Here is a 72089-nt window from a genome sequence, read left to right on the forward strand (position 1 = left end):
TTGATTTAGATTATTAGAACAAGGGTGCTGCGAGACAATCCAGAGACAACAACTAAAGTTAAAGGAGGCTTGGGCCTTTTAAATGATTTCACCTTTGAGTGGACCACTGTTTACAGCTTTTATTGTGGTACAACTACTGGATTGCCCGGAGGATAAGCACATGGGACCTGATTCACAAAGGTAAACTTAGACCAAAAGTCTAAATTTACACCAAAAGTCTAACTTTAGACCTAAAGTCTAACTTTGCTCGTATTAGAGTTAGACTTTTGGTCAAAGTTTAGTCTAATAGTCTAAACTTAGACCTAAGTCTTAGACTTAGACTTGTAGTAAAGTGAGACTTTTGGTGTAAGTTTGGACTTTAGATCTAAACTTAGACTTTTGGTGTAAACTTGGACCTTTGTTCTAAGTTTACCTTTGTGAATTGGGCCTGTAGTACAGAGCGTTTCACCAATAAGGCATGTAGGAAATTGTGTCAAGTAAATGAGTGTGTTCTGAAGTAATTAATTTCTTCATGCAAATGGAAACAGTTCCAGGAACACGAGTAACACTATTTAGCCGCTTTATAGGTTTCCTTCTCTCCTCAAATAACATTACTAAAATAAAGCTTGAGACCTTTATTGAGCTCACTAACAAACATTATATGATTTGAAGTAGGATAGGTAACAGGAATTTCCATAAGAAACGCTAGACCCTCCTTGGTTTTATAGTGAAGCAAAATTGATTAGAAGCAGGGCTTTTAATTGCAGAAGGGATACATTAATACCCAGCAAGATAAATAGAATTGAACAAAAGTTAAAAATTCTGACAAAAGAGATGGCACTGGATGTTTGCCATCATTAATAAGGGAAATGACACATCATTCAGTAAAAGAGTAGACTGAGAATATAGGGCCTCATTCCGACCCTGGCGGTCATAGACCGCCAGGGTGGAGGCCGGAGGTAGCACCGCCAACAGGCTGGCGGTGCTACATGGGCAATTCTGACCGCGGCGGTAAAGCTGCGGTCAGAAAAGGGCAACCGGCGGTTTCCTGCCGGTTTACCCCTGCCCAAGGGAATCCTCCATGGCGGCGCTGCTTGCAGCGCCGCCATGGGGATTCCGACCCCCTTACCGCCATCCTGTTCCTGGCAGTTGTTACCGCCAGGAACAGGATGGCAGGAACGGGTGTCGTGCGGCCCCTGGGGGCCCCTGCACTGCCCATGCCACTGGCATGGGCAGTGCAGGGGCCCCCTAACAGGGCCCCATTAAGATTTTCAGTGTCTGCCTTGCAGACACTGAAAATCGCGACGGGTGCCACTGCACCCGTCGCACCCCTTCAACTCCGCCGGCTGCATTCAGAGCCGGCTTCATTGCTGAAGGGGCTTTCCCGCTGGGCCGGCGGGCGGCCTTCTGGCAGTCACCCGCCGGCCCAGCGGGAAAGTCGGAATGACCGTCGCGGTCTGGTGACCGCGGAACGGTCTTCCGACGGGGTTACTTTGGCGGGCGGCCTCTGCCGCCCGCCAAAGTCGGAATGACCCCCATAGTGTTTGGTTCTGGATGAAGTCATCACAGATGAGTAAATCACATTCAACCTCTGTTTATTTCTGAAACGTATTTCTGAAAAAATGAAATTGTGTTCAGTGTAATCCTTCAAAAAGCACAATCTTGGAAAACGTGGAACAGAGCTGGTGCATTACCATCTCATTACTGGCTCCTGGTGATGTTGTGTCCCCCAGCTAAAGTGCTGACAAGGATGCTCACTGGGTACTTTCATGATAAGGTAGTAGAGAGAGATGCCATAACAAAGGTTCTGGCTGGGCATCAATTGTGTAAGTTCATGATTGATACACAATGGCATGTCTCTTCCCAAGATGGGTAGTGATCCATGCAAGGGACAGATAGGTTATTCTTTGTGCCTTCGTAGTATTCAAATACATTAAACTGTGGCTTGAGAAAAGTCACTTTAACAAAAGCTTGGCTGAATTGCTCTTAAGTGGTTAGTTGTTGATACAATACTAGTGAATTGCACGAAGTAACCTGGGCTACATTAAAGAGGGCTGGATAGACTGTGTTGTTTGCATGTCCCCTTTCTATTAAATATGTGTATGAGTAATCTAGTTAGAAAACACACAAATGTACAATAGCTGGGAGGTGAGCATTTTGGTTCCCTGATGTTCTCCCTCATGTTCTTGTTAGGAATGTTTGGAGTCAGGCAAAACTGTGGGGGAAATATTGTTGCTGAAGGTGATCCTGCACAGAAATATAAGTTAGCATGTATTTTGTTCAATTCTTGCCTAAATGTGATAGGAATAATCGTTGTAATACCCTCATCACTTAATAGAACACAAGTCAGCACTGGCTCCTCTCCACTCATTGTTCATCACATAGCCCCAATCTATTAATAAGCATCCCTTACTATATTACAGATAGATCGGTAGATAGCATTTGCTGAGACATGTGGGCCCCCAATACTGGTCTACCAGTAGGCTTCTAATCTGTACCCCTGTATTCAGCATCTATTAGAAATGAGGTCTTTCGGTGGCAGTCAGGTTACCCCCTGTCCAAGCAAGGACCCTCACTCTATTCAGGATAAGTCACACACAATCTAAATTATCCTGTGCCCACCCACTGACAGCTTGGCACTAAGCAGTCAGGCTTAACTTAGAAGGCAATGTGTAAAGTATTTGTGCAATAAATCATGCAATGACAGTATAAAACCACAAAAATACACCACACAGGTTTAGAAAAATAAAGAGTATTTATCTGAGTATATTAAGGTCAAAACGATCAAGATTTGATGAAAACAAGTTGAAATATCACTTTTGTGATGAAAAATAGAGTCTTTAGTTCTTAAAAACAACAATGGTCTCTTGCGAGCACAAAGTATCTGGTTTGCTTTTCAATTATCTGCATGGGACCTAAGAGGAGGAGATGGGTGGAAAATGGGGAGGTGGGCGTCGGTTTCTCCGGGCGCACACATACAATTTGTCTACGTTTTTCCACACAGCAAGGGCTTTGCATCGATTTCTGGTGTGCAGGCTTGGATCCTCTTTGGGTTGAGGGGTATCTAGATGCCCCGGAGACGATGCAGAGAAATCCTGGGCATGCAGGATGAAGTCACAGGAGCTGTGTTGATCCAGTGGACGATGCATGAAACCTTCTGTCACACAGCTGGTGCTGCATCGATTCCTCTCACAGGAAGTCAGGCTGCGCCGTCCCTGCTCGGCGATGCGTTGATCCGGTGGGCAGTGCGTCAAAGTTCCGGTCGCAACGCTGTCACTGTGTCGATCTTGACTCGGGGAGCTGGGCTACGTTGTTTGGGTTCAGTGATGCTGTGATTTTATCACAGCAGGGCAGGCTGTGCGTCGATTCTGGTAGGCTGTGCATCAATTTTCGATGCACAAGGATTTTTTTGCAGAAATGAAGACTTTTAGGCTCTGAGACTTCAGGAAACATGAGGCAAGCTCAATCGAAGCCCTTGGAGATCCTTTCTCAGCACAGCCAGAGGCCAGTAAGGCAGCAGGGCAACAGCAAGGCAGCAGTCTTTTACAGCAAAACAGTCAGGTGAGTCCTTTGGGCAGCCAGGCAGCTTCTCTTGGCAGTAGGGAAATCTACAAAACGAGCTACAACATTAAACCTGTAGGAAAAATAATCCTCAGGTACAAATCGCTATGGATACGGATAACTATAACATGGTATATCGAGAACTAGTAAAAGACACTTAGAGGAACAGGACGGCTGGAACTAGAATAGGGATAACAATTAAAGATATTTTATCACCAAAATATCATTTTATTAAATGATTTTACAAAATGCTAAAATACATGAAAGACATACGGCTAGATACACAAAGACAAAATGCTGGGTACCTGACTCAAACATACCACACTCACACTGAACTAGAGATGGATGAGATGAAAAATACACAGGTAAAAGCTACATACAATATATACTAAAATTGACATGATGACAAACAAAAACTGAGAAGCACAAATGGCAAATCAATACAATGACAAAAGAAAATATATATGTATTAATCTATAAGAATACAAACACAATACCCAAAAAAAATGTATCTTCTGAAACAAACAAAATCTATAATTAGCAAAAGACAATAAGGAAATTGCTTGGTCAGAGAGGTACTGTAGGGACAGGGCCTACGCGCATTTCGGTGTTCCTCTGTTGTAAAGGTCACCTTCTTCAGGGCCATTCCCAATATTACAGTCCAATAATAAACTAATCATAGCAGCCGAACGTCCTGGTCATTTATATGATAGGTTCTGGATATTCATTAATAATGTAGTCATGATATCTAATGAAAGAAAATATATGTATGTATAAAAATATAATGCTAGAGTCCAAAGAATCACCAATTTGAATTTATATAAAGCAGGGACGAAGAAAGATTATTCATATTAAAGAATAGCATTTTATGGACCTATAATAGGTCCTTACTTTATCATTCAATAGACCAAGTGTTAGTAAATTGTAGGCCAATTATATGGAGGAGAGACATGGTTCTCTATTGGGGAAAGCATGGTGACAGTCAAAAATGGGCATTCAACTGTGAAGTTAGTAGAATATACAAAAATAAAAAAAGTATATTTTAGAGATTTTTGGGAAAATTAATTTGGTATAAAGATAGAAAATCTAATAAACAATAAACTTGTATAAAAAGGTGCCTTATTCAGTGCTGCCTTTACTACCTTTCCCAAGTCTATATACGATGCACCCAGGTGTGTTGTGAAAATATTTATGATAGATTAGTATTTTTATTCTTCTTTAAGATACCTGTTGTATCAGTCTATACAATATGACTGACATAAAGCTGTTCCATTCTCATAGTGGGGCGTGAAGAAACTTTTGGTTGTCAATAAGGGTAGACATACTGTTGAGAGAAAAACGCTTTAGTCCATTAGAGAGCTCAGATACAGAGAGACAGTGTAATAATATACTGTTATGGTTCTTGAAAAATTACAGGCATAGCCCATATGTAAAAAGATTTTTATATAGATAAAGAGCTAGGAGTCACCTGAATCGCCGTTAGATATGACGGGCTTAAAGGTCGCGTATTACGGTCATTAAAGGATCCTCAAGCTTGGGTTGGATACCATAGCCGTTCCACGAGGTATGTATTAAATAGGAAAGCTAAAACAAAGTAAAGAAAAATGTCACAAATAGTTTTTAGGGAGGGATCCTCAACCTAACGTAGAGCAGTCTATTGGTATAACAAATTAAAAAGTGGTCTCGAATCGAAGAAAGAAGCCTGGTGCTTACCTGCGTGCAGGGCGGCTGAACAATAGATAATTACTGTCAGCGGCCGCCGGTGTTCTATCTTTAGCCGCACCCCGTCCGAATCGGGTCGGCTGTGTTATGTGCGCATGCGCACAACTGTGCGCATGCGCACCGGCGAATTTGTCAATTTCGCCGTCTGGGACTGCTCCCCTCCACGGGCACTTCTGGAGCGCATGCATGACACGTCAAGCAGCAGTGTGTCCACCACTACAGGGAACTCAGGCTAAGCCACCACCCCAAGAACAGCAGGGACCTGGGGGCATTGGCAGTGGACACACGGTTCAGGGGACAGAGGCCCAGGAACACAGGGGAACTGGGAGGGCTGCTGGGCGACAGGGGGAGGACAGGCCTAGGGAACCCACTCTCCATGAGGTCCTCCAACATCATGGGAGCCTACCACTATTCCCAGGAGACGATGGCAACAGTACTGTCCATGTTTCAGGAGATCCAGCGGCTGCAGAAGGAACAGTATTTGGGGTTCAGGGAGGAACTCGGATCCATCAATACCACCCTGGGCACCATTGTAGGGGTGCTGAAGGAACTCGTGAACACCAGGAGGGACACTGTGGCACAACAAGGGGCCCCTGACACTAGCCTGGACGATGAACTGCCCACCGCCGGCGCTAGTAGACAGGAGGCACCGCCACAGGACCTCGACACCAGCACCCCACCCCCTGCAGATGGAGAACCACCCCGCAAGCGGTCCCTGAGATCTAGGACAAAGACAGAGCACGATGCCAAGACCCCCGTCAAGAAATGAGACCACCATGATTGTCATCCTTCTGTCCCACTTTGTCACACTGTCCATCCACCAACTGCCTCAGCTCCACTTCCTATGCCCCTTTGGACAATGCACCTGTGAAACAAATAGACTGGACTCTGCCATGGACATTCCTCCACCATCACCCCTGACCATTTTACAACCCCCTCCACTATTTAGCACTTAAATAAACACACTTAAATCACAAAACAATCTGGAGTCAGTCTGTGCTTTCACAAATGTGTATTTGCAATAACTGAGGAAAATAGCAATATCCATTGTATTGTCAGCATACCTATGTCATGCAGCTCTAGTCCATGAGGAAACATAGCAGAGGTCACACAGTGGGACCCACATCTGTGAAATCGAAAGGGAAAGTGACAAATCAGGGTCCATACACTGGGTGAAAGTGACAGACAGATGAGAGGTAGAAAAAGTGTATCAGATGTAGCAGGCAGTGATGTCGTCTTACCTGTGTTTCACTGGAAGTATTGATGAATCACCTTGTTTCTGTTGTCGATTTCCTGTTCTTCTTCTTCCTCGTCTTCACTATCCACAGGCTCCACAGCTGCCACAAGACCTCCTTCAGGACCATCCTCATGCAGAAAAGGCAGCTGTCGTCGCAAAGCCAAGTTGTGCAGCATACAGCAGGCCACGATGATCCGGCACACCTTCTTTGGTGCGTAGAATAGGGAAACACCCGTCATGTAGGCACCTAAACCTGGCCTTCAGTAGGCCGAAGGTCCTCTATAACCCTCCTAGTTCGCCCATGTGCCTCATTGTAGCGGTCCTCTGCCCTTGTCCTAGGATTCCTCACTGGGGTCAGTAGCCATGACAGGTTGGGGTAGCCAGAGTCATCTGCAAATGTTGTTACAACTGTTAGACACACACTTACCCTTAGGGGCAACCCCATTCCCAGACACCTAGTCACACTGTATAGGGTCCATGTCCTCACCTAATAGCCACACACAGTGCCTCTGGAGTTGCCCCATCACATAAGGGATGCTGCTATTCCTCAGAATGTAAGCGTCATGCACTGATCCAGGAAACTTGGCATTCACATGGGAGATGTACTGGTCGGCCAAACACACCATCTGCACATTCATTGAATGGTAGCTCTTCCGGTTTCTGTACACCTGTTCACTCCTGCGGGGGGGGGCTAAGGCCACATGTGTCCCATCAATGGCACCTATGATGTTGGGGATATGTCCCAGGGCATAGAAGTCACCTTTCACTGTAGGCAAATCCTCCATCTGAGGGAGCACGATGTAGCTGTGCATGTGTTTCAGCAGGGCAGACAACACTCTGGACAACACGTTGGAGAACATAGGCTGGGACATCCCAGAGGCTATGGCCACTGTCGTCTGAAAAGACCCACTTGCCAGGAAATGGAGTACTGACAGCACCAGCACTATAGGGGGGGATACCTGTGGGATGGCGGATAGCTGACATCAGGTCTGGCTTCAACTGGGCACACAGTTCATGGATTGTGGCACGGTCCAGTCTGTAGGTGACAATTACATGTCGCTCTTCCATTGTCAACAGGTCCACCAGCGGTCTGTACACCGGAGAATGCCGCCATCTCCTCACCTACCCCAGCGGACGTACTCTGTGGAGGAGAACAGCGAGCAGAGGGTCAGCCAACACTGATGTACGAAAACACAACTTTATTGCACATATTTTTCAATCCGATATGTGCCTATCTTAGTGTGTATGCAAGGCCTAGGTATGTGTGACGCATTTAAACATAATGCCATGTGGCCCCCTGAAATGGCGGCTGCCTGACCTGTAAGGTGGGACAATGGGATATGAGGTAACTGCGCTGGCGTTGTACACTGCCGCAGTAGGCGGTCGAAGACCGCGGCGCAATCCTTCATTGGTTAACATTGGGCCCTATGGGTCCCAGGAGCCAATGACGATGTACGCTGGCGGTGACGGTACACACCCCAGCGGACGTGACCGCCATTTTCTATCTGTTCACTCACTTGATACCTGATGTTCAACAGGAGATGACCTACACTGCAAGTGCTGCTGTGACCTCAGTCTGGAAGAGCCAATAGCTCATGTGTCTGGGGAAAGGGCCCCTGCCTTCACCCCCCCTCCCCCCTCACACGCTGCTCTACGTTCCTCCAGACAAACAGGTAAGTACACTGTGATCATGCTGTATGGGCAATGCCTGTGTGGATGGAAGATGGAAGGGGAGAATTAGGCGTGCATGAAACGACGGTGAGTGTATGTGTGTCATGGCAAGGGTAGGAATGTGGGCCAATGACTGTGACGGTGCGGACGGTTATATCTTCTCCTTTTCCCCTGTCCTATTCCTGTAGGTCAGCGCCCACCAGAAGAAGGATATTTGGCGTGCCATCGCCAAGGAAGTCAGGACCCTGGGTGTCCACCACAGACGTAGCACCCACTGCCGGAAAAGATGGGAGGACATTCGGCGCTTGAGCAAGAAGACAGCGGAGGCCCCGCTGGGGATGGCCTCCCAAGGTGGGGGGGGGGGTGAGGAGGGGTGCCCTTCGCACCGTCACACCCCTGAAGTTCCAGATCCTGGCGGTTGCGTACCCGGAGTTGGATGGGCGCTTGAGAGCATCACAGCAGCCACAAAGGGGGTGAGTACACTCTCATTCAGCTGATTCAGCGCACATTGGAGGTGTCTGGTTGGGGGCGGTGGGCTATGGGTACCCCTTGGCCAGGACGAGTTTTGTAGGCATGTTCCCTCCGTAAGGCAGGCTATGTGGCACCCCACCAGTGTTAAGAGCCATCTACACCTAGTCAGGCTCCTGTGACTCGTGTGCAGCAGTCGGGCATAGGCCTTGTACCCCATGTCCCTATGATTAATTAGGGAACTCTAAGTGCATGGCGTAGTGCAGAGGGCTGCTGTGTCTGTAGTGTCCGCCAACTGTAGCGGTATTGCATGCACTGAACATGTCTTTCTTCTGTCTTCCCCACCTTTTTGTGGTCTACCTGTTCTTGTGTGCATTAGCATCATCAGGCAGAGGAGCATTGGCACCGGAGCAGGAGGGAGCTGCATCCCACATGGCCCTGGAGGGCAAAACAGCGGAGTCTGAAGGCACCAGTGGGACGGCAGGCGAGGGGAGTTCCACGGCGGGGACAGGAGCTGAGACCAGCGACACGGACTCCTCCTCTGATGGGAGCTCCCTTGCAGTGGCGGGCCCCTCTGTGCCCCCTGCATCTACAGGTACAGCCGCCAACCCCGCATCCCCCCCCGCCCCACCAGCACCGCCCTCATAGCAGCCCCTGCCCCTGTCAGCCCTGCTGCCCTCAGTGAGGAGGCCATTGACCTCCTCAGATCCCTCACTGTTGGGCAGTCTACCATTCTGGATGCTATCCAGGTTGTAGAGAGGCAGTTGCAACAGACAAATGCATACCTGGAGGGCATTCATTCTGGTCAGGCAGCCCAACAGTCAGCTTTTCATACGCTGGCCTCTGCACTGATGGCAGCCATTGTCCCTGTGTCCAGCCTCCCCCCTCCAACTTCCTCCACCCAGACCTAATCCCCTGTACCTCAGCCTATCCCAAGCACACCATCAGACCAGCATGCACACACCTCAACACACAAGGGTAGCTCTGGCGAACATAAGCACCACACATCCCACAGGCACTCACACAAGCATCATACCCATGCAGACATACCAACATCCACTGCCTCCACTGTGTCCCCCTCCTCCTCGTCTCCCTCATCCCTCCTGGTCACGTCTCCACTCACACCTGCATGCACTACATCTTCAGCCACTACGTCCATCACCACACACCGCTCATGTGCACTCACCACACCACTACCAGTCACACATCCCCAGTTTCCTCTCCCAGTGTGTCTGTGAGCCCTCCTCCCAAAGTACACAAACGCAGGCACCCACCTCACAACAGCCTCCAGCCCATGCACCTTCACCCAAATTCAGCAGATGTACACCTCCTACAACCACTACCTCTTCCTCCACTCCCAAACCCCCTCCATCTACCCTTCCCCGTGTGTCTAAAACTTTTCCTGTCAAACCTTGACCTCTTCCCTCTCACCTCCCCCACCCCTTCTGTCCCCTATGGCACGGCTTGTCAGGTCACAACCCAGCACCTCAGCCACCACATCAACGGGAACAGTGGTGCCAGCAGTAACCGGCTTCTGGAGTGCGCCAAGCAGCAGGGCAGCCAGTGTGCCAAGGAGCCAGACCACAGACAGTCCCCCCACCTCAGAAACATAAGAAGTTGGCCACAGCCTGGAGGGAGAAGGGCAAAACACCTGCCACAAAGGGCTCTCCCAGGAGTACAGTTGGATGCGCCACCATCCAAGGTGGGGAAGGGGCACAGAAAGAAAGGGAAGTCGCCGTCAACCTGCACGGCGGACAAGACCGCTTCCCAGGACACCGCCGCCACCAGCACTGCTTCCCAGGACACCGCCGCCACCAGCTCTGCTTCCCAGGACACCGCCGCCACCAGCACTGCTTCCCAGGACACCGCCGCCACCAGCACTGCTTCCCAGGACACCGCCGCCACCAGCACCGCGTCCCAGGACACCGCCGCCACCAGCACGCTCACTGAGCCACCCACCAGCACTGCAGGCCAATGAGCGCCGCAAGCACCGCCGCTACTGAGGCTGCCACAATCACCGCCAGTGGACACGCCACATATGCCAGTGGCACCACCGCAGTTATGGCTGCCATCCTCCGTGGTCAGTCGTACGAAGCTGGTGGTCAGTTGGTCAGTTTCAGGGCCTGGACAGCTTCCATGGCCCACCGTGAGTGGAGATTCACATCCACTACCTCTGTCCTTGGCAGGATGAAGCACTCTGGGCACCAAGCCCCCTCCGGAACCAGTGGATATTCACATCCACTACCTCAGTCCTTGGCAGGATGAAGCACGCTGGGCACAAAGCCCCCTCCAGAACCAGTGGAGAAAAGCATCCACTACCTCAGTCCTTGGCAGAATGAAGCACTCTGGGCACAAACCCCCCCTCCAGAACCATTGCAGACTGTTATTCACTTGTGAGACTGTGGCTTTCCACTCCCCAGGATGCAGCAGTGGGCAAACCACCCACTGAAAAGACTTGTGAGACTGTGACGTTGCACTCCCCAGGATACATCAATGGGCATGGAGCCCTGTGCACTCATCCGGCTGAGGTGCCCCCCCTTCCCTTCCCCCTGAGGTGCCTGTTGTATTTCGATCTGATGCCCCTGCAGTGTTCGCTCAGTTTTGATTGGATATCTTGTGTGGGCCTCGCCCATGCATTTTGGGCCCAGTGGTCCACGGACTATGTATGTGCAGCACATGGACTTTAATTCTTGGTGTATATATTTGTTAATAGTGTGTATATATATTTATGAGTACTGGATTTTTATTGATCAGAATCGTTACAATCATTTCCATTGTCCTTGCATTCTTCCGGGGGCCTTGGGGGGTGTAACTGTAATGTATCAACATGTATTTATGTGTGTGTGTGTGTGTGTTGTAGTTGGTGAGGGTGGGGGTGTTGCGTGTGTGTGTCACTCTTTTCCCTCCCCCCTCCCCTGTGTCGTAGGTGCAGTACTCACTGTGGTCTTCGCCACTGGCGTTCGTGCTCCTGGTAGAGGAGCAGGAAGACAATGGCTGGTAGAATATGGAGTTCCGGCTCCATGGCATCCTGGTTCCTCGTATGGTGTGTAGAGGTGAGCATTTTTCCTTCCAAGTTCTTTTTCAGCCGTGTTTTTGTTCGCGTTGAATCCGCCCCTGAAAAGGTGGCGGATTGGCCTCTCATGATACTGTGGGCGGTACATTGTCTTCCGTCTGTCTGTTGGTGGTGACCACCATGCTGTTTGTTTGTACCCCCGTGGCGGTCGGAGTGTTAAAGTGGCTGTCTATGTTGGCGGTTTCCGCCACGGTTGTGATTACATTTTTTTTACCGCCGGCCTGTTGGCTGTTTTACCGCCGCTTTAACACCGACCGCCAGGGTTGTAATGAGGACCTATAGGTTTGTTGACGATAGAATATTCTTTTTTTCCCGTAATTACTTCTTACATAAGGGTTAACGAGCATCTAACCCTCTCTGTAGCCACACATTTTAACTACCATCTATTGAGGCAAGCTGGTTCTCTTTTTCCAAAAGTGTTCACTCTCTCACGTTGGTCTAAATATTGTCCTGACGACTTTTTCTCTACCTCCTCATTCTTACATATATTTGACCCACAGCGGTCCTTCATTGTACTAAACAACGCTAAATGGATGATCAGCTTTTTATTGGCTTAATTGCTGTCAAAATTAGGCAAGCTGAGAGAAGAGGACCATCTCCAACTATCTTTTTCTTCCTATTAAAAGGTGCAATGCCTTGGCGAAGAAGCAGACTTCTGATGGCTTATGTGCTCCTCCCACCAGAGCAGAGGCAGCTACTGTGGAGAGATATTCTTATGGTATCCATTCTCAAAAAACAAATGTGTGGGTGCAAATTGTCAATCAGAGGAACACATTATTTACCTTTTGATAACGTATATTCATCCATGTGATTTTATTTTTTTACTATTACGATGTTTAGATTTTCTTCAGTTTATATTTATTTTGTTATTGTAAAGAACAATGGATGCTACAAAGTACAACCAGATTCTGAATTTTATATACGCAGTAATGTGTACCCTGAGGATTTCAGTAAAATAATGAAGCATGGATTACGGAGACTTTCCAAAAAAATCACCATTGATGGTAAGTTATTTTTCAAATTACTTTGGAATTAGAAAATTGTTATACATTCATACAATTTACTGTACTTGTTTGAATGAAGCTTCATGAATTGGTGATCCTTTCAATTATATTGATCTACCTACTTATGTGTTAACAAATATTGTTTAGTCTGATTCATTTCATTATATTTTATTTTTTTTAATGATTTTTAGCGTGTGTATGTATGTGTGTATATATATATATATATTACGTGCTTTTAATGTATCTCTCGTGCAACATCTGCAGTAAATAGAAATCGTCCTTTAAACGTTCTCATGTTTTTTGGCAAATTAGGTGAAAAGGTGTTCTTTGTAGGAAAGGGGAAGAAGGCACAAGTTATCGTTGGTGAAGAATTGGCAAAACACATTTTTAATAAGTTACATTCTTCACTAATTGGAGGTCACTCTGGAACTAACAAAACTAAAAAAGAGTATTGGCAGCCATTTCTAGTGGCCAAACATGACTGATATTGAACAGTGGGTGAGTTATGTGTTGCTAATCTTTCAAAATAACTTCTAGGTAAAACAATTATTTTCTTTAATGTTTTTATTGAGACATACTTGTAAAGCTATTGTTAGGCAAGCTTTTCATTCCTAATAAAGGTATTTTTGCACACATCAGTCAATTGAGCAATCAGACGCTTTTAAAGGGCGGCTTATCACCCATGGAGGCTCAAATAGCTGTTGCGGACGTGCTGCACACTCTGCGATCCATGTCTTTAGATCCTTTGTGAGCTGGTTCAGTGAGTCTGCATGTCTGAGTTTGAGTGGAAGCGTGCTTGACTGGGCTACAAGGTAAGAAAAGCATCTGCCTTCAGATGTGCTCTTCCTGATTCTGTGGATGGCAGCAAGGGTGGGTTTGGAGGATAAGATCTGCCTGGTGTTCTTTCCCTAACCGGTACCCACAATTGGCACGGCCCTGGCACACAGATATGTCCATTGTAAATGGTACACCTGGTACCAAGGGCCTGTTGCCAAGGAAGGTCTCTAAGGGCTGCAGCATGCCGTATGACACCCTGGAGACCCCTCACTCAGCACAGACACACTGCTTGCCAGCTTGTGTGTGCTGGTTGGGAGAAAATGAATAAGTCGACATGGCACTCCCCTCAGGGTGCCATGCCAACCTCACACTGCCTATGTCATAGATAAGTCACCCCTCTAGCAGGCCTTACAGCCCTAAGGCAGGGTGTACTATGCCACAGGTGAGGGAATAGCTGCATGAGCACTATGCCCCTACGGTGTCTTAGCAAAACCTTGGACATTGTAATTGCAGGTTAGCCATAAGAGTATAAGGTCTGGGGGTTTAACAAGCACAAACTCCACAGTTCCATAATGGCTAAACTGAAATATGAGAAGTTTGGTATCCAACTTCTCAGCACAATAAATGCACACTGATGCCAGTGTGGTATTTGTTTTAAAATACACCCAGAGGGCATCTTAGAGAGGGACCCGGAATACCAGTCCGACTCCTAGTGCTAGGCTGACCAGTTCCTGCCAGTCTGACACAACCAGACGAGTTTCTGGCAACAGGGTGAGAGTACCTTTGTCAATCTGTGGCCAGGAACAAAGACTGTACTGGGTGGATATGCTTCTCACCTCCCCCTGCAGGAACTGTAACACCTGGCGGGGAGCCTCAAAGGCTCATGCCTTTTGTTACAACACCCCAGGGCATCCCAGCTAGTGAGATGCACTCCCCCCCCTGCCCCCCCCCCCCCATCCCCCCCCCAACTTTAGGCAGCAAGTTTGTTGGAGGAGATGATGAGGGAAACCAGGAGGAGCCACCCACCAGTCAGGACAGCCCCTAAGGTGCCCTGAGGTGACTCTTAACTTTTATAATTCCTCCATCTTGAGATTGGAAGATGCCCCCAAAAGCAATATGGATGTGCCCCCATCACCTCAGGGTGGAGGCACCAAGAGGGTGTAGCCACCCGCAAGGGCAGTAGCCATTGGCTACTGCCCCAAGACCTAAACACACCCCTCAATTGAGTATTTAGGGGCGAACCTGAACCCAGGAAATCAGATTCCTGCAACCTGCACAAATAAGTTCTGCTGACCTGAAAGCCCCGCAGAGATGACGGAAACACCAACTGACTTGGCTCCAGCCCTACCGGCCTGTCCCCAGACTCAAACTGCACAGCGACGCATCTGTCGGGGAACAGCGACCTCTGAGGACACTGCAACATTTTTGCAAGTTTTGAAAGAACTCTCCCTTCCCGCCGGAAGCGTGAGACTTCTCACTCTGCATCCAATGCCCCCACCTCGAGCTCCAGAAAACAAATACCGCAGAGGGGACTCCCAGGCGACTGCGATAACGTGAGTAACCTGAGTTGAATCTTGTGGTTCTAAAATAAATTAAAATATATTTCTGATGGATACAACTACCTGTGGATTCCTCACCTTTATGAATTGGATCCTTGCGCCAGCATCCGACGGAAAGTCTTCTTCCTAGCTGTCTACGTCGACGAGGACGTCATAATGGAATGGCTCCACGTGACTCCGTCTGACAACAACGTGCCAATAATAGGTCCTTGTCGGCGTACTGACATCAGTTTTCCTTTTTTCCGTGCCTTCGACGCCAATGGTTTTTCTTCCTGGCTCGTTGTTAACTGTAACGATTTTTGGTGGTTACAATGTCGCCTCCGAAGAAGTCCGGTTTCAAGCTGTGTAGAGAATGCGGGGGTCGGATGTCAGTGACCGACCCCCACTCGGACTGTATTTGGTGCCTTAGTTCAGAGCATGATGTGGAAGGTTGCTCTTCGTGTCAGAGCATGAATCCAAAAGCTCTGAAGGAGCGCGAGGCGAAGCTCTTCTTAGCCAAAGCAAAGAAGGGCCATAAAAAGGATTCCTTCCATGTTTGTCCCAAAAAGCATAAGAAGCAGCGTCATCATGACTCTCGGCGCCGTTCGGAGCGGAGCCGATCGAGGTCGAGGTCTCGATCTTCACGATGCCAGAAGACATGGGAGATGAGTCCTACTGTCACGCCTCAGCAGGAGAGTCCGGAGTTGTCACTGGTCCCTTCAGTTTTTGAGGTCGCTCAAAGTAGCCCTCACTTTTCGCCGGCGCCGAGGGATCCTGATGTTCTGCAGGCAAACTATTGGACTTGGGTTAAGTCTTTTGAGTGTGTGTGTGTTCCTCATTTATTGCCTGTGTGTGTACAACAAATGTTTAACACTACCCTCTGACAAGCCTATTGCTCAACTACCCCACCAAAAAATAGAGCATTCAAATTATCAAATTTTCCCACTATCAGCCTCTAAGGGGAACCTTTAGACTCTGTGCACACTATCTCTCACTTTGAGATAGTATATTCAGAGCCAACTTCCTACATACATCAAAATAGAACCTCATATATTGTAAATGTGAGGGTGTCACACATATTATTTCCATGAATAGTAGTGAGCTGCTCCCGTGTTACAATAATGGAAAGACCTCCCTATCCCTGAAAATGAGATGTTAAAACTTTTAGAATGTAGACCAGTGTGCCAGTGACCTGGCCAAAGAGCAAAAGGCAGAATGGGAAGGGGAACAGGGTCATAGAGAAGCAATCACCAGGAGAAAGTAGAGAAGAAAATGAACCTGCAAGGATAAAATAAAAATAAAGGAACAGTAGGACGGTAGAAGAAAATGGGATAAGGTGAAACCAAGTAAGTCTTGGTTGCCTTGGAACTGAGCAGCCCTATATTTAACAACTTAGGCCAAGGTCATAATACATTCAATGGCAAGATTTTTTTGGCACCACGTGCCATACTCACAAATTCATCTCAACTCCCAGCCCGTCCTCCTTGTGTAACATTGCAACCAATTAACGAACATCACAAAAAAGTCATACTCACACTTGTACTTAGCTGTCCGTCCCTTGCCCCCTCCCAACTTGTTGCCAAGTTATGATGCAGCTTTAACTGAAGTTCACTGGCTTCCTGGTAAGCTGGTCCCCAGTGCCAGTCTTTCCCCAAAACAAGACACCTGATCCCTTGTTCCCAAGTGATAAGGCTCTGTAGCACCCTTCTAAGTCCCATAGTAAGTGTTACCTAGAGTGCCTCTGTACTGCAGAGGGTCGCTAAGAGCTGTAGCAGAACTTGTTCTTCTCCAAGGGACCCAGCACTGACCTCATGCAGACTGCTTGACAAGGTGCCCCCTAAAAGTGAAAATGCAACATAAATTATGGACTGTGTGCCATGTCCCCAAAACACTGCATGTAATATTTGTAAGTCACCCCTATAGCAGGCCTTATAGCCCTAAGGCAGGGTGCATATTATTATATGCGTGGTCATATCTGCAAGAGAAGATATGCCCCTGCTAGGTCGGTCGTTTCTTAGATATATTAGGTGAACAGGGAATCCATTTTAAATAGATGTGTTGGCCACTCATTAATACGAGTTGCCCAGCTCCATGATGTCTTAAATGAAAATAGGGATGTTGAACCTCTCATGTTTTATAATCCCTGGTGATGGATTTATTAATGCACGCATCCAGAGTGTACCTTACAGTTTCCTCCTGAAAACATAACAACTGCTTCTGAGCTAACTGACCAGTTCTAGCCAGTTTGCCACCAACAGACTAGAGTGAGATCCAGGGGTGAGATCCTTTGCTCTTTGGAGGTCAGACACAAAGCTTCTCGGGTGAGGTGTTGGACACCCCTTCCCATAGCATGATCTGCATTCCAAGACGGATCTAGTCTCTGAGAGGGAGATGCCCACCCCCAGACCCCATCTGGCACCTGGATATTCAGGAACATTAGCTATGTAGGAGGCATTTTGCATTTCGAGGCTGGACACACCCCTAGGGTGACCAGCCCGAAATGGACACAGCCTAGGAAATTCTACTTGTGTCTGGTGGAATTTAGGACCTCTGGACATGGTGTTGCCCACTCCCCACAGAGAGTGGTCATCTACAGGGTGTTGTGACTCCAGGGTATGTAGCTGTAGCAAAGTACCCTTATTGTGGCATGGTTACCCCCACTTTTTGCTTGTCAGTATGCTAACCAGGACCCCAGTTACTGTGCACTCCCCCTGTACATTTGTTTGCTATGACTTCATACCTCCCACATTTGCATACTGGTGCCCCCATGTAAGTCCCTAGTGTATGGTGCCCAGGGCGGGGAGACACCAGGGGTTCCCCATGGGCTGCAGCATGGTATGCCACCCATGGGGACCTATGTAAAATGTGTTTGAAGGGCTGGCATTGCAGCCTGCATGCAAAGGTGCATGCACCCTTTCACTGAAGATCACTGCACCAGGTCCCTGTAAGTCACTCCTAAGGCAGGGCCTCCTAGCCCAGAGGGCCTGCTGCAAGTACCGATGTCGGAGGGCACCCCTGCATGAGCAGAGATTCCCCCGCAGATTCATCTCCATTTTCCTGGACTTCATTAGTGCGGGGATGCCATTTCACGCGTGTACTGGACATAGGTCACTACCTTTGCCAGCTACATAAGGGTAACTCTGAACATGGGCATGTTTGTTATCAAACGTTTCTGACTTGTAGTCCAGGAAGGCAGAACAAAAGAATTTCCTTTAGGTGACGGGGGCAACACCCTTTGCCTTTGTGTAGAAAAAAGGTGTTAAATGACTTGGGAGGGGTAGCCTCGCCAAGCCACTGGTATGCTTTGATGGCCACCATTGGTGCCATCCTTTCATAAAACCAATCTGCGCCAGTTGAGGGACCCCTAATCCCTGCTCTGTCCTGGAACTGAACAATGGAAATGGGAATGACCACTCCCCTGTCTATCACCACCCCAGGGTTGGTGCCCAGAGCTCCTCCAGATGGCCCTTTGATTCTGCCATCTTGACCTTAGGGTGGGGAGAGGCCTCTGGGGGCATCTTACTGGCCATGTGGTTAGGTGACCAGTTCCCCTTCCAGGGCTATTTAGGGTCTTCCTCATGGGTGGGTTCCCAGATTCGACATGCAAGACTCCAGCAGGAATCATCTGCATCGTTTACTGAAACTTCTGGCCTCTCTAACCGCAGCTGGACTCCACAGGGACCTACAGTCCGCATCTACAGCTACGCCTCTGCTCTCCAACATAGTTTCTCTGTCTTCTTCTAGCAACTGCAACATTTCCCCGGCTGTGCATCATATGAGGGTGGCGAGTCTTCAGTCTGCCCTAAGAAGCAAACTTCCCGTGGAATGAAAGTCGCTCCTGTGCATCTGCAGGCATTCTGCTGCAATGATGACCGGCTGCATGGATCGCCTCTTCTATGGAACTGTGTGGATCCTGCATCACAGTTGGTGGTTCTTTTGCGTCCTCCCTACCAGCTGTTCAACTTGGGTGAAGGTAGGACCTTCCCTTCTCCATGCATAGTGTCTCTTGCAACTGACAAGGCTTGATGGCACCGCCTCCAGGGGAACTTCAGTCTTTGTGTTGCTCCTGTCCACATTACTCTTCCCTGTGACGCTCAGCCCTTTGCATGGTTATTCAGCGACGTGGGACTCCTTTTTAAGTGTCCTGCATGGGCCTCACTGTGACTCCTGTGCTCCTTGCCTGCGAGTCATCTGTGTGGGCTGCATCTTCTTCTTTGGACTCTCCGCACTGCTGAGGGTCGCTACGGACATCCCCTGTGGGTTTAGTTCCCTCTCCCCCTCACTTGGCCTTCCTGGACCCCAACCGCTCCACTGCTAGCAACTGTGATATTTTCCTTTTTCAGGTCTTGTATGTGTTTTTTTTTCACTCCACAGACTGACTGCAATCCTTCATCCAGCGTGGGACGTCGACCGCATCAGCCAGGAACTCTTCACCTGCCCCAGTGTTGACCGTCTTCTTTCCACTGTCGACCAACTCCTGCATCCACCTAACAACAACACCACCCCACCCCCACTCCCCTGGTCTAGAGTTTTGTCTGCTGTTTTTCAGTGTTCTCAATTGCTTTTTAAGCCTATTCCTGATTGTTAATGTACATGTGTAGTATGTTTACTTACCTACAATTAGAGTATTGCCTAACTAGTGTTTGTATTACTCTAATAAAGAGCCTCTATTTTCGTAGTACTGAGTGCCTTCTTTCATTTGTGTAAGTGCTGTATGACTACAGTGGTATTGCATGAGAGCTTTGCATGTCTCCTAAATAAGCCTTGGCTACTTATCCACAGCTACCTTTAGAGAGCCTGGCTTCCTTGACACTGACTCCACTTCACTCATAAGGGATACATGGACCTTGTATAAGGTGATCATACCATAGGTAGTTAGCACACACCAGGCCAGATTCCTACAGAACTCCAGTGATTACTACCCTTTCCTCTCAATACCGGTTCCCCTAAATTGACTATTTAGGGGAACCACTGATACAAGATTGTAGGAAGATGGCTCTGGATATGCTATATCAAATTGAGATATAGTCTATACAGGGATTCACCAGAGTTTAGAGGCAACAAATATGATACTAATGCTGTTTTGTTGTACTGTGGTCGAGCAGTTAGGCTTATCAGAGGGTAGTGCAAAGCATTTTTTGTACACACAGGTAATAAATGAAGCATGCTCTCAAAGCCCTAATTTCAGGGCAATTCTTTTTAGATACCAAAACTTGTTTTTGTCCATTTATTTCTAGAACCACAAGATTCAATTTGCAAGGAAAGCACATTTACAAGTAAGTTTCCAAAATATGTATCAATACCTATTTGTTTTAATTTGGCAATATAAATGGCTTATGTGAATATAGCAAATATGTTTTAAAAGTTGACACACTGCAATTTTCAGGAACAGTTCCGTAGGGAATAAAAGAAAGTACAGTTATGGCGGTAAGTACCAGACCTACAGTTCCATTCTCTGGGGGTTATAATACCATGGGTCTGAGTTTGAGTTAGTGCCAAGCACCCTCCACCAGCCACACGGGGCTGGCTTTATGCAGAGGTCAACGTTGCGACCCGTGGGAACCTATGGCGACTGGGGGCACTCAGAATCAGGCCTGCTTCTAGGTAAGAAGCATGATCATTTTATGCTCACCACCAGGTGTTAGAATTCCTGCAGGGTGGAGGTGTGAAGCACGGACACAGTGTCAGCTTTGTTTCTGGCCTACGAGAGCACAAAAGCTCTCACCCCATGGAATCAGAAACTTGTCTGTTCGTGGTAGGCTGGCGCAGACCCGTCAGTCCTGCATTAAAGGAATGGGTAAATACAGGGAGCATCTCTAAGATGCCCTCTTGGTGCATGTTTCAATAAAACCAGCACAGGCATCAGTTTGGGTTTATTGTGCTGACAAGTTTGATACCAAACATTCTAGACTTTAGTTTATGGATCTGTGGAATTCATAATGGCAAACTCCCAGCCCATATACTTAATATGGCCTCACTAGACTTACAATGTCTAAGAATGGAATTAGACACTTAGGGGCATATTGTTCATGCAGGTATGCCCTCACCTATGGTATAGTGCACCCTCCCTTAGGGCTGTAAAGCCTGCTTGAGTGTTGACTTACGTATACCATCGGCAGTGGTTTGTGGTGTGGCACACTGAGAGGTGCAATGTCGAATTTGCCTTTTTCTCAGCACCAGCGCGCACAAGCTGCAATGGCAATGTGCATGTGCTAGGTGAGTGGTCCCCAGGGTGGCATAAGTCATGCTGCAGCACTTGGGGACTTTCCAGTTAACAGGGCCCTTGGTACCGTGGGTACTTTTTACAAGTGACTTAACTGTGTACCAAGGGTGTGCTGTTGTGTGGACACAATGCTACAGTTTTGGGAAAGCACACTAGTGCTGGGGCCTGGTTAGTAGGATCCCATCACGCTCTGTCAAGTTATCACCAATATCAGACAAAAAGTGGGGGGCAACCATGCCAACAAGGGCACTTTCCTACACAGATTCTCTGACTTTCTTCCATGACACAAAAGGAGTGTGCAACAAGACTGCAAAACCATAGACCTAAGAAGCACGACTGACGTGGTGCCAAGCCTGCTGCGCCTGGCCCTTGAGGAGCATCTGACCTGTCCTGCCACTGCAGGTTCCAAAAATCAGGGAGCGCTGTCCGTGCTTCACAAATCACCAAGAATAACTCTTTTGGATTACAGGAGCTGCTGCCCTGCATCTGCAGGCACCCAAGGAAGAACCATGAGGACCTTGACTGCCAAAAACCCAACACTGGGCAACATCACTGCAGCTGAGCTGCCTAGCCCGAGTTGAAGTGGTCCAGTGGTGTCACCATGGTCCCCAGGCCGTTCAGACACAGCCTACCCAGAGCTTGCCCTATGTGGACTTCCTGACAGCGTTTGCAGCCTGATTCTGCAGACCCCTAGCAACAGTGAGTGACAAAGACCCCATGTCTCAGGACACCTCTGCACCCGTCTGCCCTGGGCCTAGGAGAAGAGGACCAAGGCTGTCCCCACATCTCTCTGCCTCGTGAGACCGGAGGCCACTTGTTGGCTTGTTCGGACTAAACCCCAAGTCGATGCCTATAGACTGTTTCTGCGGGGCTCCTTACAACCACAAGGAACTCCAGCACCAGACCTGATGCGATAAAACACCACTGCACCTGCACCCCACAGCCTGAGGTGAAGTGGATCGTTGGTGTCCCTACGTGCCTAAGGGTCTCAAGGTTCGAAACCCACGTGGGTTCCTCTGATGTGGACTCCCAATCCATCAAGCAACTTTGTGACCAAACCGGTCCCCATAAACTTACATGGGGCACTTGACGCTGAGCTGTACCCATGCACCCTGCTGCCTGAGGTGAATGGTCCGTGTGGCCGAAGTCCAGGAGATTGATCACGTAAGTCGCTTTAGTATACCTGTATGCAGTGCTAGTTCTTCCTTCATAGGATAACTTTACCACAGGCACACTATGCAGTGGGTCCAGGCGACCACACTTTGGTTTACATGAGCAAAAATTAGACCACTTAATGCTACAATTGTTAAGGTAGCTTGTCGAGCAGTTAGGCTAATCCAGGAGATGTACTAAGCATTTGTTGTGCTCACAAAACCAATCATGCAGCACATGCACTCAATGAATAACTCGAGACCAGAGTTTATAAAAATACTTCAGTTTTATTTAATTTTTAAGACCAAGATCTTTCAAATACTTTTTTAGATATTAGTTTTAAAAGTTGTAATAAAGTTAGTCTTTCTGCCCATAATTACGCATCATTGGAATCAATGTACAGTTACCATTCAAAATCGTACAATTAAGTTACCAGTCTCTATTGTGTTTTTTTTTTTTTTTTTTTTGCAGGGTGGTCGCACCAGTCAGTAGGCACCTTGCACCAGCCGGAGAGCCTCTTGCGGCTCCCGTTTCCGGCGGGAGCAGTGTAGGAAACGCTTTTGGCACAGGGCCACCTGTAGGGGCCACTTGGAAAAGATGGTTTCTGGGGGTCCCCTTGGGCTGTCGAGGTCGCAAGGGTTTGTGGATCAGTGGAGCACAGCTGGTTCCTTGTTGCGGGCGCAGAGCGGCCGGATGCGGGGTGAGATCCAGAGCTGTGCGCAACTGAGTCCTTTTGGAGGTGAGTCTCTCTGGCTGCTTACAGGACACTGTGAGCATTCTGGTGATAGGTCCCAGGGTGTTATTAAAGTCCCTCTACAGGAGCTTCCTCCTGATCCTTTCAGCTCTTGGGGAGCTGGTTTGAGGTTGTCCCAGGGAATTGGCGTAACTCAGCCACTGGAGGGCACAGTGCCACCAATCTTGGCACACTTGTAGGTCACGTCCGGGATGGTAGTTAGTGTGTTGTGGGGTCCGGCTGCAAATTCCGGTTGTGGACATATCGGCCAGCCAGTGAAGTGACCTTCACTGGCTTATTGGATCTTGCTTGGTTTTTGAGTGGTGCCTCCACTCAAAAGGGATATCTGGGGTGATTCTTTAAGCCTGGATATTACCTGGGTTTCTTGGGCTCGGTCCAGTGTCCAGCTCCTCCACGCGCCTTTTCTTCTGCAACAGGTCTGTAGTTCTTTTGCTTTGGATCTTCTTTGGTGCAGGTCTTCTTTGTATTTTGAAATCTGATTTCTTGTTCTAGGGATGTCCAATAAATACAGAATTTAGTGGGCGTTCTAGGGGAAACCTGGTAATGTCCAATGGGACACTTACCTATGGGTGGCTCCACCCACTTTAGTGTCCACTTCCTTTAGGAAGGGTGACTTCCCTAAACTTGATTGGCTAGTTTCCTTCATTTCAAGATGGAGGAAACTGAATTTGAGGGTCCACTTCGCAGACAACACCTTAGAGGTGGTGCATGCTAGGCCGCCACTCCTAATCTTTGTGTGGTTTCCCACCTTTGCTCACTCAAAAAGTGGGTGTTTTGCAAAGTGGCAACCCCTCAGATGCTAGCAGCAGGCCTGGAGGCTCGAGTTTCAGGGGCTGTAGCCCTTTGAAGCTCACTACCGGGGTTTTGCACGTTCCTGGGGGAGTGGATGGTTAGCTCCTCCACCAAGGGAGGGCATTGGTTTACGAACCAGGGAGACTGGGCTCTCCACCAAGGTTTGTATATGCACTGTGTGGGTGTGGCAGGCTGGATGAAACCAGTCAGAAAATATGCCAGGATAGTTGGCTTTTGCAGGGGACACCTCCAAGGTGATCCCTGGGTACATTTTATTATAAATCCAGTACCGGTACCAGTTTGAATTTATCATTCGGAGTGGTTTGATACCAAACAACCCAGGGTTCAGAGTAGCCATCATTTTGCTGGGAATCTCGTGTTGGCCAGTGTCCAGCACATACATTAAAATGGCAGCTCTATTCACTCACTATATCCCAGGTTTGCCAGGGACACGGTGGGAACATACTGCTCATTCAGCTGTGCCCTCACATATAGTATGGAGTATCCTGCCTTAGGTCTGTAAGGCCTGCTATAGGGGTGTCTTACCCATAGTTAATGCAGTGTACGGTGGACCGGGAACACAGGTAGTGTGCCAAGTAGAGTTTGTATTTTAGGTTTGCAGCAGGAGACTGTCTTCTATGGCAGTGCTGTGCACATCTTGATGCATGTCCCTTGAGGTTGTCACAATCAGTGCCACTGCCACCAGGGGCTTATCCAAAGTACTGCATGCCATGGGTACCTAAGTACCTTTTTACTAGGGACTTGTAGTGATAGCTAAAGATGTATCCAATCACTTTTAAAATGTTTTAGGGAAAGAACACTGGTACCGGGAACCTAGTTAGCAGGATCCCAGTGCACTCCAGTCCAAGTTGCATTCGGAAACCAGGCAAAAATGTGGGGGAGTACTGCAATAAGGTGCCAGTCTCTCACAGTGCGGTTATATTCATCCAGTGCTTTCGCGTTCAGGGGTCGGGGTCCTCGGTCTTCCCTCTGCAGGCATCTTTGTGGGGGGGTCAAAAGGTCAACCCAGGGTGGGCACTTGCTCACAATCACCTGATGATTCTTTAGCTGGTTGGGCCACGTGGTCACCGGCCGTAGGGTGTCTGGTGCAGGGTGGTCAGGACTCGCGTGTCTGGAGGTGTGCCAGAGTCCCTGGATGTTTCCTTCTTGGACAGGGCCACTGTCCTCTGCAGTTCTTGGTCCTTTTGGGTGCAAGACAGACTTCTATAACTTGGTCGAGGTGGCTGGCCCCGCTGGATGCCTCACTGTTTTTGTGCAGGTTTTTTGAGGCCGTCAGTTGTCGTTGTCTTCTCTGCTGGGGGTTCAGCTCAGCAGTCCTTCTTTCTTGTCAGGTCAGCCTAAATCTCATGAGCTGGGTTCAGGTAAGCCCTTAAATCCTGGATTTAGGGGGGGTTACAGGGGTCAGAGGGCAGTAGCCAATGGCTACTGTCCCAGAGGGCGGCTACACCCCGTTCTTGTGTCCACTCCCTTTGGGGAGGGGGACGCAAACCTAACCCTATTGGTTTCTGTTCTCCAAACTAAGATGGATGATTCTGCAGGAAGGGGGGGGGGGGCAACCTCCGCTCTGGACACCCTAGGGATGGCCCTAGCTTTAGATGGCAGGGGGAGGGGTGAGTTTTGGGGGGGTCACTCCTCCCTGCTTTCCATAATTTTCCTGATCACCTTGCTGCCAAAAGTGGGGCTTTGTCCGTGTGCGGACAACTCCACTAGCTGGAGTGCCCCATGGCACTGTAACAAGAGGCTTCAGCCTTTGAGGCTCGCCATCAGCTCCTGCAGGTGTGATATTGGAAATGGCCCTTTTTGCAGGGTTATCCCCAAACGTTGTGCTGCCTTCCTACAATATTTTTCTGGTCCGTTTTTGATGGTTTATTGTCTGTGCACTTCACCACTTCTAATCAGTGCGCAAGTGCTCCCTATAGAGCTTGTACCGTTTGGTTTATCCATGAGTGTCATATTTGATTTACTGGTAAGTCCCTAGTAAAGTGCACTAGAGTTGCCCAGGGACTGTAAATCAAATGCTACTAGTGGGCCTGCAGCACATTAGTAGCCCTGTAACCATGGCTCGGACCTGCCACTACAGTGTCAGTGTGTGCAGTTTTAAACTGCCAATTCGACTTGGCAAGCTTACCCACTTGCCAGGCCTAAACCTTCCCTTTTTACTACTTGTCAGGCACCCCGAAGGTAGGCCCTTGGTAGCCTCATGGGCAGGTTGCAGTGTATGTTTAAGGGAGTACATATATGTAGGACCTTGACTCTGTATATACTCTTTCAAATTGAGAAGTAGTGTGCACAGAGTGCAAGGGTTCCCCTTAGAGGTAAGATAGTGGCAAAAAGATATAATTCTAATGCTCTATTTTGTAGTAGTGTGGTCGAGCAGTAGGCTTATCAGAGGGTAGTGTTAAGCATTTGTTGTACACACACAGGCAATAAATGAGGAACCCACACTCAAAGACTTACTCCAGGCCAATAGGTTTTTATATTGAAAAATAACTTTTCTTAGTTTATTTTAAGAACCACAGGTTCAAGATTTACATCAAACACTTTAAATGCAAGGTACTTCACATAGATACTTTAGGAACTTTGAATAAACACAATATCATGTACAGTCTTTGTAGAAATGGCAATAAGCTATTTTAAGTGGACACAGTGCAAAAATCAACAGTTCCTGGGGGAGGTAAGTAAAGGTTAGTTTTGGAGATAAGACAGACACTTGCAAGTCTCAAGTTTGGGGCATAGGCAGCCCACCATCTAGCGTTGCAGGCAGGCACAGCGGGAGCTTCTCGGGACAGCCACCACCTGGGTGGGCTCGGCAGAGGGTCACCTGGGAGTCGCTCCTGCACTGAGGTTCGATTCCTTCAGGTCCTGGGGGCTGCGCGTGCAGTGTTGGTTCCAGGCGTCTGGTCCCTTGTTACCGGCAGTCGCGGTCAGAGGGAGCCTCTGTATTCTCTCTGCAGGGGTCACTGTGGGGGCCCAAGGGGGTCGTCTCTGGCTACTCACAGGCTTGCAGTCGCCGGGGAGTCCTCTCTGTGGTGTTGGTTCTCTGCATCTCGAGCCGGGGACGTCTGGTGCAGAGTGTAGTGTCTCACGCTTCCGGCAGGAAATGTGCAATCTTTGGAAGTTGTTTCTTTGTTGCAAATAAGTAGCTGGTTTTGAACAGGGCTCCTGTTCACAGGAGGTTCTTGGTCCTTAGGTTCAGGGCAGTCCTCTGAGGCTTCAGAGGTCTCTGGTCCCTGTCGGATGCGTCGCTGTTGCAGTTTTCTTTGAGTCAGGCGACAGGCCGGTAGGGCTGGGTTGAACGCAGTTGTCGTCTCCGTCTTGTCTGCAGGGCTTCAGGTCAGCAGTCCTTCTTGGTTTAGGTTGCAGGAATCTAGTTTCCTAGGTTCTGGGGAGCCCCTAAATACTGAATTTAGGGGTGTGTTTAGGTCTGGGAGGGCAGTAGCCAATGGCTACTGTCCTGGAGGGTGGCTACACCCTCTTTGTGCCTCCTCGCAGTGGGGAGGAGGGCACATCCCTAATCCTATTGGGGAATCCTCCAAACTCAAGATGGAGGATTTCTAAAGGCAGGGGTCACCTCAGCTCAGGACACCTTAGGGGCTGTCCTGACTGGTGGGTGGCTCCTCCTTGTTTTCCTCATTATCTCCTCCAGCCTTGCCGCCAAAAGTAGGGGCAGTGGCCGGAGGGGCGGGCATCTCCACTAGTTGGGATGCCCTGTGGTGCTGTAACAAAAGGGGTGAGCCTTTGAGGCTCACCTCCAGGTGTTAACAGTTCCTGCAGGGGTAGGTGAGAAGCACTTCCACCCAGTACAGGCTTTGTTCCTGGCCAGCAACATGTCTGGTCTGTGGCAGGCTGGCAAAAACTAGTCCGCCTACACTAGAATTCTGGTTGGCATTCAGGGGGCATCTCTAAGATGCCCTCTGGGTGTATGTTACAATAAATTGCACACTGGCATCAGTGTGCATTTATTGTGCTGATAAGTTTGATACCAAACTTCCCTGATTTCAGTGTAACCATTATTGAACTGTGGAGTTCATGTTTGACCAACTCCCAGACCATATACTTATGGCTACCCTGCACTTACAATGTCTAAGGTTTTGCTTGGCCACTGTATGGGCATAGTACTTATGCCCTCACCTGTGGTAGAGTGCACCCTGCCTTAGGGCTGTAAGGCCTGCTAGGGGGTGACTTACCTATGCCACAGGCAGTGGGAGGTAGGCATGGCACTCTGAGGGGAGTGCCATGTCGACTTAGTCATTTTCTCCCCACCAGCACACAAGCTGTGAAGCAATGGGCATTAGGGGCAATAGGATTAGGGATGTGCCCTCCTCCCCACAGGGAGGAGGCACAAAGAGGGTGTAGCCACCCTCCAGGACAGTAGCCATCGGCTACTGCCCTCCCAGACCTAAACACACCCCTAAATTCAGTATTTAGGGGCACTCCAGATCCCAGGAATCAGATTCATGCAACCTGAAGAAACGAGGAGGACTGCTGACCTACAAGCCTGCAGAGAAGACTGGCGACAACAACTGCTTTATCCCCAGCCCTACCGGCCTGTCTCCAACTTCGAAAACCTACAACCAGCGGCGCATCCATCAGGGACCAGCGACCTCTGAAGCCTCAAAGGACTGCCCTGGACTAAAGGACCAAGAAACACCCTTGAACAACGGCCCTGTTCAAAACCAGCTACTTCTTTGCAACAAAGAAGCAACTTTCAAAGACTTCACGTTTCCCGCCGGAATTGTGAGACTTCACACTCTGCACCCGACGCCCCCGGCTCAAGATCCAGAGAACAAACACTAGAGGGAGGACTACCCGGTGTCTGCGAGCCAGTGAGTGACAAGAGACGACCCCTCCCTGAGCCCCCACAGCGATGCCTGCAGAGAATCCAGAAGCGCCCCCTGACCGCGACCTCCAACAAGGGTCCGGCGCCTGGAACCAACACTGCACCCTCAGCTCCCAGGACCTGAAGGAACCAAACTTCAGCGCAGGAGTGACCCCCAGGTGACCCTCTGCCTTGTCCAGGTGGTGGCTGTCCCAAGAACCACCCCCTGTGCCTGCCTGCACCACTAGAGTGACCCCCAGGTCCCTCCATTGAAACCAGACGCCTGCTTTGCACACTGCACCCGGCTGGCCCTGTGCTGCCGAGGGTGTATTTTGTATGCCTACTTGTGCGCCCAATCCTCCCTCCCTGCCCACCCTCCATCCCCCCCCAGTCTGCCCCTAAGGACGCAGGTACTAAATTGCTGGCAGACTGGAACCGGAGCACCCCTGTTCTCCATAGGCACCTATGTGTTTTGGGCACCACTTTGACCTCTGCACCTGACTGGCCCTGAGCTGCTGGTGTGGTAACTTTGGGGTTGCCTTGAACCCCCAACGGTGGGCTGCCTATGCCCCAGAACTGAGACTTGAAAGTGTTTTACTTACCTCCTAATCTAACCTTTACTTACCTCCCCCAGGAACTGTTTATTTTTGCACTGTCCATTTTGAAAATAGCTTATTGCCATTTTTACAAACACTGTATATGATAGTGCTTTTATTCAAAGTTCCTAAAGTATCTAAGTGAAGTACCTTACATTTAAAGTGTTAACTGTAAATCTTGAACCTGTGGTTCTTAAAATAAAATAAGAAAATATTATTCAATATAAAAACCTATTGGACTGGAAAAAGTCTTTGTTCCTCATTTATTGCCTGTGTGTGTACAACAAATGCTTAACACTACTCTCTGATAAGCCTACTGCTCGACTACACTACCACAAATAGTGCATTAGTATTATCTGATTTTGCCACCATCTTACTTGTAAGGGGAAACCTTGGAATTTGTGCAGACTATTTCATACTTTGAAATAGTAAACACAGAGCCAACTTCCTACACATGGCCCCAGAGGTTCACACTCCTACTAAAGTCTTCTGCCCACCTCAAGGACCATAGGTTTTGTGAATCCGAAGGACTTGCGGTTCATACTCCCTATCAGTTGGTGGATACTGCTCAGAACTCAGAGGCTACAGCTCACTGTTAGGTGCCTTTGGATTCCAGCTCATCTTCTGATCACCTGATTTCATTGGGCTGACTGGATAAGAACCAGTTTTTTCATCCATACAATGTGAGTCATAAAACTTCTTGGTACTAGAAATTGTTTATCCTCCAAATCCAGAGGGTAAAGTACATTGCGTATTTTGTTCCTCATCATACAACCACATGAAGTCTTGTGTTTTTCCTTCACTTTCTTTTGCCTGTCATTGAAAGTCTTACTGTTACAGAAGCGGCAGCCTCCACTTCATATGTTCTGGAGAACGTAGCAAGGGTGAAAACGACACTTTGTGATTTCATACCTGAAACGCCCAAAAAAGGCTCAACCATGTTGTCATTCTAAAGTCTGACCTAAGCAGGGGAAAAGGCTGTAGAGTGTTGTTTGCTGCCCCCAGTTCCCATCTCAACCAGACCTGTATTTTCCTACTTGTATCTTGTTGTATCATACAAAAGTTAAGTACTTCGAAATGGACTGAGGTTTACCTTCCATTAGAGAAACCTTTCAAAAGTCTGTGTATGGATACCTACCTTCCATAAGCCACTACTTTGCCATGCAATCATCCACAACATTTTAGTTCCACTACTTGAGGAAATCGGCGTAGTGACGTCCGTTCTTTTCTGTGCCACACGCTGATGTGGAGAAGAGATACCCTGTTAATTTTTTAAGTGTATTGGACCCTTTTGTCTGTTTTTTGTGTTGACCCTTGGCGCATCATGATGTCCCCGAAGAACGGGTTCAAGCCTTGCGAGGCCTGTCACCATATGATGTTTGGGACAGATCGGCATCCGGTCCGTTTGTTTTTGTAGTGCAACCCGAAGTTGTGCTTTGAGTGCCAGGCCATGCACCCGAAGGCTTTGAGGGAGCGGTCCTTAAAGCTCATGAAGGCCCGACGCTCGACCCTGCATCGTTCATGGTGTCACTCATGAGGAGTGTCTTGAGATTGTTCGCGGAGTCACCACCACTCATCATCATCATATTCGTGTCATTCAGGTCAGAGAAAGAAGTCGTCAAAGAAGGCCAGGCGTTTTCCAACTTCACCGCATCGCTCAGCCGATGCGACGTGGGAGGAGTGTCCTTGCTGTGCTCCGCACCTCCCCAATTTTCCGTGATCCAGGGCGACCCTTGCCAAACTCAAGGAGTTTTGAGGCCATACGCCTCATATTTGGTCATTCTGACCCTTCTGTGGCACCTTCGATAACCCTGATTTTGACTGGGCACAGGAATAGGGTGAAGCTAATGGTCTAGATACTTCTCCAGATGCTGGCATGCATTCTCCTCCTACCGTGGCTACGGCGGAGGGAACCTCTTATTCTGTTGTGGTCAGTAGGGTGGCTGAGGTCATTGACATGGAGCTGTCCACTGTAGCGGTCAGGATGAATCTCCTGACGGAGGTGCTTCAAGCTGGGGCTTCTACCGCCGAGCCTCCCCTTCAATGAAGCCCTCATTGATGTCCTTCCGGGTACTTGGTCCAGACCCAGAACATGGGCTCCTGTAAACAGTAGAATTGCTCGCCCCCATCAGCCTGCTCCAAACGACCCTAAATTCCTGGCCCAACACCGCTCACCTGAGAGCCTTTTCATCCAGGCATCATTGTCATCTAGTGCATTACTTTCCACTCCCCCGGATAGAGAATCAAAGACCAACTTGGTAAGAAGATGAGGTTTTCTTCCTCCAGTCTGGCGTTGCGGCTGGTAAGCACTGCATGCCTTAACCACTGCTTGTGGGATACGGTCGTGCAAGTTCTGCCGCAGATCCTGGAGAAGACCCGGGCTAACATCTCCCAAGCCTTTGCTGATGGGAGAGATGCAGCGAAGTTCACCATTGCCTGTGAAATGGACACAACCAATTCTACAGGTAAATGGGATGCGTTGACGGTGGCCTTGAGGAGCCATGCCTGGTTGAGGGCATCTGTTTTTCCAGGAAATGTCCAACAGACCCTCATGGACATGCCCTTTGATGGCACCTGTCTCTTTGGGGACAAGGCGGACTCAGCGCATGAGAGGTTTGAGTGCCGGGCTATGGCTCGATCCCTTGGCCTCTCTGTTTCACCTCACCACCAACAGTCCATATTTTGCCCCTTTCGTGGCAACAGAACGGGCTTCCTGTTGGGTCCCTTTTACAGCCACCGGGGATGCAGAATCCTACAGGCCCATGGGACAGGAAAACACAGGTTTGCCCACTCCACCCTGGTGCAGCCTCCAAACCTTCCTAGTCCGTACCCACCCTCATATACCAGTTGGTGGCAGGATTTGCATTCATCTGCTCCACTAGGAGACCATCACGACAGACAGGTGGGTTTTGCATATCATACAAAGGGGGTAATCCCCACCGGCCATGCCTCCATCTTACGGTCCCTTACCAGATGATCATCTGGCAATTCTCTGCTAGAAAGTCACAGCTCTCTTCGCCAAAGGTGCCATAGAGAGGGTCCCTGTGCCAGAAGTAGGTTGTAGTTGCTATTCCTGCTACTTTCTGGTGCCCAAAAAAGGCAAAGACTTATGTCCTTCAGGCCCTCATTCTGTTCTGCAAGAAGAAGTTAAAAATGCTCACTCTGACTCATGTCTTGTCTGCCTTAGACCCAGGAGACTGGATGGTAGCGTTATACTTGCAGGGTGCTTGTTTCCATATTCCCATCCTGCCTGCCCACGGGTACTGTCTACGATTCCTAGTAGATCACAAGCACTTTCAATTTACTCTGATCCCTTTGGGCCTTACCAGCACCCCTCGGGTATTCACGAAAGTGATGGCGGTGGTTGCAGCTCATCTGCGCAGGTTAGGGGTTTCGGTCTTCCCCTATCTCGATGACTGGCTGTTGAAGGCAGACACGCCCCAGAAAGTTGTCTCCCACCTTCAGACTAAGGCGAACCTCCTGCATACATTGAGGTTCACTATAAACATGCCAAAGTCTCACCTGACTTCCTATCAGATGCTCCGTTTAATCGGGGCTGTTCTGGACACAGTGCAGTTTCGGACCTATCCTCCCAAAAAGCGAATCAAGAATATTCATGCTATGATTCTGATATTTCAGCCTCTATCCTGGCTTTCGGTGAAAACAACTCAGAGGCTGCAGGGCCTCATGGCGTCCTGCATCCTGCTAGTGACACATGCCAGATGGCATATGCGGGCTCTTCAATGGGACTTAAGTTCCAGTGGGCACAGCATCAGTGTAATCTCTCCGACATGGTCTAGATCTCGGAGGGGACTGTGAAAGATCTGCTGTGGTGGCTTTGGAATCTGGATCTCTTGCTTCCCCAACCAGATATCTCAGTAGTGACAGATGCCTCACTACTGGGATTGGGCGGCCACATAGGAGAGGCGTAGATCATAGGCCTCTGGTCTCATGCGGATTCTGGGCCCAACATCAACCTTCTGGAGCTCCAGGGAATCACGCTTGCATTGAAATCCTTCCCTCTCTCAAAGGGAAAGTAGTGCAAGTGTTCACAGACAGCACTACTGGCATGTGGTACTGCAACAAACAGGGTGGAGTAGGGTCCTGGACCCTTTATAAAGAGGCTCTGTGATTCTGGACATGGCTGGCACATCAGGGCATATCACTGGTGGTTCAACATCTGGTGTGATCTCCAAGCGTCAGAGCAGACAAATGCAGTCATTGAGTCAGTCGATCTAGAATGGCGTCTACATCTAGAAAAGGTGCAAGGTCTCTTTCACAAATGGGGAGAGCCTTGGTTATCTGTTCGGCTCTGTAGAGAGCACTCAATGTCAGCTGTTTTGCATGTTGAAGTTTTCATGACTGCACTCGCTCTGCAACGCTTTTAGTCTTGAGTGGATCTCGGGCTTCCTTTACGCCTTCCTGCCAATACCACTTCTGGCCCAAGTAATCTTTGTGGCTCCAGACTGGGCACGGAGAGTACGGTATCCAGAGCTATTGAGCATGGCCACCGATCTTCCAGTCAGACTGCAAATTAGGGAGGCACTTCTGGTGCAGCAGCAGGGGATGGTTCTCCATCTGAAGCTGTCCAATCTTCGCCTTCCATGTGTCGTTAGAGCGGCGGCAGTTGACGGCTTTTGACCTTCCACACGAAGTCTGTGAGTTTATCTTGGCAACCAGGAGTCCCTCCACCAAAATGGTATACGCTTGTCGGCATCAATTTGTGTCATGGTGTAGAAACAAGTCTCTTGATTTTTTCCGTGCCTCCGATAACGGTTACTTTTCTGTTACCTGTATCATTAGCTCTTCGGAAGGTATACTTTGTGTATTTCCAGGATGTCGGCTCCGAAAAAGTCGGGGTTCAAGCCTTGCAGGGAATGTGGAGGTTGCATGTCTGTGACTGATCCGCACAACGATTGTCTTTGGTGTCTCAGTTCCGATCACGACTTCCAAGAATGCGGATCCTGCCAAAAGATGAATACCAAGGCATTGAAGGAACGCGAGGCAAAGCTTTTCTTGGCAAGGTCCAAGAAGGAGAGGAAGCGGCACCATCGGTCCTCTTCTGGAAAGTCATCCCATAAGAAGTGACGTCATCGTGACTCCCGACATCAGTCCAGAAGTCGGTCGAGGTCTCCATCGTCCCGGCACCAAAGGTCTTGGGAAGTGAGTCCGACTGTGTCCCCCTCAACCTGCGACGCCGCAAACGTCCCCGGCCCCGTCAGTCTTTGAAGTTGTGGATCCTCAGTCATCTGGCTTCGCCGGTGCATCCTGAATCTGAAGAGTCCAGCCCGGCACCGGCTCCACAGGCTTATCCTTCGTTCCCGGTTCCGGGTACGGATCCTGCGGCATTCCTTAATGCCATGTTCCAGATTTGTCAAAATATGGCTCCGGGAGGTGGTGCGCCGGCAGGCCCCACTGGTCCCCTGGCTTTCAATCTCGTTCCAGCTCCATATAAACCGACGCCGTTTATACCATTTTGTTTGGCTGGAAATTCAAGTCAGGCCCCTCTGCCGACAGTGCAGCCCTCAACGTCGAGGGAGAGACCTTTGATGCTGGTGTTGGTGGTGATGGGGTCGGATGTCGGCATCGGATGCGGGTGCCTTCTCCATGGCGCTGATGGATCCATCTGCGGCGGCGGTGAATCCGGAGAACCTGTCATGACGCCTTCCCGCCGCCATTCACCGACGTTGCTCTGCTCCATGACTTAGACTTTTAGAGGAGAGGGAATATCAGCAGCAATTCCTCGAAGAAGGGGAGCTCACTGACCCCCAGGGGGATTTCCCTGGGTTGGACACAGCAAGTGGTCTTGATACCTCTCAAATATGATCTGGCCTCCCCTGATGAATATACAGAGGAGGCAGCCTCTTACCAATCTTATTAGGAAGGCCGCAGCATTTCTGGATCTTCCTTTTCCGACGGCGCAGGTGAAGACCAACCTTTCGACTGAGGTTTTGCATTCTGCTACAGCCGTGGTGGATCCTCTTTTACCATTTAATGAAGCCCTGATGGATCCGATCGAAGAGGTTTCGAAGAAGCATGTTTTTTTCTTTGGCTGATAGTAGGTCGATGGCCAGGCATTATAGATCTGCGCCTGGGGACCCGGAGTTTTTATCCAAACACCCTTCACCAGAGAGCTTGGTAGTGCAAGCATCCTGCTCTTCGAGGTCGGCCCCTGGTTCGTTTCCGGGAGTACCCTCAGACCGGGAATCCAAATGGATAGACCAATCGGCCAGGAAGGTGTTTTCTTTTTGCAGCATGGCTCTAGAATTGCCAATGCAACATGTATTCTGGGCAGGTATATCCATGCCATAATGGATGCGACGAAGACTGTACTTCCGGACATGTGCCAGGACTTGTGTAGTCTTCTTTCGGACGCTCGGGTGGCGGCTACACAGGTTATTCAGACAGGGCTGGATACCACGGACTCTATTGCACGAGCCATGGGGACTTCCGTTGCCTCCAGACGACATGCGTGGTTACGCACTGACGGATTTTCGACAGACGTCCAGTCTATGTTGCTGGATCTGCCCTTTGATGGGGCAAAACTGTTTGGTTCAAAAGCGGACTCTTCGCTAGAGCGCTTTAAAGAATGTAGGGCCACAGCTAGATCTTTGGGTCTGCAGGCTGCTGCTACCCCATTTCGATCTCTTAGACGGCTGCATGTTTTCGGAAGAGGTTCTTCCTTTCGTGGGAGATCGCAGCTGTCCTCCAGCCTCCCTTATCGCTCATACAGGGGGCGGGGTAGAGTCGTCACAAGAGGTGCCACCCAGCAGCAGCACCCTTCCTCTTCCGCTGGAGGGTTACCTCAAGGAAAGAAGCCCTAGTCCTCTCACCATTGTTTCTTATACCTCTAAGGTAGGGGGAGGCTTTCACTCTTTCTTCCCATATGGGAGTCTATGACAACAGACTTCATCAGTTTGGTGAGAAGAGGTTACGCCCTTCCCTTTTGGGAGATCCCGCCTCACTTCCCTCCCCGTCTTTCCTTTTTGTTCAGAAGATCATCTCTTGCTGTTACAACAGGAGGTTCTCTCCCTATTATTGAAAGGTGCAGTGGGGTTGGTTCCAGAGTAAGAAAGGGGTCAGGGGTGTTATTCCAGGTACTTCCTGATCCCCAAGAAGGATGGTCATCTGAGGCCTATTTTGGACCTGAGGATTTTGAATTGTTTCCTCAAACAGGAGAAATTAAAAATGCTGACTCTATCACAGGTGCTTTTGGTGTTGGACAAGGAGGATTGGATGGTGTCGGTCGGCTTGCAGGATGCTTATTTTCACATTCCCATTCTCAAGTCGCACAAGAAGTATCTCCGGTTTGTGGTAGGATCGCAGCACTACCAGTTTGCGGTCCTTCCTTTTGGTCTTACTTCCGCACCACAGGTCTTCACGAAGGTGATTGCAGTTGTTGCAGCACACCTCAGGAGAAAGGGAGTAGCAGTATTCCCTTACCTGGAAGATTGGTTGATCAAAGCTGAGTCTCCGGGGCTTGTGCTGCGTCATCTGCAGCTAACAACCCAGTTGTTGTTCAGTCTGGGTTTTTCAATAAATGTGCCCAAGTCTCACCTAGAGCCCTCTCAACGTCTCCTGTTCATAGGGGCAGTACTGGATACAACATTGAACCGAGCCTTTCCTCCGCCTCAGCGGATTCAGGACATTCAGGGGTTGGTTCCAATGTTTCAAAGTGGAGCAGTCATTCCAGTCCTCAAGATCCTACGTCTGCTCGGTCTGTTTGCTTCTTGCATACTGTTGGTCATGCATGCTCGCTGGCACATGAGGGCTCTTCAGTGGTGCCTCCGAAGGCAGTGATCTCAACACAAAGGGGATCTCGAAGGCTCGGTGAGAATCTCCAGAGATGCTGCCATGGATTTGAAATGGTGGATTGCGGACGGCAATCTTTCCAGAGGAAGGCCGTTCTCGCAAGCTACGCCTGTGGCCACAGTAATAACGGATGCTTCCACTCTAGGGTGGGGAGCTCATCTGTGGGACCTGGAGATCAAGGGACTTTGGTCTCCAGTAGAACAGGTGTTTCATATCAATCTGTTGGAGTTACGGGCTGTACGTCTGGCTCTCAAGGCCTTCCTCCCGTCCCTTCTTGGTCAGTCGGTTCAGGTCCTGACGGACAACACTACTGCGATGTGGTATATAAACAAACAGGGAGGGGTAGGGTTGTACCTTCTCTGCAGAGAAGCTCTACGGCTATGGTCCTGGGCAAAGGACCATCAGATTTGCTTGGTAGCAAATTATCTGGCCGGAGTCTTGAACGTACGTGCGGACAATCTGTCGCCATTTCTCGGCCGATCACGAGTGGCGTCTCCATCCAGATCAAGTCCGGTTAATCTTCCAGATGTGGGGGTTTCCTCGGATAGATCTGTTTGCCATCCGGGAGAATTCGCACTGCCCGTTATTCTGCAGCCTCCAGTATCCGGTACAAGGAGCTTTGGGGGATGCGTTTCAGATGACCTGGTGCGACCAGTTGCTTTACGCGTTTCCCCCCCATACCCTTGATTCCTTGTGTCTTGAGTAAAATTTGCCAAGACCGGGCTCAAGTCATCTTAATTGCTCCGGATTGGCCAAGGATGGTGTGGTACTCTGACCTTCTCCAACTCTCACTGTGCCCTCCGCTCCGTCTCCCTCTCAGGGCAGACCTCCTCTCGCAGTCGCAGGGGCAGGTTTTACACCCCCACCTCCAGAGCCTGCACCTTCATGCCTGGAGATTGAACGGGGCAACCTGAGTTCTTTCTCTCTCCTGCCTGATGTAGTGGATGTTATCCTATCGGCCAGGCGACACTCCACTAAATCTATCTACGCTAATAGGTGGTCTAAATTTGTGGTTTGGTGTGGAGAGAGGCAGATTGATCCCTTACGTGCTCATTTGTCAGATGTTTTATCTTTTGCTTTGTCTTTAGCACAGAGGGGTTGTGCAGTGGCTACTGTTCAGGGTTACTTGTCTGCCTTGTCAGCCTTTCTCTGTCTTCCAGACCAGCCTTCTTTATTTAAATCACCAATAGTACTTAGATTCTTGAAGGGCCTTATGAATAAAATCCCTCCAACTCCTTTCGTTATGGCTCAATGGGATTTGACTGTGGTTCTAACTTTCCCTATGGGGGGCCCCTTTTGAGCCTATGCATTCTTGCCCCATAAGATTATTGGTTCTTAAAACGGTTTTCCTGGTTGCAATTACCTCTGCAAGGAGAGTGAGTGAGTTGCAGGCTCTATCGGTAAAACCCCCTTATACTTCTTTTTATGGGGATAAGGTGGTGCTGAGGACGAAGGCTGCTTTCCTTCCGAAAGTTGTTTCACCCTTTCATTTGGCCCAGACAATTACTCTATCCACGTTTTATCCTCCGCCTCATCCGTCAAAGGAAGAAGAGAGACTACACCGCTTGGACCCAAAGAGGGCGCTAAGCTTTTATATAGACAGGACAAAGGATTTCAGGCTGGAGGATCAGCTTTTCATCGGATACGTGGGAAAGAGGAGAGGAAAGGCAGTCCACAAGAGAACACTCTCCAGGTGGGTTGCTCTTTGCATTAAAATGTGTTGCTCTTTAGCAAAGAAGGATCCTCCTGACGGTATAAGAGCTCATTCCACCAGAGCTAAGTCGGCCTCTTCGACCTTGGCTAGGGGTGTTCCTGTGGTCGACATCTGCAAGGCCGCAACTTGGTCATCCCTTCATACTTTTGCGAAGCATTACTGCTTGGACTCTGAGGTCAGAAGGGATGGCGATTTTGCACGGTCAGTGCTGCAGGATTTCTTGGTTTGACCATTCAGGCACCCACCACCGAGTGCGGTACTGCTTTGGGACTCTATTCATTAGTTGAGGAATCCACAGGTAGTTGTATCCATCAGAAGAATGAGTTACTTACCTTCGGTAGCGACTTTTCTGGTGGATACATTAGCTACCTGTGGATTCCTCGCGGTCCCACCCGCCTCCCCGTTGCCTGTTTGGTCTAACCAAGTAATTCTTGAGTGTGCTCCTCTTGGTTTTGAGGATTTGTATATATGATGTATATATGTTTATATCTATATATATATAGTTAATATATTTATTTACTTGTTTAAAAAAAAAAAGGGTAGGTTGAATTCTCAGAATGATGTGTTTGTTTGGAATATCATTAAATATTACTATTGTTCTTTCATCTCAATGGCCTATTATTCTCAGGCACGTAAAAAATGTTGGTACTGACGTCGGCACGTCGGCGAGGACCTCTTATTGCCTGTATGACGTCAGACGGCATCGCGTGGGCAACTGCTCGTCGACGTGCAGAAGCTAGGAAGAAGATTTCCGTTGAATGCTGGCGCAATGGGAGTATTCATTAGGTGAGGAATCCACAGGAAGCTAATGTATCCACCAGAAAAGTCGCTACCGAAGGTAAGTAACTCGTTCTTTAATAGCATTATGTCCATGGCAGTGAAGGGCTTAAGGACATGAAGACAACACCCGCTTTAGCAAGAGGTTTCTGTTGACCCGGTGACAAAGTTGATGCAGGATACATTTGGGACTTTCCTATGGTAGAAGTATGACTGTTTTGCCATTATCATGCTTTTGAATACTGTATTTGAGATTTAAGGTGACATTGCTATTTGCGTGCCCTCCACTTGAACGTCATATTGGTTCTGCATGGAATAGTTACAAGGTGTATTTTCTCTTCTAGGGAATGACGGCTCCAAACGGGAATGAACAAGAAGGAACTGACCATTTTTATCTCACGAAGAAAGAGGGGACATAAACATGGACTATGTTATGAATTTAGAGTTTGATAGGTTATGTGGAATACCCCTTCCCTAAGATTTCTGTGAAATAAAGGTTTTTTTTTCTAATTGTAAAGGCTGCTGATTAATAAAATGGACAAAGGAAATGCATAATCCATGGCTCCGGTCTTGAGATTGAATCATAGTTCATAATTTCAATAATTATCAAAAGTAAATGTGCTTTGCTAATGTGTCCCTCATTAGTGCTGACCTACCATTAGTATTTTTTAGTCTAAGCTAACTACCCAACTGCATCTCCAATAACTTTTTTTTAACCAGTTTTAAATTGCATTTTCAATATCACAATCTTGAATAAATTACATCTATGAAAGTTACATTATCATAAGTAAAATCCGCAATCCAGCTACATCGTCATTAATAAAATAGTTTCACATCAGTATCAGCAGGAGTCCTTGGTTCAGTCCTTAAACAGCAACATTGGAAAAAACAAGTCATGTGTTGATGTTAACTCACATTCTGCCATTACCATAAGTGCTATTCAATCTTCCTATCTCAAGCAGGTACTGCAAACATTGAAAATCAACAGTGACATCCATGAAGCTATAATGGCCACTAGGAAGCTATTCGGGGACATCAAAGGGTGTAACAGAAGGGTGTTGTCACTCACCCATGGACAGGCTGGAAGGGGTTATGATGGAGGTGTGGGAATGTGGATAAAAGGGGATGGGGAAGGAGGGGGTTATGTCCCCGCCAGGGTAGGTTTAAGTACGGGCCACCAACTCTTGAATGTGTGCAAGTCAAGTAATAGTGCTTCCCATTCCACATTTCTGGGGTATTTGCGTAGTCCTCATATTTCTTGCCTCCTGAGCTCCTCTCCCTGTCCCCACTTCAGTATTGCCGCACACCAGTGGGCTATATCTAACAATACCTGGGCTTTCCAGTGCATGGCAATTAGTCTGCATGCTATCAGCAATGCTTGGTTTATAAACCGGTTCGCAGCTTTATCTGTTTTTGAGCACCTGAACAATCCCAACAATCCCAACAGTGCAACTTCCATTGTGAACACATCCAGTCACCTCTCAGCAAGTTGGACACTGACACCCATAAGGTTACAGACTGAGCAACTCCAGAATACGTGCATCGTGTCAGCACCTGCATGTTGGCATCTCGGGCAAACAGAGGAGGACCCAAACATTTAGGACAGAGTTGCAGGAGTGAGGTAAGCTATATGAAATATATTATGCAGGATCTACTGAACTTGGTATTCTGCATCATCCTGGGGTATGTAAGTACTGTTTCCAGTATTTCCTTGTCGACTCGCCACCTAAGCCCCACTCCCTAAGGACTACATTTAACAGGTTGTGTGCGGTGTATGCTAGTGCACAAACAAACCAGGTGACAAGTCTACAGCCTCAACCCATTATATACAGTGTGTGTATGAGAGGGTGTTTATGGGGTTGCCATGGAGCCAAAGATGGCAGCCGTGGAGTAAATTTGCTCCAGGACCTGAATGCCGCAATCAACATTAATCCTGTCATTACACACACACACACAGAGACAGACACAGTGCTGCATCAGACTGTCGACTGGCCAGAACCAACCTTGCATACCATACCGGGCATGCCCGGCACAGGGGGAGGGGGAGGGTGTAGGGAGCTGGCTACTACAAAGACCACAGCTGACACTAGCAGACTTTTACCCCACGGAACATGATTTTAGTCATCCTGCATACAGTGATCCAGTAACGTATTGGCGCGGTAGACTGGGAACACACCATGGGTAAACCGAAATCACCAAAACCTCACCCCGTCCACCCTATCCCACGCTGGGGAGGAGCCTTGACACGGGCAAAGACCTCCAGCTCTCCACAGGACTTGGGTGAAAAACAGGCCACCATCCTACTTACCAATAAATCCTCTTGCTCATCAGTAGAAACGCACATAAAGGAGATGTGTGGAATTTGGTCTCCTTCAGAAGGACCTGCGAAAATTGACTTCCCGGTTCCCCAACACAGAACGTAATATCACAGAGATGGTACCACAGCTGAAGACCCAAAAACAGACCACCCAAGACCTTCTGGACAAAGTGCACTTGTTAGGTACATGCTGAGTCATGCCAGGCTAACGCCAAGTGAAGCATGCCAATGAAACTCATGACCAGGTTGTGACCCTGCCATTAGCAGACTACCTGTAAAAACCAAAGATCACGGGCCAGCCCATCCACTTCTTTCTTCAACACTGTAGGTGGCTTTTTAATCAGTCTGCTCCACACTATTAACGAGGGCTTCCTGAGGCACCGTACTGCAGTATCTCTCGGATTGCCAGCCTAACTCTAGCAAATACACAGCTCGAATCCACTCATAAGGGGACAAACCTTGATAACTGCTGGTGTGGTGGTCCCCTACAAGAACAGAAATGACCCTGCCTACAGGCTGGATATTACAATTGCAATCTGCCATTCTTCAGTATGTATCACTCTGACCTACACAGCTAACTGGCCACCCCTATAATATCCGTCGCCTATTCAGTGTAATAGACCAGGCATCCACACTATATACTAGATCAGCCTAATAGTCTGTATTGATTGACTCTTATGGAGCACCTGTTTGCGACCCTATCATCCTTCGTTCTAGGTCCATGCCTCCTAGCTTACATCAAACTACTAAACCTAAACCTCTCTTCAAGGGTCCAAGAGGGCTGCCTAATATTGCCCCCCTTTCCTGTTGGTCGTGGTTAAACAGGGTTGTCCCATCTCCCCAATCCTGTTCTCCATATCCATGTAGCCAATGGCGCACTGCCTCAGTTGGAAGAGCCCCGTTTGTGGGGGGAGGGGGGGTGAATACAGCTGCACGGAGGAACTTAGTGTTCCTTTACGCAAATTATGTTCTACTTTACATCTGAGATATGAAAATCGACACCACTTGTTCGACATCTGCCTTTCAGGACTTCGAAGCGGTGACTGGGCTCTAAGTTAACTAGGGAAAATTCTATACTTGTTCCGAGGTGAAAACCCACACCGCCAACATTGCCCCTACAGTCTTAGCTTGGAAGTCCACAGCCTTCCGTTACCTGGGGTGCCACTTCACCACTTGCAGGAAGACAAATTTGAGGGCAACTCTGTCAGCAGCTCCCCAGAGCCCTCACCGGCAAGATTGCATTCTCAAAGATGATAATCCTTCCCCAATTGCAGTATTTTGTCAACGTACCAGCCTTTCCACCATACCACTTCTGTGATCTAGATCATTTGATGGGGATACAATTTGGAATGATGGGTTGATAGTGGTTCAGGGAGGTTTGAGGGGACCCATGTTTCGAGTCTTACTACCTGGTGGCACAGCTTGATTGGGTGGCTCGATGGCTGGTGGGCAAAAACACATTTAAGATCACCACTGATGATGCCCTGCTCCTTTCCTGGATGGTTGTCGTGGAAATGTCTAACCAGAAACTTTCGCCTAACAACCAAACCAGATTGTTCCATATGCCCCTAACATTGCAATACAGGGCCTCACCAGTGTGTAGGGCTCATTGACAAGAGAGCAGCTACCAGACTGGCAGGCACACTCATTTGACACAGTGGAAGACCTCTTCCGGGACGGCCAGCTTTTGACCAGGACTATGCCATCTCCCAGGACAATTCATCACATACTGATGCCTGCTACCTCAATGGACTCCCTATGGTAAATCCTTACAGAAAAAACTAGACACAAAGTTGTTTGTATAATATATCAAATGGTACACGGGTGACATCTTATCATTTGGCTTTGTAAAGCCATTGGAACACTTCGACATACCCCTGATGCAACTTAGGCAGTTCTGTACGGAGAACCACAGGAGGCATTTTCATGATCATCAATATGCCAGGGCCCTGGAATCACATAAGATGGTAAGACATAAAGCATGCTACAAGAATAACCAATAAGTGCTTCTACATAAGGGCTACCTCAACCCCTCCCCCCCCCTTAACAGAATATTCCTAGTGGCACACCTCACCTGCCTGAGATGCTCTTTCCCAGTGGTGCACCTTCAACACATGCTCTAGTCCTGCTCCACATTGGCACACTTTTGGGACAAGCTGCATAGCACTTTGGCCACAGTCCCATAACTTAATGCCACCGCACTAGGATTATTCCCATTGATGGAACCAACACAAAGTACAAGCCAAATTTGGTAAGCTGGCCCTCTTATTGGCCAAATGCCTCCTCTCTTTGTATTGAAAGGCCCCGCAACTGCGTCGCAGGCCCATGGCAATTGGCAGTGTCCTGCTAGGATGAGGCAGATAGGCTTGCACTACACTGGTTGTAGGCCGGCTGTATCAGACAGTGCCCCATCGCAGCAGCATGGGATGTGATGTTGCTACAATATAAGGCCCTTACAGCAGGTGCTTCACCTTGAAAAACCCATAACTCACTAAACCACAGCCTTACCCAATGACAAAGTGGAACCTTACCCATGCCAACGGAAGGCCCCATATTGATGAAGGCATCACGATTTCATCAGTTTACCCACACAACACCTCTCAATTCCCCAGTCAGATGAGAACTTCTCTTGCAATGCCCCTATGCAGGTGTACACATCACAAAGGAGAACCGCCACCTTTCTCCACAATCCACCCATCCCCTCCTGTTAAAGCAACCTCTCATGTAACTACCCTTTATGTGCTGACTGTCACCAGGAACTTCATACAATTAAGAGGCCTGAAGGACAACCGACACATGGCCAAAGTTTGCCTTTCTGCTCCCAATTAGAGAGTTCAGCTCTTTTCAAAATAATTATTTGTTTATTTCCCAACACAGCACTTATTACATACAGCGTAACTCTGAGTGATCCTGAATTCCTTGACCAGCAGCCTTCCACCATAGTTAGCCGCCCTCAAATTGCAAATAGTACCAGGCAATTTCCACTGCCCCAACCAGACAGCCCTCACAATGCAGTGCACATGATACCCCAAGCTGGAGTACGGCCACCCTCGAGTGACGTTCCCATGCACACGAGATTGCAAGGTACCTACATAGCTGATAGCTATGTATTGCATGATGTAATTCACTGCCAAATTTCCTTTTCCACTGTATAAACTATGTGTAATGTGTTGTTTGTCGCTGTACTGGCATATTGTCTGTGATGGCCCAGAGTATTTCTACGGTGGCCCAGCAAGCGCCCGTATGCCAAGAAATGACCTGCTGGAAGGGCATGTTCCTCCTGTAAGCATTTATAAGAAAATAATGTACCCCCCTGATACAAAGCAACTAGTGTACTTATGCCTGCCTCTACCCAGGCCCTCGTGCCCACGCTACCAAACATTTTGCTGAATGAGGTTATGTAGCTCAGTGGTATCTCAAGCAAAGAATCTGCGTGATGTATCGCAAGCTCTGATTAAAACTCTCATGTGATCAGCAATAATCCATTAGCATCATGTGAAAGCCTGTCCTGGGGAAGGAAGATCCGCTAGACCACAAAGTGTGCTCGGGCTGCTGTGGGAGATTCAAGTTCTTCTGTGTGATGACCTGACAAACAACTTGCCGACCAATGCACCTGGGCCGCCAACCAGTAATGTTCAAAATCTGGAGCCCCAAATACCCCTTAGTCTAGGGACAACTGTAGTTTACGGAGTGCAATGTGGCAACTCCCCTTGTTTTGAATGAAACTCCTTATGGCCAAGTGTAATGGATGGGATGTGCCTCTGGGTGACAGACCAGGAGGTTATAGGAAAAGTAAAGTAGCAGAGGGAGCATTACCATCTTAGATAGGGACACTCTACCTTGCAAAGTGCTCCAAAAAGCCATGTGGGGATGTGGGTTGCTATGCTTCTTATAAGGTTGTCATCTATTAGATACTTTGTCTCGTGATAGATGTTTATGCCAAGGTATCAAAACGTGCGGGGCTCCTAACACAAAGGATTGGAATCCACAATGAAATGCTGCTGGGGACAGTTCAGGTGCAGCATAAACAGGCATGATTTGGCACAGGTCACCCCCAGGCCAGAAGCAACATGAAACTCCAGGGGTATGTCTTGGATATCAGCTATGCCCTACTGTATGTTTCGGATGTAGAATAATGCATCATCTGCATATAACAAGACTACATGGATCTCCCCAGACAATGGGATACTCCAGGAACGCCCCTGCTGTTGGAGCCTCGGGGATAAGGGCTCCATTGCGAGGCCAAAGAGCAGAGGGGACAGCGGACAGACTTGCCACATTCCTCTGCTCACTCAGAAACAGGGGAAGATACACTGGCCAATATTCACCCGCACTGTGCGTTCAATGTATATGAGTAAAATTAACGCATCTAGTCATCCCTTGATGCCAAAAGTAGTCATGGTCAAAAACGGGCAATTTCAATCCACTATATCAAATGCTTCATGCAAGTCCAGCACCAAGCATGCAGCAAATGGCAACTGGAACAGAGGAAGCTTCATTACCCTGTGCAAAAGTTGTATATTTAAAGTGGTGGTGGACCTACCTGTGTGCACCAGACGTGGCATGTGTTCACACAGCCTGCCCGTTATAACCTTGTTCAGGATTTTATAATCAGACCTCAACATAGAATGCGGGTATTAAGAAGCAAGCTCCATGGGGTCTTTCACAGGCTTGGAAAAGGATACTAAGATTTGCGGAGGGTGGGCAGAAGTCAACCGTCCGTTTGGAACTCTTGTTAAGGTTTGAGGAGTTTCAGGGCTAAAAGGTGCTTGTAGGCTTTGTAGAATTAGATTTGGAATTCATACCCAGTGTTTTATGAGTTGCTGTGCCCCGCCTGACACCGTCTCTTTCTCTCATGAAAGGGGTGCGTTAAGATCTTCCCTATCTAGTGGACGACGGACTACTAAGTTGACAGACGCAAGAAAGTGACATTTTGCAACCTGACTGTCCATAATAGAGGGTCATATGCGGTCTGATAATGCATAGTAAATGCCTTGTGAATCTGACTGATTTGTGACAATTGCTGGTGAATCCCTGATTATCGTGATCTGTGTGGGCAGGTTCATGCTGCGCAGGAGCCAGGACAATAAACATCTGCATACTGCTTCGCATGGTACGCACGGATGTCGAGGTGTTGTAGTTGCTCACTCATTTGAGCATGTCTATGCAGTGCCTTAATCATTGCACCCAGCATTGTACAGTCAGCTTGGGCCGTAGTTTGCAGTGCACCCAGGGATGTCTAAATACAGGACATGTCACTGTGTGGGCCTGCCTTCACCCCTACAACCGCATGGATGCAGTGACCTCTGTGGATAACTTTCATCGCTTCCCAGTCAATTACCTTGGACACAGATGTTCCCCAGTTGTCGAGTAGGCTATGGGAGAGTGTCTCTGCTGTTGTGTCACAGAATACCTTATCTACAAGCATGGTGGGCTGTAAATGCCTAGTGGGAACCTGTGACTATGACACACCCCACTAAAACTGTACCTGGAGGGCATTAAGGTTGGAATAGGTCTTCCCCCAGATATTCTGCCCTTGATGCCAATAGCCTAGTAGCTGTGACACAGAGTATCCAATCAAATCAGATACGCAAAGCATGTGGTGGGGGGGGGGCGGGAGAATTAAAGGAACATTCCCTAGAGTGAGTTCAGCAATCTCCTTCAGTCCAACAAAGTCCAGTGTTGAAGCCTACACCGGGGAGTATGGGAGTTGTAGGTGGGATCAATCACGCTGTGGGTCAACTAAACACCTAGAGTCAATGATACAGGGGATGCGGGCCCATTTAGTGAATATGGAGAACAAACGTGAGAAGTAGGCCTGCTATGTTGAATGGAGGGCCCTAAAAACAAGACCGTCCTCCCATCTAGTTGCCCCTCGACCAGCATGGGACCGCCCTTCAGGTCAATTTTGATTACTGTGAGCCTGAAGAGAACACCTGGTCTAAGCAAGATTATGGCTCTGCAAGCAAAGCCAGACTATGTGGTACAAAACATTTCCTTAAAGCATTTTTTAAAACGGGAACCCTCCCCTCCCATGATATGAGTCTCTTATAGCAGTGCAATTTGAACACCCCATCACCTAAGATACTGCTGAACCGCATGTCTGTTACGTGTGGAGCCCATACCATGGACATTCTACCAGATTATGCTAAGTTTAGACATGTCAGTATCCTAAGTGGGGAGAGTGTGGGCTCTGTAGCGGATCATAAGCCACATCATCACAGTTATACAAAACTGTAAAAAAAACAATTTCTACCGTGGACAGCCCTCAAACATTATGATCACCTAAACAGTAAAAAAAAAAAAAAAAAAAGGCCCATGGCTGAAAAGTTCCTGCATGTTACCAGCATGCATCATGTTTGCTAGGCAAGGGGGGTAGCCAGGCTGTCTTCAGTTTCCACAGTGTGTAAGCAGTCTGCAGTTCTACTCTCTCTGGGTCAGTTGGGACGACCTGTTACTACAATCTGATGAATACAGATTACTTCACCTGAGGTTCTTGTTGTGATATAAGCTCCTCTGCTGTTTCCCTTGTAAGCTCCTGCAGGGTTGCTGAGACCATGCTTTGACATCGGCTATGCCATCGTCTGAACAGTAAACAAGGGGTGAATGCAGTCTGCCCACAATGTAACCTCCAACCTCAAGTCTGGGTTTGTCCCTCCTTTGCCTGTTCTGGGGTAGATGCCCCTTTGAATCCAGCACCACCATGTTTGCGTGCCCAGTGCTTCTGGCGATGCGATGCGATGTTTGTGCCTCATGTTGTCGGCATGGCAGTGAAGGGAAAGCGGATGTCTCAACCCAGTCCCAGGCATCCATGGGCTTGGTAAAGCATTAACTTTTAATTCAAACCATGTCCTTCAGTTTAACTTGAAAAAGGAGGGAATAGTGGAGGTCAGCCTGTCTCGTCACCCCCAAAAAGGGAGCCCTGCGGCACTGCACTGATATAATCCGGGAAGAGGAATACTGGCATTTTTGTAACGGAATGGCTTTGCTGTTCTAGCTGAGAGCCTGTGCACACCACTTGACCAGCAGCAATGTCAGCCCCTGCTGCACTCTACACCCAGTAATATATGTTGTAAGACCCGAATTACCCCACGTAGCAGAGGGGGACAGGCAGTCCCAGTGCTGCACTGGCAAATACTCAAGTGTGGTCACTATAGGCCCTGGGGAAAAAATGGGTGGTAGCCCACACCCACTTTCAGTCTGCACTCCTTCGTGAAGCCCGCAGTGGGGTTGTTGGTCAAAGTTCAGGCCCACTGGGTCGCCGGGATTCTCAGTAACTGGTATCAACCAAAGTCTGTTCACTGATGTGTGGTGCAAGCTCCTATGCTACGGCAGTTCAATGTAAGATGCTATCTAAGGTCGCCTATGCCCTGAACTCCCCCGGTATCAGGCCTTTCTGTGGCCAAGAGTTTTGTGGTGGCGGGTGGGTTGCAAAAGGGAAGCGGCCTGCTTGGTCCGTTAGCATGACACCAGCACACTCTGATCCCCAAACATTACAATTCCTGCTTGGGGGTCAACAGCGGATTTGTCAATAATCTCCCACAACTAGTCTGCTTTACCAGCAGAAAAAAGATGTGGAGGGGTATATGGTGGAGAGGTAAGCCAGTGTATAATACCATTGAAAAATGATCATATAAGCTATTTTACAGTGGGATAAGCTTTCTTAAGTTTTAGGTATGTCTCGCCAAAGGGGTTCCAATTGCTTAGACAAAATGCCATCTGCAGTGGTAGTCTGCCTGAAAGTTTGAAATGTGTGGGTTTGAAGAGGTGTAGAGTGTTGAATGGTCCGGTATGTATTGGAGATTAGTCCTTTAGACCCGTCATATGCGCTCACTAATTTTTCAAGTCAGTATAGGATATGGTAGCCCCAGAATAATTGGAGGGGTGCAATGCCCAATGATGCAGCTGGCAGTACTGTAGCCTTGTTGTTTCAGGGAGAGAGTAATAAGCCTTACACTGTTCAAATGACTTAATGGAGGCTCCCGCAAAGAGGTCTGTTAATTTCCTAAACTCCTCTGCCTCCAAGCTAGTAAATAATGGAGGCAGTAGCACAAGAGTGAAATCCGGGTTGCGTGCAATTGGAGTGTTGGAGGAGGGGAAGGTAGTAAGCCCTCACCTGATTCCCAATCTGTCTCATATGTCAAGTGCCGTCCTAATGGGGGGTAGCTATGTAGGTGCTGAACAATGAAACGTGCTTGGGTAGCCAGCCTAGAACCAAGAGGGGCTAGCAGTCCACTGACAGATCCATGTGGAACCAGTGTTGCGGCCAACTGGCCTGCGTCCAAGGTGGCAGTGTGGGAGTTAGGTTAATACCCCAATATCTTATTGTGTTAAGAGCCCATTGGATCTACTAGGGCTTGCATATCAGGGAGGTCGTTGGGTATAGTTAAATTGAGCAGTATTCCATGTAGGGGTGTGTGCATGGATCCAGCCCTCCTCCATATACGCAAGACTCCATGTTCTCATAATTTACTCAATGATGGGTTGGCCACTAATTAAACCGGGCCCTTAGTTGAGTGAAACAAGTCCAGTGCAGAGTTTCTTAGCAACATAAAAAACTCCAGTTGTCTGCACATAGGATTCATTCTGCAATCTCATTTTGCACTTATCAGATACAATCTGTGACAGATGACTAGCCCTATAATAAAAACACATTTTAGGAGACGCAGGCCTTCAGCCTCTGTGTGAGCCTACAGTTTAGTCCTCCGGGTCCTAGGTTTAGTTGACCCCCAATACGAATTGTTTTATCATTCTTTCAACACTCGTCAATAAAGATTTAGCAATTGTAAGCCACAGCATACCATAGACATAACTGAACCTTGATGAAAAGGTAATTATTATAATCCTTCCATGAGTTATTCTTTCCGGGGGGAGGGGGGCGGTCTTGATTTCTCTTTGCCATGTTCTAGCAACAGGGCATCAAAAACTCAACCTAGACCTTTTCTGCCAGAGCGTCCATGTAATGTTAGGTAATAGGACGTTTGAGTATTGCAGATTTAGAATTTCAGAGGGCTCACACAATAAGGCTCTGTAATGTACCCTGGCAGTCAGACTCACCGAAGAACAAAATAGCCATCTGACATGACATCATCATGTCGGAAATATTTTACAGATTGCCTGAAAAAGTGAGGCCTATTAATATAGGATGGACATAATATGTATATCTCCACGGACTTTCAAATTGGTTAACTTCTACTGTAACCTGGCAATATCTGTACCCCAATCAGGCGGTTGACCATAGACATGATATATTTCATCTATACTTTTATTAGTGTTATCTACATGTTGATGAATAAAAATCAGTTCTAATATGAAATATTTTACATTGGCTGCCATGTCTAGTAGAGTAGTGTTAAAGGTTGAGATCTTCATATATAATTAACTTCCTTAAGAATCGTGGAAAGTGTGTCTGTTTCTGCCCTTGAAAAGACTAGACCACCTTCAGCCATATTTCCAACACCTGTATTGACGTATAAAAGTTTACGGTTAGCCTCTAATCTGACATGTATATTTTGCTCCACAACAAGTTAAACTCTGATTTAACTTAAAAAGAGAACAAATAAAAACATTTAAAATGATATGACGCATAACACACAGTCACAGCATCAGTTGCTGCGAATACAGTTATCAATGATATTGGAGGATTACCCACAGTCCAACCGTCATGATCTCTGGAGGTGGGGGCATGAGGGGTGGTTAAAAACCCATTGCACTCAAAGATGTATCTAAAAATATGAAAGTAAAATATGTTTGGAGACCGCCCGCCTCAGACCAGAATTCCAGCCCCTTGGACTCTAATGGTCCTTCTCACTCACCCGTGGGAAAGACTGGAAGATCTGCCCTCATTATACCTCCAGGGAACACAAAGATTACGGAACGCCAAAGGTGTTGCAAAACAAGCATTTGCAAAATCAATAGATCTCACATATGCAGGGGTGGAACCTCCGTTAGGTCGGAGGAGCATCGCCCCCGCCAGCAGCGGCAGCTGGCAAACCTCTACAATACAGCAATAATGAACTATGTTTATTATTGTTGTATTGTAGAAGGGGTGGGGCCACGGGCCCTGACGAGCACAGAGGGGGAATACTCAGTACTCCCCCTCAGTACGCATGTATGTTAGCCGGCCGTCTCAGGCTGGGCAAACATACATGCGCACTAAGCTCTGTCCAATCCAGCAATGCAGTGCTGGGTTGGAGAGAACAGGCAGACTCTCACAGTCTGCCTAGGAGCACCCTGGCTTGGCACTCCCCCAAATCTGAACACTTGTGTCATGATGGTAACATTTAGATTGGCCGCAGGGCAGGCTGGGAGCCTGTGCCTGTTGCCAAGGAAAGAGGTGATGCTTGGTGGTGGTGATGGCGGCAGCGCATTCAGGTAAGTTTTTTTTCTTCAATTATTAATTTTTCTTCACCCCTGCACCAGCCGCCCCACCACGCACTGCTCCTGCACATATGTAAACTATATTGATTTAGAAGGAGTGGAGTGGCATTGTGTTGCATGGCACTGTGTGGAGTGGAGTATAGAGGAGTGAAATGTTATTAAGTGGACTTATGTTATGTTGCAATAAGAATAGTGCACTGACTGAAGTGGAGTGCCTTGGCTTGGGGGAAGTGTCATTTTGTGGCCTGGAGTGTAGTGTATTGTCATTTAGTGGACTGGCATGGTTTGAAGTAGCATTGTGCAACATGTAAAAGAGTAGCATTGTGTGGATTAGAGTAGTGTGGTACATTGTGGGATGGAGTGGCACTGTGTGGCTTGGAGTGTACTGGAGTGGCATTAAGTAGTGTGGAGTTGCACTTAGAGGAGTGAAGTACGGTGCCATTGTGTAGAACAGGGGGCCTTCAAACTGGGAGGTGGGTTCCCCTGGGGGGGCCTCAAATGATCCCAGGGAGGTGAGGCACCAGGCTATGGCCAAGAGAAGCATTATGGTGAGAACCGTGCTGTGTCTTAAGCTGAAGAAAATGAGCAGTACATGCCTGACCAGAATAGTATGGTTGGCATCATGTATTTGATTGCATTTTTTATAACAGTAACACAAGTTATCTGCAATATTTAAAAAAGTGTAAACATTGCACATTTAATAGAATAATTGTGAAAAAGTTGGTGTGGGTGTGTGTGCCTGTGTGGGTGTATGTGTCTGTGTGGGCTTGGGGTTAAAAAGTTTGAAGATCAGTGGTGTAGGGTGGAGTGGCTTAGTGCTGGTGGAGTGGAGTTGGTATTGTGTGGTGTGGTATTAAGAGCGGTGTAATTGTGTGGTGTAGGGTGGCATTGTGTGGCTTGGAGTATAGTGGCATGGAGTGTAGTCATTATGTGGTGTGAGGTGTGAAGTGGTGAGGCACTGAGTATAGTGAAGTGGCACTGTGTGGCTTGCAGTTGCATTGAGTGGAGTGGAGCCATACTGGAACCCACAGATATACATGGACTTATGAGAAAAAGAGGAATAGCAATATTCCGGCCATAGACACAGAGGAGTACACCAAGTACAAAAGAGGACTACATGTTGGAATTTGAATAAGACACTATTAAGTCAATGCAGTAGCAGTAGGACAACAATAAAAGGGCAAAATAAAATGCAAAGAGTACAAAAGAAACACACAGACCCACCAGCCAAGACATAACCGACAACAAGCATCGAGTAACAGTGCCTAGGGGCCGAGCTGAGCAATGAAAAGAGCAACTGAAGACCAAAAACGGTGCTAGGAGATGGTGGGGCAGAGAAGGAGCCCTGCTAAACAACAAATAACAAGGCATCAACTGGACTAGCAAGAACAGCTAAGGTCACACAACCAAGGGCAAAAAGAGGCCTACCTCTCTATGTCAAGAAAGTTACATAAACACAAACCAGGCTTGGCTACTATTGAGTCTCCAACAAGGTAAGTGCAAGAAATGCATCCCTGCAATAGTGAGCTACACACTAATGAAATATACTATCATGAGGTGTGAATAAACTGTCATACAGCATGAGCATTGATACATTAAGACAACAGCTCAGCTATATAAGTAAAGATAGATGCAAATGAAGCACCTTGCAGCTGATGCACGTCTCAAAGGAATAAGTCTGTGTTGATTGCGGTAGATAGGATTGAGGTATATCCGGGTAGGCTGCAGTAGAGTGGACTGAGATACACTGGAATGGGGTAAATTGGGGAATAGTGGATTGGGGTATACTGGAGTAGATTGGAGTGGAGTAGTTTGAAGTGGGTTAGATTATAGTGGAATAGTGTAGGTTGGAGTGGATAAGAATAGGGTATAGCGGAGTAGATTGAGGTGAAGTAGATTGTAGTGGAGTATACTACACTAGACTGTAATGCCGTAGATTGGGGTGGAGTGGGTTAGATTGCAGTGGTGTGTGGTACATTTTTAGTGGGATTGATTGGAGTGAAGTGGGGTAGATTGGGGTTAAATACAGAGTGGTAAAGGGGATTAGAGTGGAGTGGGCTAAACTGTAGTGGAGTACAGTGGGGTGGATTGGACTGAAGAAGAGTGGGGGTAGGTTAACATGGAGTGTGATACACTGGAGCAGAGTAGGTTGGGTAATTTAGAGTATGGTAGATTGAAATGGAAGGTTTGAGTGGAGTGGCATAGATTGTAGTGCAGTGGAGTGGGGTAGATTGGGTTGTATTGAATTGGAGTGGAGTGGGGTAGAATGGAGTATAGCGGTGTGGAGTGGAGTGGCGAGCCGTGTCATAGAAAGTCTTACAGTGGAGTGTCTTGGAGTGGAGTAGCACGGTATGAAGTGAGGCTTGCATGGAGTAGAAGGGCATAGAGTGGAGCAGAGTGTTGCAGAGTGAAGTGATGTAGAGTGTTGTAGGGAGGAGTAGTGTAAAGTGGAGTGGTGTGGTGTTGCCCTACGTAGGAAGCTTATGCCCAGATGTTTATCCTGTGGTCACTGTGCCACTGAATTCAAGCTAGCCTGGCCCATAGGTGGTGATACCCTAAAAACGGTCCCAGAATGCTTGTTTATGGTCCAGGGAGGATCTGGCCTGGCATTTCAGGCTGGACAGTTCCTTGAGCAGTAGGGTAAAAACTGCTTTGCATATGGCAGGTTCCAAACTGGGGTGATATGGTGGCATGGTGGGCAAAAGAAATGTTGTAATGGGATGCTGCCCGAGCAATTTCCATGGGCCGGGATTAATTCAAGCATTCCATCCATCACCTTGTCGTTTTTGCGTCCGGTCCAACAGCAAGCAATGAATAGGCTACAAACCCCAAAAGGTATGCTGTATATATTGCAGAGGCAGTAAATGCACTGTGGGTAGTGCAGACCTAAGAATGGAGAGGAGGTGACCCCTAAGACATCAGACGTAGGTACACTCCTAAATCCCATACATTCTTCCAGGCACCAGTGGAATTCAGCTTCCCAGAGTCCCAATAAAAACATAAAAAGAAAATGTAACGGGATATGTATAGTCTAACAGACTAGCTTTGGTCCAGGGGTCCCCCTGGGACCCCACCAGGGCTTAAAGGTATTTTGTTTTTAAATATCTGCAAAATCTGCGGCTGGATCTGTAGATTTTGCAGAGGTTTAAAAAAATGGTCTCCCAAGTTTCACAGTTATTTTTCCCCAGGGTTGGCCAGGTCCTCAGGGCATTATGGCTTAAAAATAGGATGGGGGCACACAGGATCCCCCCTACTAGTGCTTTTAGAAGCCCAAGAGACCACCACCTCCCCAGGGCTAAGCTTAGTAACTATGCAAGGGCTGCGCCTAGCCCCCACACCCTGGAGACCACCACTTCCGCAGGGCTAAAAGTAAAATAATATGATAGAGGTTAAATATAACTTGTGCACTCGCCGTGCGCTGATAATTAATTAACCCATATATTACAGCACTCATTACATCTGTTATAACAAAATTGATGTGTGGCCATAACATTTGTAGGAAAATGTTCGATGACATAACTGCATGGCGGGGCGGAGGTTCTAGTTACTGTAGCACGGCTGGGTGCGTCGCGCTGACTGTGGACTGTACGGCCTAATGGGGGAACAAAACCTCGTTGGAGCAAGCTGTACAGTTAACTAGTGTGCCAATACTACGCAAGCCGGGCACCTCTTTATTTTATAACCTCCGCCCGGACAACGTATGGTGTCACAGAGCAGGCAACAATGTAGGGGAGAGCCCGGGTGATTGCCTACTTCCCCCACATGTTTTAGTGAACTACTACAAAAACATTCACCCTCGAACAAAGCATATGAATAACAATAACAACCAGAGATACAAAAGAAAAGAGAGAGAAAGGAAAAGAAGATAACAGCAGGAGTTATTGGCTGTACATGCACACCAGTCACTTTTCTTTTAAACACATGAAGTCTCTTTGGCTGGGTTCAGGGTTGGGCAGCAGGTCGTACCTTTCACTTCTCCCGCTCTGCTTCAGCCCTCGTGCGGGTCCCCGATATGGGGAACAGGACCCTTCGAGATCTCTGCTGGGACCTCCGTCACTTCCTGGTCAGCATTCATCTGGAGAACTTGGCTGTGAAACGTAGCCTCCTTCAAGCTCTTCGCCACTCTCCTCCAGCGGGTCAGCTCCTGAATCGCCATCCCGAGGCTCCACCCTCAAGAACCAAGACACATTCCGGGTCACCTGACGCCCCACTTTTGTGGCAGCAGCGATGGTCCCAGCGTTCTTCTCGACTATCTAGATGTCAGGTTCAAAAGGGGTACGGAACTTCCAACCTGGGTGGCGATCCTTCAGAATGACCGATTCCCCCACTTTTAGGTCAGAATGTTTCGCCCTTCTCCTCTTGCTGGCCTAGACATTGGTCTGTTTTCGCTTCTCCTGCGTCTTGAGTATATCCAATTCAGTAGGTTTCCACTGCTCATCAGCGTATCTGCAGTCCTGTGGTGGCGAAAGAAACATCAACGCTGCCGGGGCACACCCCGTCGTGCTATGGGGTGTCTGCCGGTATGCCCTCAGGAACGCATGCAGGCATATCTTGGCGTTCTCTTGTTGACTTACTCCAGTTCGTAAAGCAGGGTTCAAAGTCCACATGAAGTGCTCAACATCCCCGTTTGCCTGGGGATATTGAGGGGTAATTCACCAGTGTGATATGGCGAACAAAACCTGAAACTCCTGGCAGTGAAATGGAGGACCATTGTCCATTGTTATGTCCTCCAGCAGACCCAGGAGAGCGAAAACCTTCTCCAAGACAGGATGGACATGCTCAAATGCCGTGGACGTCACCAGTTCCACCATCGGGAACCGGGCGCACTAGTCAGTCATGACAGCCGTCAGCCATCCATCAGGAAAACTACCAAAATCCAGGCTTACCCGGGGCCATGGTCGAGTGCTGGGAGGTTTGGTCATCACTGGAGCAAGGACGGGATCTCGAGCGGTGATCGCACAGGGATCACCTGTTGGTATCAGGTCATCTACCATGGCGTTCATCCTGGGAAACAAAACATTCTCACGCAAACAGTCTTCGCTGTCCCCTGATGACCCTGGTAAGCTAATTCTACAACTCTAAGGTGTAGACTGCGGGGTATTACTAAGCGCTGGCCCTGGAGAGGAAGACCTTCTGGACTCACAGAGAGCTCCAGCCCTCACATTCAAAATCCACTGCATCGTCTTGCGCTCCTCAGAGTCAAAATCGTACTTCTTGTCAAGGAAACATTTCCATGACCGATTGGCTCAGCCGATGACTGCATCTCGGATTGAGGCATCAATGATCTCCGTCACCATCAGCGCTGTGGGACATGCTAGGTTCACAATCATGTTTACGAAACTCTCTGTCCGTCCATCCTCCTCCTCTTCTTCTACCTGCGAGCGTGGCCTCAACGGATGGCGTGATAAGTAATCTGCAGGATTGTTGATTACAGGCCAGTAGACAATGTAAAACCGGTAGGGCTGGAGGAGCACCGCCCACCTTTCAATTCTTGGCGGGGCAATTCGGGCCGTGCCCGCAAAGAGGGATACCAGTGGTTTGTGGTTGGTAACCATCATAAATTTGTGCCCTCAAAAATACAAGTTGAAATGCTGACAGGCCCGTCGTATGGCCAGCGCTTCCAGCTCAATTTGCGCATACCGGGCATCCGTTGCCGAGAGGGCCATGTTGGCATAGGCCACTGGCGTCCACTGCTGTTGGCTCTGTCCTGCAGCAATACGGCTCCGAGCCCAATGGGGCTGTAGTCCACCATGACTTCCGTTTTCTTGTGCGGGTGGAAGTATGCCATGACCACAGAGTCCAACAGTGAACTTTTGACTGCTTGGAACGCCTTGTCCACTTCTATGCCCCACTCCCACGGGGTGTTGGCCTTCGTGAGCTGTCGAAGAGGTTCGGAAAGTGTGGCCAGATTGGGGATGAACCTCCCATAGTACGTTGCCATACCGAGGAAGCTCCTGACTTCAGTGGCGTTGCGAGGTAAGGCTGCTCCTTGGATGGCCTCTACTTTCTTGGGGTCAACCTTCAGAAGTTCCCTTGCAAAGATGTAACCAAAAAAATTCAATGGAGTTGTGGTACAAGGCGCATTTCTTCCGGTGCAACGTTAGTCCTGCTTCTGCTAATCTCTGGAGAGTGGCTCTCAGCTGTTTTTGATGTTCCTCTAACATGTTGGAGAAAATTAAGATGTCGATTAATGACACCGGTCAAACCGGACAGTGTCTCCCGTATGGCATTGTGGAAGATATGCACGGCCGAAGAGCCCCCAAAGCTAATGCACTTGTAACGTCGCAGCACCACCTGGTTTGAGAATGTGGTGACGTTACGGCTTTCTGGGGTTAGCTCCCGCTGATGGTATCCCGAGTATAGGTCCAACTTAGAGAACCACTGGGCTCTGTTAAGATCTACAACAATATCATCCATGGTGGGTGTGATGTGGCGTTCTCAATTTATGGCAATGTTGGGAAGGCGCATGCCCACACACAGGCAAATGGTGTCAGGCTGCTTAGGCTTTGGGGCGATGACGAGTGGCGACACCCAGGGCGTCGGGCCAGTCACCTTCTCTATGACCCCCACTCCTCAATTGTCTGTAGTTCACTCTCCACCTGGGCTCGTAAGTGGAAAGTCACCCGCCGGTGCTTTAGGGCAATGGGTCGTACTGCAGGATCAACATGTAACTGGAACTACTTTCCTTTCAGTTTTCCTAGCCCCTGAAACAACTCCGGGAAATGGGCCAGCACCGCCTCAGCCAGGGAGTCGTGGACTTGCCAGGCGAAAAACACTAGCTCCAGGTCTTCCACCGTGTGGCATCGGAGAAGGGTTCCTTTCTTGCCTTCCAACACATGGCATTTGGCATGTGTTGAACGGCGCTCACTACCAACAGTAACCTCTATCGCCCCTCACCGGGGTTAAGGGTCCACGCCCCTATGGGCATATATCTTGGTCCAGCATGGTGTGAGCTCTGGTGGGGGAGATATCTTGCTGTATTGTTCCACATCCATAACGTTTACTGACGCCCCAGTGTCTATGAGCACTGTCGTAACATTTACCATTATGGTACACATGGGTGGTGGTCTCCACCTCTGGTCCAACCTGTCAGCAAACGAAACAACAAATATCTCCTTATCTTCATCATCCTCGTAGGGTTTGTTGCCTGGGTATGCGTCAACCGCCACCATCCCAGTGCCATCGTCTGGCGTAACTTGCTTTATTGCCGCCTTCCGGGCCAACATGGTCACGGATCTGGGCCACCTCCCTCGGAAAACTTTGGCAAAATCGTTGGGCTTATCACATTTGGAGAAGTTCTTTCCCTTGGCAGGGCATATTCCTGGTATCCTGTGCTCTAGACCACAGCTACCGTACCTCTTTTTCTCCTGTCTCAGTGGTCGAGCCACATGCGGCTGATTGTAGCATCCTTGGACGGCGTCAACCCGTTCTTCCTTTACTGGGCCCAATTTGGCCTGGCCTGGTGCCGGAGCAGATCGCGCTAGGGCAGCATCCATGTCCTCTGCGACTATTGGACAGATTTTGTGACCTTGCAAGGATAAGTATTTCATCCAGCGATATGCCTGTATAACATCACGTTTGGGGAGGCACCGACAGACGTACAAACTCAAACATACAGGCAGCAGCGGTATTCCTGAGCACCCTCTGACATCAGGGGGAGCGAAGACAGACGGGGATGCGCAGACAGACGGGGATGCGCAGACAGACGGGAATGCGCAGACAGCTAGAACACCGGAAGAGAAATGCTTTTGCATTTCTCTTCCGACCGGGAGGTGGGGCGGGAGGGACAAGAAAGGAAAGGAAAGACCTTACCTTTCTTGTCTCTCACAGCATTTCTGCTGTTTGATCGCAATGCGATTGGGCAGCCGAAATAACCACTAGACACCAGGGAATTTTTATTTTAGGTACTGTCAATAAGGGGAGCAGCCCCTTGGGAAAGGATCGCTCCCTAGGGGTCCATATTATTTTTAGGCCATTTCTGTCGCCCCTGGTGGCAGACAGATCTAATATAATTAGGCCGATCTGCCCCCGGGGGCAGAAAGCCCCTAGACACCAGGGATAATTTTTTTGTTTATTTATTTTTTTTATGTGTGGGGAGCAACCCCTTAGGCAAGGGTCACTCCACGGGAGCCAAATTATTTTTAGGCCAATTCTGCCCCACCTGGGGGCAGAAACCACTAGACACCAGGGAATTTTATTTTTTTAGCATGCTGACACATAAGGGGAGCGGCCCCTTTGGCAAGGGTCGCTCCCTAGGGGCCCGTAATATTTTTAGGCCATTTCTGCCCAGTCCCACCAACCCATGGGGGCAGATCGGCCTAATATGAGCCCCTAGACACCAGGGATATATATATATATATTTTTTTATATGTGGGGAGTGACTCCTTAGGCAAGGGTCACCCCCTGGGGGGGCAAATTATTTTTAGGCCATTACTGCCCACAGGGAGGCAGAAACCACTAGACACCAGGGAATTTTTATTGTTTTTATAGTTACTCAGAAGGGGAGTGGCCCCTTTTGCAAGAGCCGCTCCCAAGGAGGGGCAAAACATTTGTAGGCCATTTCTGCCCCCACGGTGGCAGATCGGCCTAATATAATTAGGACGATCTGCCCCCAGGGTGGGCAGAAAACCCCTAGAGACCAGGGATAACTTATTTTTTTGTTTCTTTTTTATTTTTTATATGTGGGGAGCCACCCCTTAGTCAAGGGTCACTCCCGGTGGGGCCTAATTACTTTTAGGCCATTCCTGCCCCCCCCCAATTATTTTGGGTCTTGGTTTTACATTTGGGCCATGAGAGCTTGGTAACTCTCAAAAGTGTGCCACTTGGAATGTTGAGGGCTGCGCTTTTTGGACTTTGGGACACTGCCATTTAGAAACATCCACAACACCTAGACACATCTGAAAACTTAACATCTAGTTGATTCCAGGATAGTGTGCTTCACATACACCCCACACCATTTTCTTTCCCACAATGCCTTGCAAACCTCCAACTTTGCTGGGAATCACACATTTCTACTACATTTTTGTGATGGAACCTTCCGGAATCTGCAGGAATACACAAACCTCCTACCTCTCAACATTGTCTCATCTATACCGATAAAAATTATGCTGCATTTGTCAGACAACATTTTTTTGATTTCAATCTGCCTTTTTGGACCCGCTTTGTTTCCCCCTCGATTTCCACATGTTTTTGGCTCTTCCCTATCACAGGCACTTGGCCCACCTACACAAGTGAGGTATCATTTTTAACGAGAGACTGAGGGGAACATTGGGTGGTAGGAAATTTGTCCCGGTGGGGTGATCCCAAACAGAAATGTTGGAAAATTTAGATTTTTTAGCTAAATGTGAGGTTTGCTGAGGATTCTGGATAAGAAAACATTGGAGGATCCACGCAAGTCAAACCACCCTGCACTCCCTCTAGTGTCTATTTTTCAGAAATGTCTGGGTTTGGTAGGTTTTCCTAGATGGCTGCTGAATCCAGGAACAAAAACGCAGGTGCCCCCCTCCCCACCAAAACAGGTAGTTTTGTATTTAATAATTTTGATGTGTCCAGATAGTGTTTTGGGGCTTTTTCCGTCGCAAGACCTAGGAGTACCCACACAAGTGAGGTACCATTTTTATCGGGAGACTTGGGGGAAATGCACAGGTTTGGTAGGTTTCCCTAGGTGCCGGCTGAGCTTGAAGACAAAATCCACAGCTAGGCACTTTGCTAAAAACAGCTCTGTTTGCTTTAGGAAAATGTGAAGTGTCCACGTTGTGTTTTGGGGCATTTCCTGTTGCAGGTGCTAGGCCTACTCACACAAGTGAAGTACCATTTTTATCAGGACACTTGGGGGAACGCTGGGTGCAAGGAAATTTGTGTCTCCTCTCAGATTACAGAACTTTCTGTCACTGAAATGAGAGGAAAATGTTTTTTTTGGGACAAATTGTGAGGTTTGCAAAGGATTCTGGGTAAAGGAACTTGGTGAGTGCCCCACAAGCCAACCCATTCTGTAATCCCATAGGTGTCTAGTTTTAAGAAATGTCCTGGTTTGCTAGGTTTTCTTAGGTGCTGAATGAGCTAGGGGCCCAAATCCACAAGTAGGCACTTTGCAAAAAACACGTCAAATTTCAATGTAAAAATGTGATGTGTCCATGTTACGTTTCCTGTCGCAGGCACTTGGCCTACCCACGCAAGTGAGGTACCATTTTTATCAGGAGACTTGTGGGAAAACAGAATAGAAGAACAAGTGTTATTGGCCTTTGTCTTATTCAACATTTTTTCTTTCAAAATGTAAGACAGTGTGTTAAAAAGACATCTATTTGAGAAATGACCTGTAATTCACATGCTAGTATGGGACCCCGGAATTCAGAGATGTGCAAATAACCACTGCTTCTCAATACCTTATCTTGTGGCCATTTTGGAAATACAAAGGTTTTCTTGAATCCTATCTTTCAATCTTTATATTTCAGCAAATGAATTGATGTACGACCGGAATAGAATGAAAACCCATTGCAAGGTGCAGCTCATTTATTGGCTCTGGGTACCTAGGGTTATTGATGAACCGACAAGCCCAATATATCCCCGCAACCAGAAGAGTCCAGCAGACGTAACAGTATATTGCTTTAAAAAATCTAACTTCGCAGAAAAAAGTTACAGAGTGAAACGTGGAGAAAAACAGTTGTTTTTTTTTTACGTCAATTTTATTATTTTTTATTTATGTTGTTATTTCAGTAGGAAAACACTGTAGGATCTACACAAATGACCCCTTGGTGAATTATAAATTTTGTCTACATTAAAATGGGGTATGTCCCAGTAAAATGCCAAAATTGGGTTGAAAAACTGCGTTTTCTGATTCAAGTCTGCCCGTTCCTGAAAGCTGTGAAGATGGTTATTTTAGCACCGCGAACCCTTTGTTGATGCCATTTTCAAGGAAAAAACACGAGCCCTCATCTTCAGCCCTTTTTTCACTTGTTTGAAAAAACAAAATTTTTGCTGCATTTTGGCAAATTTCTTTGTCTCCTTCAGGGGAAACCCAAAAAGTCTGGGTACCTGTAGAATCCCTGGGATGTGGGGAAAAAAGGACTAAAATTTGGCTTGCGTAGCTTATATAGACAAAAAGTTATGAGGGCCTAAAAGCGAAGATCCCCAAATAAACAAAAAAATCGCTGGCACCCGAGAAGGAAAAGTCCTGGCAGCGAAGGGGTTAAACATTGGCAGCGACGGGGTTAAAGACCTCGTTTGAATCTGTGTTGCTGTGAGCGCTCGCGCATGCGCAACATCGCGCTGGGGGAGCGGAGACGGACACACATGCTGAAACATTCAGGAAGGAGCTGACTGAACAAGCACCCTCTGACGTAGGGGGTGCAGATTCGGACGGGGGAGCGTCAAGCGTCAGAACACCGGCCGCGTTCAGTTTTATCCTTGGTCTAATTAGTAGACTCAAGGAAACTCTAGACCGCACTAGACGAATCAAGCATGCCGAACACAACGGCCGCCATATTAGATTTCCCGGAATGAACGGAGCCTAGCTTGAAATGAAAAGCAAAAAACGGAATGAGGATCGAAGAGGCTAACGCAAATGGGCTATATATAAAAATAACAGGCATAAGAATCATGAGTAATGTCCTGTAAAAGGATGGATTATATCTGTAAAGATATTTTAAACAACATGTAAGATTTGACCGAAAGTACAGGGAAAATAGAGGAAATAAATGAATGGAGGCCAGATGGTAGCCATGTTGGAAAGGACAAGATTGCATTTTATTCACTGGATTAGAGAGTTTTTTGTAAGAAATAGAGAAAGAGCTTATAAGGTGGATGGTAATAGAAGAGGGCCAAACAGGACTTGGTTCGGTATTTCAACACTAAAGGTAAATATTAAGAAATATTCAAAAAGGTTTAACTGTAAAACTACCATTAATGCCATGGAAGTGGATATTCTGGTATCTTCAAGGTAAAGAACTGAAAAGAAATGGAGAGAAAAATACCTCTTCTGATGACTATATAAAAATAATTAAACGAAGACACACCATATCTCACTAGGAGTGAATAAAGGATACATTTAGTACCAATTATATAATGGCATTTTCCCAAAGGATACATTCATTCAACCCTTTTGCGCAGCTATCCAAGGTGAAGATCCAAAAGACCTCCCGTTTCTTCCTGATTTTATTGTCCTCAATCTGTCCTGATTTCTTAATCTTTTCCAATACGGTCCAAGTGAGATCATCAATTTTACGTCCATGTTGTTTCCAATGTTGGACTAGTGGGGCACTCTCCTTGTCATTACGTATGTTGGACATATGTTCCAATATTCTTATTTTAACTTCTCTCCCTGTTTCGCCAACATATAGTGGGGGACAAGGGCAACAGATCAAATAGATGCAATTGGCTGTTTTACAATTGGTCATATCAGTAAATTTATAGTTTCTAAGTTTCCAATGGAAAGAGTCACCCACAATCACTCTAGGGCAAGCTTTACAGTTGCCACATTTGTGGTTACCCATGATGGGTTGGTTCCCACAGATGGATTTCTGACAGAAGTTCTCATTTCTCGGTGGAAGAGCTCTCACTAGTTTGTTGGAAATATTTTGATTTTTCCTAAAAGCTAGGAGAGGACGTTCCAATGGAACTTGATTTGGGTTACTATTAAGGATGTTCCAATTGGAGAGAATTATCCTTCTGATTTTTTCATTCAAGTTGGAATGTTTGATTACGCAAACCATCTGCGATTGTGATTTTTTATTCTGTTTCTCGAATATTCTGGTCCTGTTATAGTACTTAGCTCTTTTGTAGGAATCTCTGACGAGTCTTCTGGGGTACCCTCTCAAAAGAAATGTTTGCTGTAAGATATGAGCGTGATATTCAAAATCACGCAGATTGGAACAGTTTCTACGGACACGTAGAAACTGGCTAAAGGGTATCCCTTGTTTTTGGCTGGTAGGATGGAAACTGTCAAAATGAAGTATAGTGTTTCAGGCTGTCGGTTTAGTATATAACAACATCTCAAGTTGAAAACTGTTGTGACCAATCCAAATGTCTAGGAACTCTACTTTATCCCAACTAGTGTGAATGGTAAATGTAAGGTTAGGGTCACATAAGTTAATCCACTGACTGAATTCTTTAAGAGATTCTTCTTCTCCAGTCCAAATGAAGAAGATGTCATCTATGTATCGTGACCAGAAGTGGATATTTTCAAAGAAGGGCGCTACCTCATTATAGATATGAACTTCCTCAAAGGAGCCTACATAGATGTTAGCTACACTCGGAGCGCAGGCAGCCCCCATGCTGACTCCTTTCTTTTGTTGGTATAGCTGTCCATCAAATTCAAATAAATGTTCTCTTAGAACGATATATAAGCACTGTAGAATAAAGGCAAAGTGTTCTGTCATGCCTTCTTTTTTGAATAGACGGGCAACTGCATGCCAAGCTTCTTTCTGAGGGATGATCGTATATAGTGCTTCAATGTCCATTGTGACTAGTATCTGAGTATTCAAATTGAAGGGGATACCTTCCAATTTGGCGATGATTTGGCTAGTGTCTCGAATATACGCAGGAAGTTGAGCTACTCTAAGATTCAAGAATTTCTCTACGTATTTAGACAAAGGTTCTGTCAAAGCTCCTATAGTAGAGACTATAGGTCGCATCGGAGGATCTACCTTGTTTTTATGAATCTTGGGAACTCCATAGAACACTGGGGTTCTGATCTTCTGGGGATTCAAGTATTGAAATTCTTGTTGGCAAATAAGGCCCTTATTTAATGCCTCATTACTTATTTGAGTTATTTCTCTTTTCACTCGTTCTTGCCAACTGCTCTTAGCTTTTTGATAGTAATCAGATTCATTCAGCATGATCTGAATTTTCGATGTATAAGTTTCATTATCTAGTAACACAATGCCACCTCCCTTATCACAAGGTTTTACTGTAATGTGCTTATCTTTTTGTAGCTTTTGAAGGGCCTGTTGTTCACCTTTGCTTAGATTAAAATGAGGTTTAGGAATACATTTCAACAGAGTCTGGATCTTATCTGAAACAATATTTTCAAAGATTTTGACTTCAGGGCCTACCTTATCTAGATAGGGAGTAAAGGTGGAAACTGGCAGGTTGCAGGTTCTGGTTCAGAGTTTCTTTCCCAGAAGGTATCTTGTTAAGAAGTGTATCTTGTTAAGCAGTGTCTCAGTTGGTAGGGCCAGTTTATATACCCAAATGTGCCTTTGAAGTGGGGGAGACTTCAAATAGTGACTTAGACGAGCACAAGGTCCCCTTGCAGTTCCTTCCTGTCTGCCAGGGTCCCAGCAAGGGGTTTGGCAGTCCATTGTGTGAGGGCAGGCAACTGTCCTTTGACATGTCAGTGTCAGGCCCTCCACACTCCAAGCCCAGGAAGACCCATTCAGTATGCAGATGTGTGCAGGTATGACTGAGCATCCTGTGTTTGGGGTTGTCTGAGTGAAATGCACAAGGGAGCTGTCAACTAATCCAGCCAGAAGTGGATTGTAAGGCACAGAAGGATTTAAGTGCAGAGAAATGCTCACTTTCTAAAAGTGGCATTTCTAAAATAGCAATGTTAAATCCAACATCGCCAGCAGGATTTTGTATTACCATTCTGCCATTGTGGCCATACTGAATATGACCCTGTTACTCCTTGCAGATCAGAATCTAAGACGCAACAGTATATGAGGGTAGTCCTAATGTTAGCCTATGAAAGGAGCAGATCTCACAGCAGTGAAAAAGGAATGTAGGAGTTTTACACTATCAGGACATATACAACTACACAGGTATATGTCCTGCCTTTTATCTACCTAGCACCCTTCCCTATGGGTTACCTATGGTCTAACTTAGGGATGACTTATATGTAGTAAAAGGGGCCTATACGACTTGGCAAGTACTTTTAAATACCAAGTAGAATTGGCAATGATACTGCACACACAGTCCTTGCAATGGCAGGCCTGAGACATGATTAAGGGGCTACTTATGTGGGTTGCACAATCAGTGCTGCAGGCTGAGTAATAACATTTAATCTACAGTCCCTGGACACATGTAGTGCACTTTACTAGGGACTTATAAATAAATTAAATAAGCCAATTGGGCATGATCCAAGGTCACCATGTTTTAAAGGAGAGAGCACATGCACTTTAACACTGGTTAGCTCGGACAGCTCCCACACATCCAAAAGCAAACACACTGCTTCTAGCAAGCAGGAACTGTCAGAATGCTGATGCTTGCTGGAAGAGGAATATTCATCTCTTTCCCTGCCTGCAAACATGTGGACAGGGAAAGAGATGAAAGTATTTTTCTCACTCACAGGGAGCTGCACATTCCACTGTCAAACGTTATCTGTAAACCTTGAAGGAGATGCTTGCATCCTTGTTTTTTTTGGCACAACATCTCATGTAGTGACTGTGATGAGTGGGTTTTTTCATGTCAAATTCTGCTTAGTCCAAAGATTGTGTTCTTCCTTCAAAAAACTATGAGCCTTTTGGCTCTGCCCAATATGCATTAGTGATATGGAACATCCTCCCCCTATTTTCCAAGGAAGATGGACAGCATACTAAAAAGACCCCTAAATGCTTTTCTCACCAATGTTGAGATGCATTCTTGAAGAACAGGATATTGCAGTGATATTATCAATGATGCCATAGAAGATGTCATGTTTAGGCATAAAAAGACAAAGCAAAAACAATTGGGAAAACAGTCATAGGAAACGGCGCTCACAGTGAATCATCACATCAAGATTGATCCAAAATTCTAGCATGGTGCTCCCGGCAAGAGGATCTTCCTCTCTCCTCTATTGTTTCCGCAAGGAAACCAATTAGTGATAAACAGATGTCAGGGCACTCATAAATCGAAGCTCAGTTCTTCATATGTGTTTATAGTCCAAGCTTATTGTATAGTGCAAATAGCATCAAATTATCAGTGGGACCAGGATTCGTGAGAAAAATAACTCAATTTAATCTTGAGATAGGAAGTCCATCAAAGCTACAATAGCCGTCCTTGGAACCAATATCCTTATTACCACAACAGCCAGCACGTGTTTCGTCCTATGAGATAATCACTCTCAAAGACTTCAGCAGGGCTGTAAGAAATGTAAACATTGACTACAATTATAATATGCACTCATCCACATGTAAGATTCAATCCCTTTCACCGTGATATTTGTGAAAACATGGCTATTACAATTTGTGACTTTATGTGACATGAAAATAACTCATAGAAAAAGAGACAGAAGGCCACCATTACAAAGCTTAAAATCCACAACATGGATCAAAGTGTCTCCAAACTAACTTGTAAATTAAATTCACAAAGGGGGGTGACATGTAATTAAACGAGTGTCATGACATAAATGCGCATGTCCTCAAAATAAGAGAATCCTAAAACCATGCCAAGTGATCAAAGACTAAAATGTGAAAAGTGAAAAGCACACCAAGTAATGCCAAATATACCCTGAGTGCCAATAGAATACACTGCTTAAAAAATGACCTGAGGTAACACATTACATACCTTTCATCAAATTCCAAAAGGCTGGTAGATCCAACTCATCAGATTTAATCTGGGTATCTAGAAAAAATAATAATGACCCACTATAAAAGCCTAATTAATTATCACACCGAATCAATAAGTAATGACTAAGCTTTGGAAAAATTGTAAAGCCATAAGGCCCAACATACCCTTAATATGCCATAATAAAAGTTTGCTGAATATTCAGACACCGAAGCGTGTAGAGCAACTAAAATAAATTAAATAAGGTGAGGTTAATAAAGTCATAGGCTGCAAGCTAAAAGCTCAGCTCCATAATACAAAGCTTCTCGCTGTGTTCAAGGCTAATAACATTAGCCAATATACAAAAACAAACACTCAGCTATCAATGAGTAATTCACATTTTCAGAGGGCCGCGTTCAAATCATCACGTGGCGCTTCTGTATCCAATCAATCTAATCGAAACCGGCAACCCGGGGGGATCTCTAATTATAGCGTCCACACGGACTCTACTCAAATGAAAATGAAAACGGACTTACAGACACGTGCGGGCGCCATCTATGAATTGTAAACCTCAACCTTACATGGATTAAATGTAAACTATACCCAAAACCCGGGGTGACAAAAACATATAAACAGATCCTGTATTCCTGATTTACTTAGTCAAATCGAAACCGGCAATCCGGGGGGAACTCTATTTAAAGCGTCCACTCGGACGCTCCTCCAATGGAATTGAAAACAAACTTAAAAACAGCGCGGGCGCCGTCTTGGAATTGTAAACCACAACTTTAATGGACTAAAAATGTCATGTTTAGGCACCATAGAGCACGAGTTGTAGTTAGTTGAGATAACTATAACTTTTAAGTTTTCCTTGATATTGGTTTTGTGTGTGTAAATTCTGAGCCAAACTATAACATCCCTGTAACCTTTGGTTTTTTAGTGAATATCTATGGCTTTTGTAAATTATATTTCCTAACTATAACATCCATATAACCTTTGTTTTTCAGTGAATTTCTGTGTTATTTCATTCTATTTTGTAATTGTTGGAAAATGGATTATTGGTAAGGGCAGGTAAGTACCTACACTTAGCAATTGGCCACTAACCCTCACTAGGTCCACTTAGGTCTCAATAAATTAATCCCAGCTCAACCCTTGATAGCTTGACAATGAACGTCAAGGCTTAACTTAGGAGATAGGAGTGTAAAGCATTTAAAAGTACAAAACAGTACACAAGTAAAACCCAAAACACAATAAAAATCCAACACAAATTTATAAAAATAGATTATATTTGTATATTTAACATGACATCAAAACCATCAAAATCAAATAAGGGGAACCAGAGATCTGAATTTTTAAAGACTTTTTTTAGCGCATAGAAACTAAAAGCTCGAATCTGGACATCCTGTCGCACTCGACCGGGGCAAAGTCAAAATTTGACGGCAACCAAGATGGAGCCCTGCTTGGCTACACCAAGCAGGAGGCCTCGTCAAAAGTTTACCTTCGGACTTGGGGCCATCCGACCGCAGTGTTAAGAGACACACTGTGAAGTCCGTCAAAAAACAGCCAAAATTCTGAAACCACCAGGACACTGGAGGACAGAAAAGAGGTGGTTCCACCACCAGCACTGCCAGCCTGACAAAAAATCCCCCCATCATGATCCACAACTCACAACAGCAATTCTTCAATGGCAGAAAACCATTGACTGTGCCAACCACGGTGGTCTGAACTCACATTAGTCAGAACACCACTCCCCATTGGATAGTTCAAATACCCCCCACCTGACACACATTCACACACCAAACACACCAACACACTGCACTATAAAACATACCCCAACACAACCCAAAATTGTTTGGAATCAAAACACAACACATAGCCACGGAGAAGCAGCATTTTGTAGAGAAACAAAAAGCAACATTAGTTACCCATGCACATCTCACCACGTACACATCCCACACCTGCACAACATACACAACACAAAATTTACGACCCCACACCCAATACAAAACAACCATCACCCATTCACATCACAACACCTACACCTCAACACTAAGATTTAATTCCACCTTTTTTTTGTCTTCCCTACCTCACCGTCTTTACCACCACTACCATGTCCTACATGTTTCACTGATGATGTGTTGAGGGTCATGGTGGATGAAGTAGTGAGGGTAGAGCCACACCTTTTTGGAGCACAGTAAGTCCTCACAACATTCATGTCATCAAAAAGTTTTGTCTTGCATGCGCCCACACCACTTCTACCCCCTTCTCCCCAAACCACCCATCACCCCTCTGTGCAAATGTACAAATACCACTCTCTGAAATGGCACATGTCTGCTAAACCCACCTGGGTCCACAGTCCTTGGAAATGGAATGTGAAGTACTGGGAACTGACAGCACTACAACTCCCAGAAGGTACTATTCCACCATAAAGATGACCAGTGCAGTGCACTAAATTTGAGATGTCTCATACGTGAAACTAACAATAATGTAACCCATCATGAATTTTCCACTATAAAACAGTTTATGGCAATGGCGGCAATGCAATGGCCCACTTCCACTATCAGTACAGATGAGTGCCCTATAAACTGTCCTTTGAGAAAGTTTCCTAAGATTGACAGTGACTCACCTGGGGTGGAAAACTAAATGCCAAATTGTATGCACTTACTGTACATCCACATAAAGGCCAATGTCAACTGCTACTTCCTATACTGTGTACCAACTCTGACACCATTGTGCATTGTTCAGCTTTCATTTGGATATATGATGGCATACACTTTACTAGGCAACAAATGCAATCACTCATGTCATTAGTCAAACAACATAAGAGGGTATCATCAGTCATCAAACTACCAACATAGTCAAACAGCTTTGAGCATGGTGCATGGATTTGAAAAATCTGAATCCCACTTTGATCTAGCTAAAAATTAGTAGCAGTTGTCATTTTCATATCAGGGGATCAGGTAAAGGCAGTGTGTGCATCTCATCAATATCACTAGTACTCAAACTTAAACATTACTTGTTGCATCACTCACACAAACTGTGTGTTCCGCTTTTTACACAATTAACCTTGCCAATGTCACCATGGAGAGGAAACCAGAGATTGCCACAACCCCTCTGAATGAAAGCCTCAGTGAGGACAATATCCCTGGATGTTTGGACACTGATGGCGAATCAGTGACAACTGGTCAGTTTACAATGTCAACCTCACCCTGCCCATATTGACTCCTCCCAGCCCGATTCCATCAAC

The 72089-nt window shown here is 47.3% G+C and overlaps 1 long non-coding RNA gene across 1 annotated transcript; it reads left to right on the forward strand.

Annotated features, from left to right (window-relative positions):
• Positions 1-20070: 20070 nt before the first annotated feature.
• Positions 20071-40245, forward strand: LOC138295896 (uncharacterized). The gene is made up of 2 exons (XR_011203708.1): positions 20071-20306; positions 40035-40245. It is a non-coding gene; the product is annotated as an uncharacterized lncRNA (long non-coding RNA).
• Positions 40246-72089: the final 31844 nt, after the last annotated feature.

The sequence above is a fragment of the Pleurodeles waltl genome, chromosome 1_2 (assembly GCF_031143425.1).
Source record: "Pleurodeles waltl isolate 20211129_DDA chromosome 1_2, aPleWal1.hap1.20221129, whole genome shotgun sequence".
Taxonomy (NCBI): domain Eukaryota; kingdom Metazoa; phylum Chordata; class Amphibia; order Caudata; family Salamandridae; genus Pleurodeles; species Pleurodeles waltl.